General features: G+C 44.8%; 1 protein-coding gene across 1 annotated transcript; it reads left to right on the top strand.

Moving 5' to 3' along the window:
• The first annotated feature begins 939 nt into the window (after window positions 1–939).
• Window positions 940–42721, top strand: LOC115332484 (venom metalloproteinase antarease-like TtrivMP_A). Its single transcript, XM_040211638.1, has 14 exons — window positions 940–988; window positions 10327–10484; window positions 11437–11529; window positions 12083–12200; window positions 18838–18879; window positions 19434–19558; window positions 19710–19781; window positions 20104–20237; window positions 22072–22127; window positions 25828–25939; window positions 31842–32003; window positions 40336–40468; window positions 41846–41941; window positions 42649–42721. Exons 1-14 carry the CDS (start codon window positions 940–942, stop codon window positions 42712–42714), a joined length of 1416 nt encoding a protein of 471 aa, XP_040067572.1. The 3' UTR covers window positions 42715–42721.
• Window positions 42722–70931: the final 28210 nt, after the last annotated feature.

Below are 70931 nucleotides of genomic sequence, written 5' to 3' on the forward strand. Positions count from 1 at the left end.
AATGCTGGAGTACGCTAACTATGTTTGGTTTTCCCATATGGCAGGCAGGTTGAGCAGACTTGAAGGTGTCAAAAACCAAGCTCTTGGGTTCATCTTCAACGTATAAAGAAACCTGACTTCTGGGACGCACGTGCTTACAAACGAAAATATGAAGAGGTTGAAAAATGAGGGCAATAATTATTATATTGAAACTTATTTACTCCTTTACCCACGGCAAGTTTAATATATATATAAATATTTAACAACATATCACTTCCTCATCGGCCGGATCAGCAAAGACCTTTAATACTAGATCAATTCAGCAATAAAGATCTACACACAACGTTTTCAAATATTCATTTTTCCCTTGGTAATTCAAGATTGATAGTCAGTGTCAAATCAAATTTTCACGCTTTCATCACTCACCAAATCTGATAACGCACTTCATCTAGGACACACATTTTGTGTCCATTTATTGTCTACCTCTGATGAAAACTTCCACTCCTGCTAAGACGTTTAACTGAAAGTCGCTATATCTAATAAATAATTTAAGAAATAAATAAAAACGGCGCTTGTATGTGGAAGTTTGATTCTTCTATAAAATGAAAACGAAGCTCGGTCCCCAATTGGGAGAAACTCTTCCGAATATTGTTCGTAAAAGAACCCAAAAAAACTTCTTTGTTTACTCTCGTCCTTAGTTGAGACGTTCCGGTGCTATGTCTGAGTAGCTAAAATAATAATAAAGTAATTCAACCCTTAAAAGTAAAAACGAAATTAGAGGCAACGTAAAAACCAAGAGCAACGACATTTACTTTGCAATGTGAACATTTCCTAAAAGCTGCTTCCCTGTGCACGTGATTTGCAGCTGCTTCGCAGGTCAAGAAAGTGCAATTATATAAATCGCATCTACAATATTCGTATTGCTTTTGCGTATTTGTAGGCGCTTCATATCGTGGGAGAATGTACTTGACAGTGCTTCTTATTCTCAGCGTCGCTGTTGCTCATGCCGGTGATGTACCAGCTCTTTTATAAAGAAATTCTTATATCGCTTTCTTATGTTTATGCAAAAGTATACTCTTTCTCAAGTACGAGCTTCATCGAGCGCACATATAGCCAAAAAAAGCAACGAGTTTTGCCCAGCGGCGTTCGCTCTACGCGTGTCATCATTACCGTGGATGTTGCGCCGCTTGTCCAACGAACGTTCTCCCAGCAAAGTTCGTCGAACGTTCTCCCTACATTAGTTCTATAAAGTACGACCATAATAGCAGTATCTAGAACGAATATTCCGTGCACAAGATTTCGGGCCAGAAACAGTAATCATTACGGCAATACGTTAGATATAATGTATAGATGTGCATTTCGATCTGACCTGAGCCGGATCGAAATGCATATCTTAATAACACGTTCAACGAGACACCCAGAAATCGGGCCGGTAAGTATTAATGGACTAATTTGAATCGGAATATTAACTAAAAAAAAAATTAAATAATATTTCTTCGCCTTAAGCTTTGTGCGTTCACTAATGCTCCGTGATTTTCACTTTTTTTCTGTTTGCGTGATTGGTTTAGACAGTGAGAACGCTTACAGACGACAAGTTCCGTCATGCTTTACTTTTGGCACTGCTTGATTGGTTTGATCTGATCATGAGATTGACTGCGGTCAGATGTAATGGAAAACAGAGCACAGGAAGCTAGTCTTTTTACATGTAAATACTTTTCTAGAAAAACACTCGAAATAAAAAAAAACTTCCCTTCGAGATAGCGTAACTAACCACGGCGATCTTTAAGGTGCGAATTCAAACCAATCTTTATATGAATGATTACCTTACATTCAATAAGTATATGCAGGTATTCGGTTCAACTTGGAATTGAGGAAACAAAACTCGGTTCCTCGCTATTTATTGGCATAGCTTTATGGGCATATTAGTCAATGAGGTCTCGAAAGATGTTAAGCTTTTGTGTCAGGGGAGCCTGAAAGATGAGTCCATGCTCTCATGGTTAATGCACCGCGTTGAATGCGTTTTCTCGTTATATCTTGTTATGGTTAGATCATTTTCGAAGGAGTTGCTTTTGGCCCGCATTTTCAGGGCAGAAAGGGCAAGTAAGCGAGTTACTGCATGCTGGGGTGGCAGCTGTGTTTCTTACAATCGTACCAGTGAGCCTTGCCTCCCACGGGCGCATTCTACTTGGGATCGGGTAGATCTCGAAAACGAGCGCAGCTAGCAGGGTTTCGTGGGGATCTTTTATTAAGGCACTTTATCGCCAGCAAGGCCGAGCCTTGCTGGCCATAAGGTGCTCTGAAAGCTCGGCCCCGAATTTTAAGGTATGTTCAAAGTATTGTCCGTAATAAAGAAGCATTAACTTTTTCGTTTGACCTCGTCCTCAACCAAGCGGTTCTGGAACTGTTTATTCATGTCTCCAGCTTGTTGCTCGCGATCATGGCTCGCGAAATATGACTTCCCAATGCAAACAACACTATTCACTAAATTGTTTTATAGGTAACGTGACGTCGATTTCCCGCTTCATTTAGTGAAAAAACTGAATTCATGTTTTGGCCACAACTAGGGAATTTTCCCGCTAAATTTAGCGTGGAAACTGAGTTGACGTATAGGTTACGTGCCGTCAAGTTACCCAATGTTGCGTCGATTCCCCGCTAAATTCAGCAGGAAAGGCCGGGACGGACGGACGGACGCACGGACAAAATATTGGGGGATTGAAAAGGTAAAAAAGCATTTCATGCTTTCAAAAACTCTTAACTAGAAAAAGTAAAAACAAAAATACACGGATTGCGAAACAACAAAGCTCGACGTTTACGCCTACAATGTTAACAACTCCCAACGGTCTGCGAAAGCCAAATGATGCATTCGAAATTTAGCCATTCCAGATGTCAAAGACCAACTTTTGGGGCAAGTGCAGCCAAAGCTGCAGGCAAATCTATGCTCTTGCACTCTTCAGAAATGGCACGAAACGTCGTCCCCGAGAGAAGTGCTGATGTGCTCGTACTCGTCAACGACCGGTACTACTTTCCTCGCGGAAAGGTTACCTCTTGCAGCAGATAAATAGAGCTTCGTGTGCAGGTCACCTTTTCCTATTGTAAGGTTTCTCGCCTTGTATAGCGCTGTCGAACCTCCATACGAATGGCATTGGCCTCTCGGACATTGTATTTTTGTTGGCTCAGTTGTTAGCCCTAAATTTCGAGAGAGAATGTACCTGGCCGCGTTTATTATTGTCAGCATCGCTCTTGCTCGTGCCGGTAATACATCAACCCAATTTTTATATAGAAGTTAACATATGACTTTTCTAGGTTACGTAAAATATTCTCTTTCTAAAACCCAACTCTATGAACCAAATATGTTTCGAAAACGCGACCAAGTTTGCCCCGCTGCGTTTGTATTGCGTGTGGCGCCAGGACAGTGACCGTTTCGCAGCGCGAATGTGCTGCCGGGTGAAGTTTGTCGTTTGTTCGCCGCATAATCGCTCTATAGACCAGCACGCGGCTGTGACGGCACGCACATGTGGTGGCGATTTTGTCGCTACGGCGCATGCGCAGAAGCTTCATTTCACGCGAATATGGCCCCCCCACGCGCGCACTGAGCCCGCCTTTGGTGTGCACTGCCCGTTTGCCCACTCCCCGTGTGGGCTTGTTTGTAAAGGGCGCGTTGGCCTGTAGAGCCCATCCAGCCTTGATTCTGCGAGTCTGTTGCAAGAATAACATCTACCGCGTGAGTCAAAGGGTTCGTTAGTTCTTTGGAGAGACAGCATAAATCGGTTTCTTAACGTATCGCGCTAGGCTTTTCCACGGAGATGCCTGGAAGTTGTGGACCTTGTGTATAAAAGAAAAATCATCTCAACAACCTTACCCGACTTCAAAGTTTGATAGCAAGAACTTGAATACCTACTCCTCCGACGTCCCTCTGAAAGGCGTCTGACTGGTGTAAGAGCCGACCGATGGCGGTACGTAAGATCGCACGCGACTGGTATGCCCAGATTTTAAAGTGTCCCTAGCTGCTTGATCGGGGACACGTGTCTTATTTGCAACACGAGCTAAAAAGAGGTGACAAAAGCGCTGATTGTCAGCTAGTGTCTCCGTCTTTCCAGCCGCTTTCTACCTCTCTACGCGACAAAGAAACGTATGCGCTCTTGCAAAAAATCTGCACTTTAGGCGCCTGTCGTTTAATGGCAAACACTCTCCGTTGTTTCAGTTGCTTCCTCTCTTAAATTTAGGCTCTCTGTAGGAAGCCACAACCGTCGCTTCCATCGACCTAGACAATAGCAGACGGCATTTCTTAGCCCGAGGCGATGTGCTCCTTTGCTGTGCAGTGTAAGAGTGTGGTTGTTTAAATTTTTACCAATAATGCACAACAAAATTAACAGAAAACTAGCAAAACGAAACAAAACACACCTCTTGTTTGTTGATGAGCTGCAGCCAGCTGTCGGCTGCTGCGCCAATCAGGCGCCCTTCGTTAGAAGACGGACGCCGAAGGTAGCAATTTTTAAGTCCTTGGTTTCGAACGTTTAACTTAGGTAAGTATATTCTGTGAAATCTTTGTACATAAGGTCCACCACCCCCAGGGCCCCCTTGTTGCACAATGGCACTGCGAGATGGTCAAGAGGAGTTTTACCGGCGTTCAGCCATGGGTGGGAGAATTCTCTTTTGCGTGCGGTGCGAGCCATCCGCACGTGGCAGCCAGCACAACAGCTAGGTTGCTGATTTCGCCATTTACAACATCTCCATTGAAAGAGAAGACCTAAACTCTCTGAGGTGCTTTGACGCGGCGGCGACTTTTGATATGTGTGTGTGAACTTTCATTTCACACAAAATGCGATCCGCCTACATCTTCATTAATGTTGACGTCTGCACCATGAACTTTTTCGGGGAAAGGAACTAGATGGGTAAGGTTCCGTCACACATCGGCGTTGCCGGCGTCAACGAAGTAGGGCCTAGGCCCCTCTGCTGAGCTCTGCGCAGTTTCCTTTCGCTTTAGGACAGTTATCCGAGCATCCTCCTTACTTAAAAGTTCTGACATGGCATGTGTGCCATGCCACCGATTGAAGTCTTTCTGCTGTCATTTTTGGTACTCTTCTTCAAACGTTTGTACATTTTGCACGTCATGTACTTCGAAAGCGAGCTTCCCTGGAACAGTAGGACAGGGTACTTTGTAGACTTTAACCAATACCTTCAATGTGCCCGACGTTTCGAAGCCGGCTCGGCTCCTTGTTCACGGGTGACTGTATGTGGGCCCAAAGGTAGCAATCTGTCGTTGTTTTCTTCTCTCTCTTAGCATTGTTTTCTTCTTCTGTTTTTGTGTGTGGTGCATCGTAGCCCGTAGATACAGCTGCTTGGCAGCGTTCCGGTGGATCGGTTCAGATTGATGGTTAGTACTTTCTTTGTGCCAAGATTCTAATAAGATACGCTTTCTCCAATTTATTTCTCTATCGAGAATGGAACTGCTGTCAAAGCCGATGACGTGGCCGGTCTTCTGAGCATGTTCCGCCAGCGCGTTGCCTTGGATGTCTTTCTTCTTTAAGCCATACTCATGTCTGCGCAGACGTTCGGGAAAGTTCTTTGTTTCCCCCTCATAAGAGGCGTCGCATTCAGCACAAGGAATTCGGTAAATCAGGCCTTGAGCTTTTTCTATTGGGGGACGATCTTTCGGAAGAGGAAGAAGATGGCCTAAAGTTGAGACGGGTTAATGTGTAACTGCTATGCTGTACGGTCTCAGAACGCGGGTTAGGACTTCGCTCGTGCCATGGAGGTACGGGACGCGCTTGCGGCTGGAGGTGTTTTTGTTTTTGGATGTAGAAGGGTGACGAAGTTTCTTATGTATCTTGTTGACGAATCTTGTGGGGTAGTTGTTTTTTCGAAGGTTTCGTTTCATAAGATCGACTTCCATCTTTAGTGTCTCCTTTGTTGAGCAGACCGTGAGGGCTCTTCGAAAGAGCGCCGACACCACAGAGGATTTGTGAGTTGTGGAGTGGTCTGACGAGAAGTGTGGGCAGCGGTTGGTGTGCGTTGGTTTCCTGTATACTTGGAAGGTTAAATGGTTCCCAGTTCATTCTACGGACACATCCAGAAATGTGGGACAACCGTTAGACTTACGTTCGACCGAGAATTAAATGTCTGGATGGATGGAATTGAGGTGTTTGTGAAGGCGATCGACTTCACTGATCTAGGCAACACAGAAGCAATCCTCCACATAACGTAGAAACAGAGTAGGTATGGGAGAAAACGTTCTTAGGGCTTTTTGCTCGATCGATGTCTTCCATTGTGAGGTTGGTTACCATGACGGACACTGCGGCACCCATGGCTGTGCCACTACTTTGCTTGTAGAAGCGACCAGCGAAAGAAAAGTAGGCATTCGTCAGGCATAGCTCTAGCAGGCGGCATATCTCATTCACCGAGAGGTGGGTTCTTTCAGGTAGAGTCGTGTCTGACGTGAGTGACGTTCTGATAACAGACACTGCAAGTCGAATGAGACTACTCGTGAAGAGAGATACCACATCAAAACAAACGAGGCACTCGTCGTCGTTCAATTTCAGGTCCGAAGCGAGTTCGATAAAGTGGGCTGTGTTCTCGACATGTATGTTGGTCTTCCTTATGAGTGGAAGAAACAGACGATGGAGATAATTTGACAGCGCTCGTTATGGTGCCGTCGTAAGTGGACTATTGGACGGAGTGGAATTCCAGATTTGTGTGTTTTCGGTAGGCCATCGAACGCGGGTATCGAGCCGTTTCGGAAGATAAAGTTCAGGTACATAGCCGCAGACTCCGGATATCTATTGAAGGCAGCGTAAAGTGATTTGTTTACGATTCCTTGAATTTTTGATGTTGGGTCTTTCGGTAGCATCGTGTACGCTGTAGTGTTCAGAAGTTCGTGCACCATCTTCTCACAGTCCGTGCGGATCAACACCACTGTGACATTCTCTTTGTCAACAAGACGAATTACAGTGATGTTGTCTTCTTTTAGCTTCTTGAGGGCGGACCTTTCTGCTGTGCTATATTTGAAATGCCTCATTTGGTTTACCTTTGAAAGTACGCCAATGGCTTTCAAGCGAGCTTCTTCGAGGATGCAAGGGTCTAGTTCGTGTAAACCTTCCTCAACGGAAACTGCTATCAGTGCAAGAGGAGGATAAAATAGTGGTACATTTCGTTTTTTTCGTTTCGCCAAAACTAGTGTCTCGGTTGGAGAGAGCACTTTCGAAGAGAGGTTTTTGACGAAACCCTTGTTCAAAGTTTGAGGGGTGTTGGGCCGACCCTAAAGTGAGACAAGCTTCTTCCCGTGTTCCAGTCCTTTCCTCATGGTGGCCGACGAAGCAGCAGATTTGGCAAATTCATCGATGGCCGGAAAACGTTCGGGTACACGGTGTCCCCCCTCCCCCCCCCCCCCCCCCCCCCCACCTACCTCCGTAAAAATAAAAATAAAAAATAAGACCCTGTCTTAATACTTACCTAACCAGGCGGAGTTCCGCCGAAATGTTTACTTTTGGAACAGTAGGAAGTTTGCTTTGTAAATTCCGACCCATGAACAGTTCAGCGGGGCTGTATCCGTTTTTCAAAGTATTTGATTTGTACGGGAGAGGGGTCAAGTACAGGTATTCTGTGAGTCTTCATCGACGTCTTGATAACTTTCACGACACATACCCAAATCTATTACTTTGAGGATACTGTGGGCTTTAGGTCGTGTGCCTGAAGTCGTATTCTCTAGACCAGTGGTTCTCAAATGGAGGTCCGTGGAGCCTTTGGGGTGCGCGAAGCAGCTGGCTCCTCAGTCAAGCCCTGCAATTAAAGTTGCATTTTCAAATATTAACATGAAGCGTTCCAATTTTCGGGTGAATTTTCTTGTGTGTATGTCAATCAGAGAAGTCTACTTCACACTAGCCAATAGATTTATTCGTTTATAAACTAATTATCATAATTACTTAAACCTTTCCCTTCCCCTCACCACAAACAGGGTCCTCCATGATACCCGCCGATCCACAAGAGGTCCGCGAAACATCAATGATTGAGAACCACTTCTCTAGATAATATGGAGAAGTCAAACGATGAGAACTATGGTTCATTATTTGATACCGCAACTTTGGAATGCTGTGGCGTGCGAAGATTGACTTGCAGTGGTTGACGACCGTAGACGACGTCAGTTTCTCAATGCGCGCCACTTCAGGCATCTCGAGAAATAGAGAAATAGTCTGTCACAATCAACCACCATTGGCTGTTGAAGTAGAAGGTGTCAATTGCAACGCGCTTCCATGGCCTATCAAGAAACTCGTGCTTTGAAGTGACATTTTGCGGTTGCAGTTGGTCTCGATACATTGGTGGTATTGCTTGAATTTGGCTGTCACATCTGCCCCTATTGTCCGCCTCCAAACACAGTCTTTTGCTTTTGGTTGTGTCTTTGTGATGCCGAAATAGCCTTCATGTAGGAGATTTAGCGTTTCCTTTCTACACGAGCTCGGACGATAACACGGGCTGCAAAAAGGAGCAAGTCGTTATCTAAAGTTAGCTGTGAAGATGCTCGAAGAAAGGTTTAATATCTTCAGGCACGTCTCGCTTGAGCTGCCAATCCTTTGTGCCTAGCTTTCGGAGCTTAAAACAGACTGGGTCTGATTTCTGGATCTTTTTAGCCATTGCAGGCAATGTTGCTTGACTGGGTTAACTATCCTCACAGAACAAACAAAAGCTTCCTCGTATTTTTTTTAAAGTCAGAGTCCCCTGTTGGCTGTAGTGGTGCCCTGAAAAGTGTGTCAAAGGCTAGCAGATTTTGTTTTTTTTTTTTTTTGCAGCATTACGTCGTAATGATACCTCATCGTCCTCATCTTGAGTCTTTGAAGTCTGAGGGCCATGTCGTCAAGGCTTTTTTTTCATGAGAATAGGGACCAGTGGCTTCTGATCGGTCTCCAGTTTGAACGTTTTTGTTTCTATTACTACAAAGATCAGTGCCCCCCCCTCCCCCCCATTATTACTAGATTGGCTTGACTGCTCGGCCAAACACGCTCGCAAGCCTACTGTCTCCTTGTTGCGACGTCCGGTGCGCATAGTCTGGCGTATGTCACCGCTTGCTAGTCGTGCGAGCAGACGTGGAGCAGCCTCCAGCGTCGTCTGTTATTGCACCAGTCAACACCGTCGTTTATCGTCGTCTGCAACGTCCATAAGACGCGGCCACGAAAGCGGCGCTTCGGCGTCCGCCATCGCCTGCGTCCTTCTGCTGTTTCAATCCCGTCTAAAACCGTCCGCCACGCTCGCAAGACACGAATATCTATTGTTGCGTCATGCACGACCCACGTTCCAATGCAATCCTCCGTCAACGTCTGTCAATTCTAGGTAAAAAGCGACCGAAAGCTCCTTTTAGGTTTTCTGCTATTTATATTTCTCATAGCGTCTGTTAGCAAGGTGGGTGAGCGTCATGACGCACAATTCATACCCTACCTCAAAATATTTGCTTTGGAAGGTCAGGTGCGCTGCAAAACTTGAGAGGTACTTGCTTTTCAAAGCGAAATGACAGGAACATACATGGGCAAGCCGAACGCGCGATTCCGCAATTCACAGAGCCGTGGAGCCGTTTTTACGGTAACCATCTCTATTCAGGATGAACGCGCGCACACAAAGAAATCAAGCCATACCAAGCAAGATAATCCAGGAGCGACGCCTGGCATAGACCAGTCCCGTTACGAAAATAAACACTCGCTGAGCTCTTCCGAAGGCACACGCTTGCGAAGTTGTTTGCTGCAAACTAGGTCGGTTAAGTATATATTCCTCTAAGCACCTTAGTGAACGCTGAACGACTTGCGCTCATAAAAGTAGATGAGTTAAACGAGCTACGCTCTTTGAGCACGCCGCAAATGCCGTCAGTCATGTTTGTTTTCGTTTCAAACCAAAGCGGAAAAAACAATCTTGGGATCTTTTTTTGTTTGTTTTTGCAACAGTAATAGTCTATCCATATTATTTGCTCTAAAACATAAAATTATTGTAGATAAAAACACTATTACGGCACGAAGCACCAATGTCAGAACAAACATTTTACACGTCATGCAATCATCTCTCCAACCGATGTGAGTTGATTAACGGTTGCTTATCTAGCTAAGCGCCTATCGTTATGGGCGGAGGCTAGAACAAGTCTACCTCCATCCAAATTTTATCTTACGGTGTAAATAAAATATTGCTGACTTCTGCAGTTTTTCTGCGATATTCCGACGTAAGTTTTTTTGTTTTCTGTAGGTGCCGCGCAGAATAGTGTGTCTTAGTGCAGAATGGACCGACTCGGTTATCTTATCTTGGAGAACGGAGACCCAACTGCTTGTCTCAGGTACAACTATTGGCAGCAGCCTGTTAACACGAAATAAGTTGTTTCAGATATTGTCTACCCAGTTCTTATCGAAAGCAGAAGCGACAGTTCCCCAGGCGCCGTTCGAGTGACGGAAGATTTCACCCTAAACTTAAAGGAATCCAGCATCTTGGGAGATACTTTGTTTTTCACTGACACTTTGAATGGGGAAGTGACACACGAGTTGGTAAGACATTTCTCGCCATTTAAAGGCTAGTTTGATTTTAGAGTGTCTAAAAGACGCGACATAAAGATGGAAATTCAGCCGAGAAAAAAAATGTTCCCGTCTATAATTTTATTATAATTGAAGCAACGGGAACCTCACTGGAACCATGTTTAGAAAACAATTCTAGATGCCCTCTTCAGACTGAGTCACCATTATTTTGCTCAAACTCTTAGTACATTTTGGTTCCTGCCAAGTATAATATAAATGATGTCTTGTATATGATGTGCCTAACAACTGTTTTTTAAAGATTTTGGAAATATTTATAACATTTTTATTTGCATTTTGTTTTTTAAGAGAACGCTTTTATTCTTTAGAACATACATTGCGACTCATTGTGACGTTTGGTTCGAGGTTTTTTCCCTTTTAAATGCTACTCAGTTGGAGTTTGGAATCAGTTTGTAGACCCTACAGCTATTCATGGAAACGTTACAGTTAAGTGCGCATTAAAAAGTTTCAATTGCATTATGCAAAAAATCAGCACACGCCAAACGCACCGACGTATCAGATTAAATGTCAGAAGTAATATGGTTGAATTTACTTCAAACCACGTTAGTAAATGAACTAGTCAAAGACATAGCCTTACTATCTGTTCCCTTGTTTAATTTGCAAAGGTGCATAATCGTTATGCCGCATAAGATTGCAAAACATTAAATGTAGAAAACAATTACAGCAACAAAGTAAGAAATTCTAAAATTTTAGGTTTAAAAAATACTGTAATATAAAACTCAGCACACCGTTTAAGTGATTCATAACATCATATTATTGTTACTAATAAATTTGTTATTAAAGATGTGGGTAGAAATAATGGGAGGGGCTAAAAAATATGCATTCTGTAGACATTTTTTTAAAGTCTTTTTTCCATCACAGCCCAGTTCAATTAATTTTTTTTGCTAACAGTATGTTGTTTCTTTAGATGGATACCACATACCTACGTAATATCGTTTATGAAAATTCGGAACACGCCGCTTCTTTAACAGTTACTAAAACACCCACGGGAATTGAAATGGTATGAATTATGATTTTATGTCTTCCTAAAAACAATTAAGACAAAGCCACAAGTTCAGCAAACTTCATATAAAGAGTTAAGGCTATTTTTGAAAGCTAAACATTAGCCCAATATCATCGCCTGATTTCTTCTGTCCCTTAATGATAAAATTTCACGCCTCTAAAAAAATAATGTTAGTATCCGCTGATCATAAATTGTACTGCACAGATTTCTGTTCTGTAAATTACCTTGCTAACTACAAAATACCAACATTCATTCACTAATGTAAATAAAAAAATAACAAAAACAAATAACAAACGAAAATAACAAATTACAAACAAATTACGAAAACAAAAACAAAATACAAACGAAAATAACAAATTACTTTATTTGGAAAAACATTAATCACCAATTACGCAGATTACTTCACTAAGATAACATTAATTAGGGTACTCCTTCCGATAAACAATTCTAAACTGTTAATAGCTGTAAAACTGAAAACTAATACCTGTCTGAACCGAACGCTGCATATAGCGGGCGATACTTTAAATGACTATTTCTTTATTTTTTACAGGAAGGTTACCTTAATTTTACGCACGGAATTAAGCCCTTGCCAATAAATGACAGATCCGGAAGAATTCCCCACAACATATTTCCCCTTCCCAAGCTTGAGGAAACGATTAACTTTGATCGTAAGTGTGTTTCTCAAAAATTACTTTAGACAGCTCTGACAGAAACCGTAATGGTCCGTGCATGACGCGCTATCTCGTAGAAATAGAATCGTCCCAAAATATTCATTGTAAATAACAGGTGACACTAAAGGTTCGTTGGTTACTCGCTTGATGTTGGGATAGAAATGATCAGCAGACGACGATCGTTAAGGTGTGTCGGCGGCAGTGGAGGTTCGGTCGAATCCAGTAAGAACTGTTTATTTACAGTTGAACAGCTAAGTACAATGTTTATGTACAAAACACGGGAACTAGCATCTTTACTGCCATCTTTCACATCGAATCCCAATCGGTCCAAAACCCCCGTCCCGCCATGTCGCGGGCTTTTTAAAGGCCCCCGTCTCCTTTCTCTTTGGAGGGCAGCCTATCGCCTTACAACCCAGTCGCAGTCACATGGCGTTCGCCGTCCATTTGCAGGGAGGGCTCAGTTAGCTCGCTCGTCAGGTTGGCGATAAACGCAAGGTGACACCGCCGTAGCCACGGCTGTATGAATGGCCTGAATAAGCTTTGCCTGAATAAGACCATTCAGGCAAACGCTGCAGGTTCGTTAATCCCCCGTCAGCCGCCCGAGCGACGTTGTACCAAATTCCGCAGACTAAACCACAATGCGGTGGGAGAGGATACGCCAGGAGTAACATCCCCGTCCCCCTACAACCCCGCCGCCCGAGCGCGATGCCTCCGCGGGAGGCAATGTTCATGCACGGGACGCTCGCGTGAGGACACACAATGTAGCCGGACATGTCAGTCACATTTACTGCAACCGCGACACATTTGCTGCAAAATTGTTTACTGATTTCATACGAGATTACTTTTTTAAGGCATCGTTTGAGGGAACATTGAAGCTGTCAAACCTAAAATAACGCGCATAAGTGAGGCTCTAATGATAATAATAGTATTATTAACAATAATCGTTATTCAACCCAGCAGGGCGGCGGAACAACAGCGAGGTCATTCGCCCATACCTGAGGCTGCGGTACTGGTACCGCACTACTAAAAACAAAACAAAAAAGAAATGACAAATGTTTACAAATTTTTGTAACGTCGAAGGAGCAGGGAAGGAAGGTACGGAGGGGAGGGTGTGCCCTTCTTCCTTTCTTGCTAACTTTAGCGGGGAAATGTTTCCGCTAAATTTAGAGAAAAAAATTGACCCTTGTGACGTCATACGTGACGTCGCGTGCAACGTCACACGTGTCCTCACATATGACGTGGCGAGGGTAAATTTAGCGTAAATATTTTTCGGCCAAATTAAGTGGAAAAATTTCCCCGCTAAACTTAGCGGGAATATTGGCAATGTTAAATGCGTGTCACGTCACGTGACACGTATTTCTATATTGGCGCCAGACGTGACGTCACGTGTGACATCACGATTGTAACGTCGTGACATTACCTTGTGACAGTTGTGAGGGTAACCCTCATGACCCTCATGAGGTAATCCCCTAAACATCGTGAGGGTAACCCCCGTGACCCTCGTGAGGGTAACCTTCATAACCCCCAGGAGGGTAACCCTTTTGTCGTCATTATGGGAAACGTCCCATAACGCAACGCGCGGTTACGCCGACGCCGAGGACGCCACTCAACCCGGAAACGGGCGCCTAAGTGCTGCGCTCTAAAAGATTCTCGCACAAAACACACTCACAGGCAAATACGCCCCTCCCTCTTCCCTGAACCCCCCCCCCCTCCCCTCCCCCCCCACACACACAGGGAGGTGGGAAGAAAGAAAGGGTGTGTAAATCATTGTTGTTGGAAGTGGCCCGATGCCTCCTCGCTCCAAGCTTCGATGCTTTGCAGCTTGAAGGGCGGGCACTCTGTCAGCTTTCTTGGCAGAAAAAGAGTCCCGGTGCCGCTCTGTTCGGCCGAATAGCGGCTGCAAACCGCCAGATCTAGTCCCGTGCAGATGCTGCCCTAATTTAAGCAACGAATCCCATGCCACACTTGCCACACATGTATCGTTGGCTAAGAATTAAAAGCTCGTTTTAAAGCGGGTGGATATCTTAAAATAAGTTAATAACGAGCACTTTCGATAGTCCCAGCCACTTCCATGGATTCGTCTCGGCCCGCCCGGCCTGCTGACTGTAATTTTGTCGCAGTCATAAAGATGAAGGGACCGGCGGCGACGCTGGCAGCTGAGGCCTGTGCGCGTCTGCGTGGTTCAGGGGAATTGTTAGAGTTGAACCTGCTATATTCCGCATGCCATTGATACATTTCGCTATTTTTGGAACTGAGCTTGTATTTTTTTTTTTTTTTACTTTGTGTTTTTTGTGAGCTGCCACACACTAAAAAAAAAATGGAGAAAAAAAGTAGCAACGGCGCGTCTTCCTCCCTTCTACTGACGCGCCCCCAAGCGGACACGAGAAAAGGGGAGGAACGAAACGCTTTTCTCCTTCTCCAGGCAGACGGGAGAAAGCTCTGCCCTCCCGACTCGTCTTCTTTCGGTTTCGTTTTTCGAGCAGGCCGCGCACGTTGTTTAATAAATAGCTGTTGAGCTGACTGAGCTTCAGCGGCAGCGAAGGCCGCCTGTAATTCCCTCTTCTAGTCTAAACGTGCAGAACATTTCGGTTGCATTGACGTTTTTATCACTAATTTTATCAAACGAGCAAACGAAGCCGCTAGAAACAGCGAAGTTCCGGAGCAGTGCCAGCAGCGCCACGTACACTGGGGGATGGCTGTCTCCGGATTGCGGGACTCGCGCGGCACGTAACTACGGTAGCGAAACCACGCGGAACAGTGTCGACGTTTTCGACGTTACGGAAACCGCAGGAACTGCGTCCAAGACAGGCAGGTTTTGCTGCCGGCTGCCTGGGTGCCTTCCGTGCTGAGTTCGGTTCTGTTTTCCGATGCCGAGTGCAAACGGCATTCAACGTGGTTCTGTATTTGTGCGTGTCAACAACATAGCTACAACATCGTGATGGCAGTGTTGAGGGTTGTGAACAAAGAACTGGAATTATCGCCGATGTGACCGTGTGTTCGCGTATCAGTGGTGTAACAAGAAGATGAGATCGTAAACTGTCGGGCATTGATGCCGCTGGTCGGGCCGTGATCGAAGGGGGCGGGGCGTCGCAGGTTGACATTCCGCTTTACATTAAAAAGTTTAATACCACTTGAGGAATTACGTGCAATCGATCAACGTGCGGATAGTCATGTTGGAACGCTGGTGTGAACGGTAAGCTCCTATCGTGCAGTGGCCAATGTGACTGTCGGTTGTCTCGTCCCCGACAGCGATTGCGCTCTGGGAAAAGGACAACAGTACGATATCGTGACGGAAAGTACGTATATTTACTGTGTTTAATTTTAGCATTAAAAAACAATAGTAGGTAAAATCGGAAAAAGAAGCTACCCTTTATTTTGCTGTTTAAATATACTACGGTTCCTGGAGAAACTGCCCTCCAAGTGGCGCGCTGGGATGAGCGCTAGAAGTTTTCAAGCTCGCCACGGCGTAGCTCCGTACCTGCCGCTAGTCGCAGCTTTGACTGCATTCAAATTGATCGAAAAGCGATTTCTCAGCCCGTGAAGCATCACTGAGTGAATATCCGCTCTACAGAAATTAATTTAAGACGGAAAATGCGGCTTTGCGTGAACAGCACAAATAGAAAAACCAATAGAAATACAGGCTACGACGTGCCGTGTGGGGAAACAAACTCATGGCTTCGAACCGCATTGGAGCGGCTTGATTTATTGGCTTTGAAATAATGACGGCATGATCGAGCGTTTACTTTTTAATATGAGATTCATCCCCTGAGCCATTTAAAGTACTCTCAGGGGTATGGCATTGCTGGAAAAAAATCAACATGCTGGGAATATATTTTATTGCTTAGGGAGTCACCGAAAAGTTCTGAACGTTCAAAACGACCAGTATAAAAGACGGAAACGCAGAGCACGGGTGTAGTGTTCGGGTTAGTGTGGTGCTCCGTTGTATTGATATTTGTGTGTGCCGTGTATGTGCTCAATGTATGTTCACCTGATGCTTGTAATAAGCGTAATGTGTGTATAGTAAAGGATCCCCAAGCGCCGGAGAGCGGCTCTGAAGCGCAGTAGTGGAAGAGCAAATTATTTTTTGTAGAACATGAATAGGGCGGTACCTAGCGCCACCTAGCCTAGCTACTTGCAATTACTCTGCTTAACCCCGCCATCTGGTGGCTAGCGATTCAACCTTTCACGCTACGCGATAAACAGCGGCTTCGAGTTTGTTCTTTCGAGAGCAGCTTTTGGTTCGCGGATTGAGTTTGCCCTTCTCCGTGATGTGCTATTGACGAAGGAATTATGACTCGAGGAACACCTAAGGTAAGACGCAAAGTGCGCGAAGTAACTGGGTATCGGTTGTCTCCGTTTAACATCGCAGTGCTGTCGACGAGAAGACTGAGTAACTGCTTTCGAAACGCCTGTGGCGGGAATCTGGCTTCGGAAATAAACACAGTTCGCGGAAAGCTCGTGTTATGCCTTTATTTGCTGCTCCTCTCGTCCCGTACAAGAGACGTAGCGTCCTCGTCAAGCCTTATTGGGCTCGATTTGCTCGATTCGGGGCCGCCATATTGAGATGCAAGCGACGGAGGAACTTTGCTCCCCTGCTTCAGGGACGAACGTTTCTCCCTTTCTAAAGGAACATAGGTTACAAGACCGTTCCTCCCCTAAGGGAGGACTATCCATACCCTTTTTTCTAAGAGTGCACTGCTGCTCACACTGCCGATTGTAGGGAGGGGGCCGAAGACTCGTCAAGCTGCATTTATGCAGCTTTTTTCCTCGGTCTCCTTCCATCATGGATATGATGGAGAAATAAGCATTTATTTATTATTTTATTCATGATTTATTTATTATTTATTTATTTGGTTCTCTCCGACTCGGGCAGTGTCCTCACCTGAAGAGTGTTAAGCCGTGCTCTCGTCTCATCTAAGACTTCCGGTTTCATAGTGTCTTGTCGCCCTCATGGACCAAATTAAAATCAACATGGCGGTCGCCGCGTGGGTGACGATGGGTGTTTCCGGAGTCGGCCACACGGTGGGGCGTGTAAAGCGAAACCAAAACACATTTCCTAGAACCTCGCATAATTTTTAGAGTGGAGCTGTTAAGGGCTAGGTTCCCCGGGATCGTGTCCGGTACCAAACGTCCTTGTCGACAGAAACCTCCACAAACCTGTGGACAGCTACCGCCATCTATAAGCGACGGTGGCAAGCACACAACCAGTCTGATGGCCGCCGTCGCTCCGTCGCTCGTAGATGGCGGCAACCTTTCCAGTTATCATAGAAGAATGGATAGCTGGGCGCGTTGGTGGGAATTCATCATAGGAAACAGTGCGAAAAACAGACGAGGACGAAGAAGAAACACACGTGACGAGCGCAGCGCTCGTCGCGTGTGTTTCTTCGTCCTCGTCTGTTTTGCGCGCTGTTTCCTACGCTCTTATCAGCTTCGGCTTAGACTCAGGATGGGCCGTGCGCGTGCCCTTTCGGGGAAAGAAGACTGGGTGCGGTAAGAGCGGCGACGTACGCAGCGGCGCGAATGGGTCCGCAACCGACGTGAAGCCGCTGTCGCCTCGACGTCTACTGCGTCCAACGCTTCAGACACCCTTGAGAAAGAAGAGCACATCACTCGCCAGGAAAGCCGCCGCCGAGAACAGAACCAGCGATGTAAACGGCGCCGGCGAGCTACAGAAACCAAGCGCAAGCGCGAGGCCCGGCGACGACAGCACTCCGCGCCGGCTGAACAGTTCCCGGGTGCGACGGCGAGGTTCCGGATGGAGTTCGTGGATTACACGTTTGGCGTCAAGTGCGCCGTGTGCGACCGACTCTGATTCGCCGTAGACTTATCCACGATCGGCGGTGTGTCGGGCGGGAAGAAGCGGGAAGCGGGCGCGTGCGCGTTGCGGCAGTCTATCGAGTCGGCGGACGTATACTGAGAACCGGCGTGCAGAACACGCCGAGGCGCGTTCGGCACGCCGGGCGCGGTGCCCCGGCTCGCGACCGTGAACGGCTACAAGTACCCACCCATACCGGAGCACCTACAGAGGTTGAACGTGGTGGAGGAACGACTAGTGGCGCCTCGACTCCCGTTTATGAGCTTTTGGCGGTTGACGTGGTATAACAAAGACAACCGGGGACCAGTACGGTTCTCACATAACCAATTATCTAATCACACCTTCATCCTTACATTTATAAACACTTAATTTTCACCATAGTTTAGCTTCGATGGTTTTCCTTCTTTAGGAGAGTGGAAAGGCTGAAAGCTTTTATATAGATTGTCTATTCCACAATGTGTAAATAACGCGTAATTCAACCCTGAATATTCACCGAATACACGGGACTTGATGACAGTGTAGATTACGCGTTCGGAAAAAAAAAATAGTTCAAATGTGCTCGTATTTTTTAAACGTTTTTTTTTCAGTCACCATACACATTCCATATCCTACAAAATAGAAACCACGAATGGCGTATCCTCTAAGTTTTTCAAGCACCTAAATAAAATGAAACAGAGAAAACGATAAAATTTACAAGCAAGAAAACGATTTAAAGTCAAACAGTAGGCACATTTTAGGTTGTTGCTAAACCAGCATGCCTGCGGTGTATTATTACTAGCCGTTTCAATAATTTTAAACATAGTTGCGCTATTTTTCTAGTTCCAATAGAAGAACCTTTGGATGAAAGCCCACAGCCACGTGGTAAGTACGCTATTTTTGTCACACAAAGCAAGTAAAGGCCCGTTCACAGACCTGTGCTTCACTACGGCTGAGTGAGACAATACACGATCTTAAGCATCGTGTGATGGCTTACGACCGGCTGAATTGCTGCGCAGCCGGTCGAAAGCCGTCAGAAGAGGTTTAAAAAAGATTCTTGTGTCACTCCGTCATTGTCAATCGCATGTGTGTGAATGGGCCTCAATGATCAAAACAAGAGCCTGCGTAGTTTCCAAGAAAATACTAAAACTTTTATGAGCACTGCACGATAGTTTTAACATAAACCCGACATAGGCATGTAGTCCCATTTTTTTTTAGACCGTATTGCTGAGTATAAATTTTAGCCGCCTACGTTGGTGCACACAATTTTTATTTTCCAACACACAAGTAGCTTGAATAAGCTCCATTATTTCCTAACAAAAAAATAAATAAAACTGGAAAGCCACGTGATCGCTTCTTCGTGCTAATTCACTCGCGGACACCCGATTCTGTGAAAATAGCTGATTACTGAGAGCCTCCTTTTGTCTGCAACTTTCTAGATGATGCAAAGCTTCCTGACGTGTGGCGACCTGAAATGTACATCATGTTTGACAGCTCAATAAATGAATACCTGAGGGGCATAAAAAGACTGCAAGTACTCTACATAATAAGGCTAATGAACATTGTGCGTAGACCTTATTTATTCAATTCAAAATTGGGATATTTTTGTTTGTGGATAAAGCTGTATTCCACAGATTGAACATAGCTAAAAGTTTATCTTTGGAGTCAACGCTTTTACCAAGGCTGTCTTTCAGTGATTTCTTGTGTGCCTGCAGGTCAATGCAATATTCAAAAAGAACAAGACACCCCGTATAGATCTCCAGCTTGTAGGAATTTACCGGTTCCAAGTAGGTATCTAGCGTTCAAACGTGGCAATTTGATATTTAACTTTTACACTGAATGCATTAGTCTTTTTTTATTCAAGTCTCCAATAACATATTAGCATAATCACAATCAGGGTGTGCCTTTACATGTTGATAGTTTCTGGAAATGAAGAACGTTGCCTGGTGTGACTACTCGAATGAGCAAGTTACGGTTGTGGCATATTCGCATCGAGAAGGCGCAAGGCTTCGAAGATTAGCAGACACGGATACATTCAGAGGCCTTTCTTTCCCGGTTGCCAAACATTATACCACGACACTATTATTTTTTAACTCCAAATTTCAACAGACAAGACAAGATGAGCCTTTTATTGTGGAGGAAGACGGATTGGTCGAGGGACATGAATCCTTGAAGGCCTTCGGTGAATTCACGAAAAATGCTTCCTTTGCAAGACGTGCTGATTTCTACTTCCTTCTGGTTGGGTAAGCACGCAAACATGCATTTTGCCTCTTGAAGATCTCAACACTGAGGCAGAATTGGGATACATTCATCGTTCATGGTGGTGCAATCCTCACAACAAGGTGTGCGAAACCAAACTACTGGGTAAAGTGGCTAGTTTGAATGATTGGTCTTTGGAGACGAATCAAAATGTGTTATGGGGCCCATCGAATTTTAGTATAAAAAATGAAAAACGTTTACAATCCCCTGTAACGCCGAATTAGAGCGCAGCTCTTGAGGAGGAGGAGGGGAAGGTACGGAGAGAAGGGTCTGCCCCCCTCCTCTCCTGGTCGTCTCCCATTTAGCGGGAAATTTTCGATAAATTCACAGCTAAATTTAGCGGGGAAATTTTCCCGCTGAGTTCAGTGGGGAAATATTTCCGCTAAATTTAGCAGGAAACTTTTTCTACTAAATTTAGCAGGGAATCGTTTCTGCTACATTTAGTGGGGAATTTTCCGCGCAAAATTTAGCGGGGAAAATTCCTCGCTCAATTTAGTGGGGAAATGTTTTCGCTAAATTTAGCGGCGAATATTTTCCGCTAAATTTAGCGGGAATATTTCTGCTAAATTTAGCGGTAGAAATTTTTCAGCAAAATTAAGCGCTAAAAATTTTCGCAAAATTTAGCGGGGAAATTTTTTCTCTAAATTTAGCGCGGAATTTTTTCCGCTAAATTTAGCGGGGAATTTTTTTCTGCAAAGTTTAAAGAGGAAGTTTTTTTCCATAAGTTTAGCGGAAAATATTTCCCGCTAAATTTAGCGGTTAAAGTTTTCCGCTAAATTTATCGGGGTAATTTACCCATAATGCAACGCGCGGTGACGTCACGAATGACCCTTGTGACGTCATTATGGGAAACGCCCCATTATCCAACGCGAGGTTACGCCGACGCCGACACCGACGGCGACTCTGACGGGGATGCCGCTGAGGCCGGAAACGGGCGCCTAAGAACTGCGCTCTAAAAGCCTTTTTAGGGGAGAGGGGGGGGAGGGCGTTGTGCGGCTAAAGAGTAATTAGCTTTGTCTTTCTTACAGAGGAGGGCATTTTCACCGTGGAACCTAGACTAGATTTTGAAGCGTTTAAAACTTACCCGCTAGCAGTTTCATACCGCATAGTCCAATAGCAATAACGGTATTGTTAATATCGGTATTTACTTGATTTTATTTATGTAAATGAAGATAACATTTTTAAGTGTTTTAGCAATGTTGAGTGCAAGGTCTAATACTAGTAGAAGTACCTTACCATTAATGGGGTACTTTTGCCTCCTCTTCATTTTTGGTAAAAACAGGACATATAGTGTTCGGTTAGTGATTTGACTTCTGTAAGAGAACAGTTTATGTGATGGGAATACTTTCATGCGCAAGATGTTAATCTGTTAAATCTTAACCGATGGACTTTTCGCCCCTTAACTTCTCAGATGACACAATAAATTGGTAACCGCTCTAAGGAAGGAATGATGAGAATGGCAAATTGAATGCAAGGGTTATGCGAAGTTTCTATAGTGGTTGTAAGGCTAGTTGTTGATGATTGGAACACATCTTCATCAAATTAATAAGGCACGATTCACCCAGCTCCCGGATTGTAAAGAAGTGTTAGCGAAGCGGGTTTCAGGAAGGAGGAAGTTAGGGTACTGCGCGAGATGGTCAAGACCGTCGTAATTGCGGTATCAAGCCGACACGAGGCTTTTATGCGTCGCCAACTTTTCACATTTTTCCGTGTACGTACCTGGATGTGCTCGTGGTATGATATCAAATAGACTGGGACATAGAATACAACCGTCAACACATTTATTTGACACCAAGTGTTCGTGTGCTTTCATTTCAGGCGTCGCCTAGGGAAACGGAACAAGACTACTAAGAAAATATCTGCAAATATTCTTGGTAAGACAAATTAGTATTCAGCTTGACAGGTAACATGTTCAAACAAATCTTGAACACCTTAGTTATTCTAGAAAACGGCGTCAATGACACAGCTGGATATTTTACCCTCATCTTTAATTAATTTAAATTGAAAATAAAACAACCAAATAGCTTTATTTTAGCTTAGAAAAACAAAACTTCACGTGTTTGGTAAACTTCGTTGGTGAATTTAATAAAAAAATATAAAAATGAATATTATAGTTCAGACACTCGTTTAAAAAGTGCAAGGTCATCGTTTATATCATCGTTTATATCATTTATAGCCATTAAGAGCTTAAAGGATACTGCAAAGAAAAAACAGTTTATTTTTAAACAGCCTAATATGAACAAGCATGTCACAAAACAATTTTTCAAACAAAAACAAAGTTTTTTACAGCAATATTTTTTGCGCGGGACTGATTTTAGTTTGCAGCTATTTTGTCCGCTTTAAATCGCGCGCCACAAAGTTGTTATGCTACGTCACGTGTTGGCTGCTATACGTCACGGAGTGACGAATTCCAGCCACTCCGCGCGCGTCGAAAAAAACGGGAGCTTTAAATGGGGAGAGGTTGTGACTCCGACTAAATTACGTCCTGTGGCGTAAATATTGCTAAAAAAATTGTTTTTTTTCGCGGAAGATTTGTTTTGTGACATGCTTGTCTCAATTAGGTCGTTTAAAAAAAAAACACTTTTCTTCTTTGCAGTTACCCATTAAGAAACACAAGGCACTGACTATGATAATGAAGATCTTTGCTGGCGTGTACTGGTCTTCGGTGTTCCTATTGACCGACGCCGCATCTGAATAGCCACAAATAAATAATAATATTGTGGGCACTCGGAACGCCTGGTGTTTCTTAGAATATCAGTGACTATACGGCGAGAAAGTGTTCCAAATGCGTCTTTGGCGCATCGGAATGCAAAGAGGAGCACGATAAAGGACACCATGACGATGGTGCAGGGAACTCGCAATGACGAGGGAGCCAAGGGGGCATCATCGTTGATTGAGGGCAGGGATGGGGGATGGGGTGAGAAAAGGACGTGAGAGCGTTTGTGGGGTAAACGCAACTACACATTGCGCTAGGAGCAGACGAACTTGCGCACCGCATTCGTAACTTTGAGCGATGGTGGTACCGCTGTGTAAGATTTGCTCTCCCTGGCTGCTTGATGATAAGCTTCAGAATGAAGATGCTCGCTCACACCTTTCTGGCATGGAAGTACCAAGTAAGACCCTTATAGCGCTCGGAGGTTACAAAACTAGAATTACTTACTGTCGCAGACCCTGTCTTGTCTTGCGGTTCTACGACGACCATCGAGATGACTGCCATTTTGATAGGCAATAGCACGCCCCCTATAGATCGTGAATAGACACCTTAAGAAACGCGCCCACTTGTCCTATATATCCACGCATTTTGCTTCCTGGTTCGTTATATGGCATTTAAAGCTAAATGTATTGCCGGAAGTGTATCGTGCGAAAGGTTTCGATTTTCACTTGGATCTTCTGAAACAGAAAGTCTCAACGGCTATTGGCTGCTTCAGGATAAACGTCGCTGTAACACAAAACATGTTTCTTTTTTCCACGCCTATACGATGTCTTAAAGCTTTTTTTTTCTTTTTTTTTGTCTTGATTTGTCGCAGATCCCAGAGACAGGAACGTAGCAAAAAATGTCAGTTAGAATAAAGTAGTACTTAAATACCACTACACGGTACCCGCCTAAAAGTAACTAAGCATACACTCCGCGACACAGTCAGCGTGAACATGGTTTTGGCACTATTTTGCGTTTTGCTTCCAAAGAGTACTGGCGGGCATCACAATTTACCAATTACATTGGTATCCCAACTGAGCACTTTACACCATCTTAGCTGTTTAGATGAGAGTCCTTGAATACATAAAGAATGAGTCGTTAACGCTTTCTCGTTTTTGAAAACGTATTCACGGAGACACTGTATTCGAAATCAATTGATATTTTGGTTGAAAGAATCACGTAAAGAGAATATTGGAAACATTTATAATGATATTTTTCATTGCTGCAAACAAACTTACTTTATTCCTAGACATTTTATCTTGATATTTTTATGCACGGGAAGGGCAATATTGCATTAAAAGGCACTATTATGAAAAATAAAATAATTCTAGAAAGTTAGGTTTAAACATTTTGCCCGAATCACAGTCACAGATGTCAAAACAGCGCATTCCTTGACCTTGAGATAACTTTAAGTTGGAAGACACCTTTAACTCTTTTTTTTTTTTCATTTCATCTATCACGGCGATAAGGGGAGTGTGCGCCTGCCAGCCAGCCAATAGCGCGATTACTTTGCACCGCGCTTGCCCTTTCTTATGTCTTTTCGTGTCCAGACTACGCATCACTTGTCAGTTCAAGCTTTCTTTTTAAATTCAAAATAGCTTAAAAAGGAGAACATTAAAAAATCATATCCATTAAAATGAGAGAAACATCATAGATATTATCTTTGTCCTTTGTCTTTTTTGCCGTTTTCTTTTTTCGATCCTAGTTTTAGAGTATCTTGCCATTTTCAAGACTCACAATCTCGCCTGCACTTCTAGTTCCTTCTTGGAAATTGTTTTTCTAGCTGAGATTACGTTGTACCCAAACTTCGCAAGCTTTAAATTTTTTTGAGGGGTGCACAGGTCGACGGAATGGGCGTTAGTGAAAATTGTCACAAACTTTATTAGATAATAGAGGCTACGCGAGGACGTGTAAGCATGAATTAAGAAACACTTTCAAAACGTCTAATTGTGTCTCGGTTCATTCGACCTCTTTGGGCTGAGGCCTACCGGCGTGTAACAATAAACTACCTTATCTACAGGCAGTAGGTAAGGTGAAATTCGAAAGGACCTTGTTTAGAAGAAGGTAATAATCCTAACGTTAAAAAGTACAGCCCGCTTAGCACACTTTGCCAATAGAGACATGTAAGAAAGCTAAAAAGAAATCACAAGGTAGAATAAAAATTTGACGGATCGAACCACGCTTCTTCTTTTTTTTTGCCATGGGAAATTATCGACCAGGGAGCTGGGTTAGAGATTTCCTGCAATAAGTCTGACCACACCAAGTTTTCTACAATTTTTCATCTTAGGCTATAGAAACCCAGCACGAGATTTTCTGAAGTCATTGCCCATATTGCTTATGTCTTTAAAAAAACAAGCGTTACTCGTTTCTTTGATGAAACATAACACTTTTTTTAAAATATGTAAGCAAGCACAAGTAGCGTGTTACTTGTGAAGCGTTGCGTGCAAGTCACTCCACCCATTGCCTTCCGTCCTAGCCTAAAACAGCGCGTCTTCGGAAACTGGCCTGGATACCACATTTTCTTGAGTACTTTCCAAGTTCGCCAACGAAGTTCGGCAATTTATGTTTTGTTTTGTTTATTTATTACTTGCAGTAGACTATAGAAATGCTTTATTCAAAGAGGACAATTTTTAAAAAGTGAAAACATCTATTCCTGTTTGAAGTTTGTTATAGGGTTCGACAGGAACAAACTTCGTGGCGGGCTATTCAGGCTCATACTGATCCCGATAGTTCATCCAATTAAACAGGATGGTTTGTCCTCTTGACTTGGAATATTTAGTGTTCTTCCCCTGCCAGCTTTTTTCTGAAACACGAAATACCCCTTAGCAGATATATTAAAATATAAAAAAATGAAGATAAAAGACTGTTTCTACTTCCAGGTTGCGCCTATTCCGGAAGGATCTGCTGTGAAGGCCTAAATGTGGGAATGGCTGTGCAAATTCCTCTTCTTTACGCTTCATTCGAAACAATCGCCCACGAAATTGGACATGTGCAAGTAGCATATCGCTTTGTTTTTTCTAGAATGTGTTTACAGTGCGACTTCAAATGTAGCTCTTTGTGCCATTTACCAAAATGTCACAGTTAAATATGATTCTTGTGTTTCGTCTTTGTTTTTAATTGACCTTTAAAGTTGAAAACCTGGACGGGGAATTTATTCCGTTTGCGTTTTTGTTTCAATTATTTGGAGAAAATTACAAAGTTGCCCTGAACTTTATTTAAATATCTGCATAAGAAAGCGTGCATACTCAGTCGTAGTAATCAGTTCAACCATATAGCAGTAGGGTAGATGTTTTAAACACTTATAAAGGCAGTTACTTTATAGAACGAACCAACCTCAGTAGCCACGTAAGAACGAAATGTGTAGGTCGGTCAGTCCGCGACCGCTAAAACAGCAACCGGTGACTAAGCTGCTGATTAAGCTACGAACCAGCACGCAGGAACGGGAGGAGCAAAAGCAGGTTGTGTGAGAAAAGCCGCAGAGCGGAGAGGAGCGGATAAAGCAAGAAGGGAAGAGCAGGAACAAGTGGTGAGAAAATAGCGCACAAAACGAGGAATAGAAAGTGCAGAAACCGCGCTTCTTCTCTTTTGGTGACCCAGACAATTCTGAGCAAATGCTTTGTATCTTAACCCAGAATGAGTTTATGGGCTCGATTTTATGACAAAAGAAATGCGCTCCAGTGTGACGAAAACGTGTAACACACGAAGGCTAAGGTAACGTAAATAATACTTAGACTATAGCTGGCAATGTAAAAGCATCCAAATTCAAGGCATACTCAGTCTTAAAAATTCATATGTTATCATAATCAGGCGTAATTAATTTAACGAGCGAGATATACCAAGCGGCTATACGAGAATCGAGCACCGAACCGTGTGAACCGCTGCTCGATGCTTCTGCTCGGCATCTCAAGGAGAAGGCGAAATAGAGCGCAAGCAGCTGGACTCAGTGGAACTGACGGCCGGGAGCCTGCGAAAGCAGACGACAGTTGCCATGTGCAGCTGACTCGAGAAGAATGAAGCGTAGCTTTCCACGAGATCTCATGATGTCATTGGGTGAACCATAACGACCAAGCGGATAGAGCAGTGGGCGTGTAATGTGCCGACTTCGAACAACATCCTATAGATAGTGCAACAGACGAGATAGGCATCCTCCCCTCGCAATTACTTTAGGTACCACAAGAGTCTCCTCTTAATCTATGAGCACAAAAAAAAACTGAGAGATCTACGCGCACACTTGGAAGAATTAAAACCAATGAAATCTTCTTAATGCATATAGCTTGTACGCTTCCCTCCTGAATTATTGTAAACAATATGACGGTCATACTGATAAACTCACTGAGCACATAAGTGTGCCGTCTGTGCAGCGAATCCAGAAACCAGAGAAGGGCTCACTGTAGCCGAGCATATAACATATCATATCGCACGCGTTACGCACACATGGCACATTTTTGTGGTCCCAGGTTGTGTAACAATAATCCAAACAAGTTTATACTTTTAAACATTTTTTTATGTATTTTTAACAGCATATTTTCAGAGTATGCTGTTGAAAATAAGCTACGTGCTCGCCTGTTCTTTTTTTTTTAAATATCTTCCAGGATTGTGGCATTTAGCCTACCTAATTTAATGCACAATTGCAAGAAGTAAATAAAGAGATATGACGAGCAAATGAAGGGTTCATTTGTGTTAGTGATAGACGATATTTTGTGAGTTTAGATACATTAACTTTGTTCATTATACTCTGTTATGGTCTTTCACTGTTTATGTTGAGGCAAGCGCTTCCTCACTTTTTTGTTGCCCTGCTTATTGTTTAACATACTTCACTTATCCCGAGCAATGTAGCAATTTAACTGACAGCTTAAGAAACGCAAAGCCTGGCGAGTTCCGACCATGCCATTATTGTCCTACAGCCAATGACAACGAAGCATTAGCTGATAAGAAGGCCGAAGAAGGAATCAGTAGCAAGAAGCGTGGACATCGTAAGGAACGACCTTCGCTTCCTAAGCTGCCACTGAAAGCGCATTCAGAAAAAAAAAAGAAAGAAAACTGCCCTAAAACTAACTCACCTAACCATCGATATGGTAAATTGTATTTATATGACTTCGAAGAGCCCTACCTTCATTCTGGTGTTTTACAGCGGCTGCTTTTAAGGTCCCTTTCCGGGGAGCGCAAAAACGCCTGATCGAGGGACGCGAGCCGCCCAATCACCGCAAGCCGCGCTGTCGCTCTCTCCCAATTGCTGTTGGGCCTCACACAACCGCGTCATCTTCGGTAAGACGCGCTATCAATCTCTTGCTCTCTCGCCCCAGCCCCAGATAAGGCCAGAACACGCAAGACTCGCGCTCTGTCTTAGGAGTGGGACAAGCAAGCTCTTGTCTACTCTGATCAGCGCGGCGGGGTGATCAGAGTAGACGGAAGCAGTGCATAAGCACAGTGGCATTAGAACTGTCATTGGCGCAGGACCCCGGCTACCACGTACAGGAGGCAGCGCATAAGCACCCTTACCCGAGTCATTCAAGTACATCGCCTACAACTATTTTGCCAGAAGCGAAGCTGCTAAAGGAACTATCCTAAAGCCACATAGACCAAGAACAAGCCTCATAAAGCACATCTTTCAACAACGCAACATCTGACGCTGCCTATCGCGACACACTTTGTGTAGTCATTTGCAATTTTTAATGCCATAGTATTTTTTACTTCCTTCAACCGGATTTTGCAATACGCGCGCTCTCTGGCCTCGCCGTGCGTATGCGCAGAGCGCGTTTGCGCCGCCGGTATGCTGAGGCGCCGCGCGGCTGTGCCCCGCATATGGAGGACGTAAGCATATGCACGTCCGCATACGCAGGCGCCGAGCGTACCCGGGCGTCGTCCTCAACGTTGTCCTAACGGCGTCCTTCAGGTCATCCTAGAGGTCGTCCTAGGGGTCACCCTTGAGATCACCCCAGAGGGCGTCCTAGAAGTGGTCCTAGTCGTTGTCTTTTGACGTCGGCCTCTAGGACGTCGTCTTAGCAAGCAGATCCCATACAAACATGTTCTATGGTCGGCTATAAAAAATTCTTTGTTCGGCCGGCTTCAGCTATTTGGCCCAATTAGCTAAAGCATTTTTATGGCTCTTTCTCATTTTTATGGTCGCCTTTATGGGCCTATTTAGCTTTGTCTATGTCCCTATCACTGTCCAGCCATAGCGCTCTACAGCTTTTCTAGTGGCTGACTAAAGTCTTCTATATAATTTACCCTACGGCTCTTTTAGGCCTACATGCTATAGCTGTCTATAGCTTTTCCTTTGGTTTCTTTAGCCATTTATAGCTTCTTACGTGTCCTGGTAGTGTCCTGCAGCTAGAGCGTGCTGTCTATAGCCAGCACGCTCTAGCTGCCTGCGGCTTTTCCTTTGGTGTATTTAGCCATTTATATGGTCAGTTAAAGAAAGCTGTATGGGTTTTTCTATGGCTCTCTTTAGCCAGCGCACTCTAATTTTTTTTTTTTTAAAGTTCATCCGACTTTTGAAAGCTACAAGGTAGATACACATACATCACTGAACACACAAAATACACAGAACACAATCAGAGCACACCCACCAATTGCAACAACGCAGCGACATCGAATCCCCACCCTACTCTCTACGTACGCTAACTTCGGACTAGATCTGTATATGGCAGTGTTATTTTTGAATCCGACTTTTTCTGGTGACTGCCATGATTTATCGCATAAACACGGAGAGGCGAAGCAAATAGTACTCGTAGTTAAACATTATTTGAATTGTCTTCTGGAATAGCCCTATCTCTTAATTCAAAACCCTGAGCAAAGAAAATGCGGTCATTATGCTAATTAACTCAAATATATTAATTTATTTTTTATTAAGTTTTATGAATCATGTTGACAATGCAGTGTTAAGATGCAGTACACTGGTGCTAAACATTGTAATCAAGCTATTGCTTGATTGCAGTGTTCAGTACTGTGTGATCTATTTTCAGTTTTGGTGGGGTAATAATTTTAATTGTTACAAAAGCGTTTCAATGGATTTTCAAACAAACAATATTACTGGTTGTTAAGACACGTTGCAACAGCAGAGAACATATATTGGGTCATGTTTTGTCACTGGTATTATAGAAACTTAGTATTGTTTAAATTTTCTAACCTGGAGCGTTTTTGCTATAAAAAGTAAGTGCCGGGAGTGATAAGGACCCACGAACTGTGACTTTGGTATCGCAGCAGACGACTAAAGTGAGACTGTCTTCGGTGATATCATGCAATCGCTTGAAAACATCAAGTTGCGCCCAAGTCAGAAAGTTAAAAAGCCCGTGTTGAGAGTTTTAGTAGATGGGCAGTCACTCCCGCAACTCCATACCCAATTCGTCATAGCCTCCGCTATACATATACCGTAGTAGTAGGATCACTCTAGGTGACGGAAACCAAGCCCTCAAGTTGCCTTCACCGCCACCGAACATGTTCGCGGCGGAACATCTTCGCGCCGCGAGCATGGAGGAAAAATCTTTAGACTCGGGGCCATACATTTTTCTATAGACGCGTAAAGACAATTTATTGGTCCCCAGTCTTTAGGCTCGGGCCATAGAATTTTCTATAGGGGGGGGGGGGGGTGAAGAATATTTATTAATTCCCAGTCTTTAGACTCGGGGCGACAAAATTCTCTATAGGCGGAAACATAAAATTTATTGCTTCTCTGTCTTTAGTCTTAGGTCCATAGAATTTTCTATAGGCGAGTAAAAACAAGATATTGGTTCCCAGTCTTTAGACACTGGGCCATAGAGTTTTGTATAGTTGGCTGTAGCTGTATTCATGGATTTCTATGGCCAATCATAAAAGGCCATAGGGGGCGATAGCTTGCCATACAAGTTTTCATAGACGGCCATAGACCATTTTTGTGTGACATAAGCCCTCGCCGCGCACACACCGAGCGGCAGTACGCACACATTCACATTTGCCCGCAAGCTATGAAGCATTTACTCATGACTGTGGCGCAAGTAGATGAACCCGCACAACGCATACATGGGGCGGCAGTACCCACACATTCACATTTGCGCCCAAGCTACGAGGCAGTTATGGGCTTGAGTTGGGCTAATTTATACATGGCAAATGATGGCGGTAAAACAACTTGAGCATGAAACGATAAGAAAAACAGGATAAGACAGACACATGAAGCTGTAATTATGGTGGGAAAACGGCTTGAAAATTAAACGATTACATAGATACAGAAGATTAAACGATTACTCAGAGACAAAGCAATCATTCAATATTGAAGGGGCGCTCCGCAGTCTCACTCACGTCAGTGATTGCGTAATGAACCACTAATAAAATATGGTGTTTACTCAATCTTTGCGCTGTTACATTCACAGTTGTCTGTGTGACGAGTTTCATGACGAATCCTATCGCAATTACTAGGCAATCAGCTATACTGGTTTCCGCAACCAATTTATTACTACCTTCTTTTTTTACTCATTCGCAGCAAACAGTAAGACCAAGTGTGATTAAAAATGTAAGATTGTGTGCAACATTAGGGCTCCGTATTTGTCAAAATAGTTACGGTAACTTAGAGATTCAGAAACGCGGGGCGTGGCCTACTACGCTCAAGCTTCTCGCTTGCTGACTAGTACTTCGTCGTTTTTATTAGAAAATGACGCAATACCGTTGCCTTTTGGTTAATAACCAGATGCTCAGGGCACGCGCCACGCGCACGTTGTTTAAGCCATTAGTGATTATACTCACTTTTGGCAGCTACTAACTTAGTAGGCTTTCTTGAATGATTCCTTTATGTGTAGTGTAAAGCGAATTATTTCTAAATAACTTTAAACACCGTTTTATCGACCTAGTTCTGCAGTCTAAATAGCAAATCAGATCGCTAAAAACCTGGTAATTTTGTTTTTATGCACAATTGTTTATGCAGGCTTGGAAGCACGGATGATGGCAATGGTCCGGTTCAAGGTATAGAGGGTCATCCAGGCGCTGAAACCTGTAAGAAAACGCAGACATATATGATGGGAAGGGCGAAGGGACCGCCTTACGAGTTTTCCAATTGCAGCGAAGAGGAAATGACATTCATATTGAGGTGGGTATGTGTCGAGACATTCCAGGGAGAGTGAAAGCATATAGGACTAGACACGCCAAAACTACCTAAGTGAGCTGGGGTCGTGACATTACTTCCCTTCTGAAGTAGATTAGCTGGATGACGGTTGTTATTTCGTAAACGGAAATTTCGTCGATCTTTTGAGCTAGCTAATCTAAGAGCATTATATGAATGCTCCCTAATCTCTTTTTTTTTTCATAATAATATCTAGCTGTTTTTTTTTTTAATTTTGCTATAGTTAATTTTTGAGAAATCACATATAGTTTAATAAAAAAAAACTAAAACTTCCGTGGTTTTAGTTTTTTTTTTTTTTTCTAATTATCTTCAATTTTACCCATCTCTCTGTAAGACGGGAATGCATCAACCAGCGTCATGATTCAAATGAATGATTCTGTCCACCGCGTGCCTCCCTGCTTATCGTGATCTTTCAGTGGTGCCGCTGACTACATTGTTTCCCTCGATAAAACAAAATTAGCCTTTAGTACCGGACGTCTGAATACTTTGTGGAGGCATTCTTTCCTTTTATCTCGTTGAAGAAGCTGAAAATTGTTTTTGTCAGTGCTTTGCTTCTCTGACGAGTAGAGGTTTCATCTTCTCGAAAGTAAGTCACCGGTTTCAGGTGTTCACGTGTCCTTCAGAAAAGTTCTCCCTCTAGTTTCAGAATGTTTTAGGGCCTTGGTGCACAATTGTTCACAACCATAGCAGTTGACCATGTATGCCGCAAGGTGCTGCCGACGTTGATCGCTGTGCCCGTTTCAATATATGGTAGTGTTCGTGAGCTCTTATCAAAATTTGCCTTCCGCGTTTGTCACATTTCTGTTAAGCGGTCTCTGACAGCCTCCGGTGGCACCACACACTTTAAAAAAAAAATTTAAAAAAACTGGAGGAAAAAGGTAGCAACGGTGGATTTTCCTCCCTTCTTCAGACACGCCCCCAAGCGGACAAGGGGAAGGGGGAGGAACGAGACGTTTTTCTCCTCCTCCAGGCTGACGTGAGAGAGTTTCTGCCCTCCCGACTCATATTCTTTTGGTTCCGTTTTTCGAACACATCGTGAATGTCGCTTAATAAATGTTGTTGAGTGGATTGCGCTTAAGCGGCGACGAAGGCCGCCTGTAATTCCGTCTCCCAGTACAAACATGCAGAACCTATTGGTCGCACTGACGTTTTTACCACTAATTTTATCAAACGAGCAAACGAAGCCGCTAGAAACAGCGAAGTTCCGGAGCAGTGCCAGCAGCGTTGCGTACCCTGGGCTATGATATCCATCTCCGGATTGCGGAACCCACGCGGAACCATGCGGACCGCGCGGAACGATGTGTCCACAGTGGATGTGTTGACGTCGACGACGTTACGGAAATCGCGGAAACTGTTTCCTAGAGAGGCAAGTTTTGCTGCCGGGTGCCTGAATGCCTTCTTTGCTGAGTTTGGTTCTCTATTCCGATGCCGATTGCCAACCGGCAGTCAACGTAGTTCTGTATTTCTTCGTGTCAGAAACATAGCAACAACATCGCGATGGTAGTGTTGTGCGTTCTGAACAGAAGACTAGAATTATCGCCGATGTGACCGTGTGTTCGCGTATCAGTGGTGTAACAACAAGATGAGATGACGCAAACTGTCGGGCATTGATGCCGCTGGTCGGGCCGTGATCGGAGGGGGCGGGCGTCGCGGGTTGACATTCCGCTTTACATTAAAGAGATTAAGACCACTTGACGGATTAGGTGCAATTGATCGACGTGCGAATAGTCCTGTTGAAACGTTGGTATGAACCGTAGCTCCTATTGGACAGTGGCCAATCTGACTGTCGGTTGTCTCCTCCCCGAGAGCGATTGTGCTATGGGGAAAGAACTGAACAGTATAAAAATTTGACGGAAACTACGTATATTTACTGTTTAGAACTTTAGCAATAAGGGAGGATGGTAGGTAAAATCGACAAAAGAAAAAGGCTATCATTTATTTTGCTGTTTAAATATACTACGGTTCCTGGAGGAACTGCCCTCCAAGTGGCGCGATGGCATGAGCGCTAGAAGTTTTTGAGCTTGCCACGGCGTCGCTCCCTGCCGAAAGTCGCGGCTTAGACTGCATTCAAGTTGATCGAAAAGCGATTTCTCTGCGTAGCGCAGCCGTGAAGCATCACTTCCAGCTGAGTAAATATGCGCTCTGGAGAGATTAATTCAAGACGACAATTGCAGCCGTGCGCAAACAGCAGAAATAGAAAAAAAAACAAAAAACATTACAATAGAAATACTGGTTACGACGTGCCGTGGGGGAAAGCAAACACATGGCTTAAAACCGAATTGGAGCGGATTGATTTATTGGCTTTCAGTCAAAACATCGTAGCCTGAGCGTTGAATTTTTACGAAGAGATTCGTTCCCTGGGCCATTCAAAATATTCTCAGAGCAATGACATTGCTGAAAAACAAAATCAACGTGCTGGGAATATTTTGTAATGCTTAGGCGGTCACTGAGAAATTCCGTGCGTTCAAAACGACCAGTATAGACGGAAACGCAGAGCTCGGAAGTAGTGATCGGGTTAGTGTGCTGTTGTATTGATGTTTTGTACGTGCCGTGTATGTGAATGCGATCAATGTATATATTCAGCTGATGCTTGTGGTCTGTATAATATATCTACATGTGTGTATAGTTAAGGTTCCCGAAGATCCCGAAGCGAAATGGTGGCGTGAGCAAATGAAAAATATTTATTTTTTCTAGAACATGAATTGGGTAATACAGTCGTGTGCGATATGAAGATGAACGCCGGGCCGTCGACCGCTCCATGCTATCAGCGCCATGACGCGGCTGCCCTGGCAGCCACGTCATGGCGCTGGTTGCACGGAGCGGTCGACGGCCAGGCGTTCACCTTCATATTGCCGGCGTGTGTACGTAGCGCAACCTAGCCTAGCTACTTGCAATCTTGCAATTACCCTGCTTGACCCTGCCATCTGGTGGCAAGCGATTTAATCTTCTTTCAAGCTACGCGGTAATTTCTCGTTACTTTGCAATAGCGGCTTCGAGTTGGTTCTTTTGAGAGCGGCTTTTTGTTTCGCGAATTGGTTTATCCTTCCTCCCTGATGTGCGGTTGACGAAGGAATTGTGACTCGAGAAGCAGCAAAGGTAAGTCGTAAAGTGCGCGAACTAACTGGGTATCGGTTGTCTCCGTTCGACATCGCAGTGCTGACGACGAGAAGACTGAGTAGCTGTTTTGAAAATCAAGTTTCTTTACCAGCGGAGGGAAGCTGGCTTCGGAAATAAACACAGTTCGCGGAAAGCTCGTGTTACGCTTTTATTTGCTGCTCCTCTCGTCCCATACAAAAGACGTAGCGTCCTCGTTAAGCCTTATTGAGCTCAAATTGCTCAATTCGGGGCCGCCATACGAGATGCCGGCGACGGAGGAAATTCGCTTCCCTGCTTTAAGAACAAACGTTTCCCCTTTCTAAATGAACATATGTTACAATACCGTTCCTCCTTTTAGGAAGAACTCTAGATGCCCTTTTTTGTAAGAGCGCAGCAGGCAGCTAATATTCCGACCAGGTAGTCACTTGTGTGCTAGTGTATCTGCTCATTATAATTTCTACTTGTGGCTGTAGGACCTTTTATCACAGAGTGTGTCGCCACTCAAGGAGTGCTATGTAAAACTTTTCGTTCTTTTTCATTTTACTCAAGAGTTATTGCTCGTTCGGACGTGTCATAAGATCGAACGTGCTAGGAACATGGAGTCTTGTATCTTCAAATGTTCTAGGAACTGTCTGAACTCTTAGCTTTCAAACGAAGGACCATTGTCGTCTACGATACTCAAAGGCGGTACAGGTGTTGTAAGGACCTTCCACCAGAACGTAATTTGGAAGAGGTGGCGCTTTTTGTTCTCCATTCACAAGTACAGTGCGGAGAAATCGACCATGATTACGTAGTTTTTTCCTTGATGGGTCGACGTCTATCCTTAAAAACTGCCATGGCAGCGTTGGTATTGTGTCACTAAAGGGCAATACCTTGACTCTTTTACTTGAACTTTTGGCACTTGCTGCTTTGTTGTATTCTCACTCAATGTTGGTGGCGATTTTAAGGAAAACCAAAATTTACCTACCTCTGCTGTTCATCTTGTATTTGCACGCGTTTGCCGTCGTGTGCTGGTGGCTGCTGGTATGCTTGGATTTTCAAATGTAGTACAAGGCCGTCTGCTTGGTATATCTCCTATCAATAAAACAAGAAAAGTCTTCCAAGTTGTGGTACCTTATTCTTTTCCTGCTGCGATTCTGTCTGTTCATATACACGCAACCAGTACATTTGTGCGTCATCTGTAGTAGCGTCTCTTACTACTCCTGCGTGGTTGTGTGTAACTTATTGTGTACTGCGTTCATTTAACATTTGTCTCCTTTTGCGTTTTTTCCCCCCGAAAATCAGAAAAGGCTGACGGCAAGTAGCGATTCTTTTTTTGATATGAACTTTACTGCCAACGAATATTTCTGGAGAGCCATATTCACTCGCTGCAGTCTCAACGGGCATTATGCAATGGTTTCGCGATAACTTGTAAAGACCTTTTATCTTATTCGAGGGTTTCGCTTCATTTGTATACTTATGAAACTTAGTCAATTCGTGAACAATAGCGAGAATCCCTTTCTCGATCTGTGCACACCTTATCTGCGCTGCTGTCAAAGATCGTGACGAATATAACAAATGTCTTACTTCCTGGGGTGTAACGGCTCCTGTCCCATACTGGTTTGCATCAACTGAAAGCTTTATGGGCTTTCCGTAAGGGTAGTAGGCAAGGATAGGCGTACTTGTCGAACCGCGCCTCACAGATCTTCGAAATTATTTTGCTGCTATTCCGGTTATAGCAATGCGATCTTCTTCTTGAGCGGTTCCCGCAGTGTACTGCCGCTCGCTCAGAAATTAGTGGTATAAAGTTCGACAGATATGTGATAATTCCAAAGAAGGTTCGAAGTTTTTTGCGAACCTTTGGTTCTTTCATATCAGTATGTCTCTAATCCTTTCTTAATCAGAGTCAATACCATCCCCAGTAATAACTTGTCTTAGGAAGCGGACGTCTGTCTTGGAAAACTGACTCTTCATGCGGTTAAATAGTAGATTGGCTTCACGGCCGCGTTAATGCAAGTGTTGTGGATTTCATCAATTTCTTGCCGGATCTTACCCCACACTACTATATCGTTTATCACGACCGGTACTCTGGCGTGTCCAATTAAAACCTCGTTCATGACACGCTAAAACACTTCACGGGCAGCGTTTACTCCAAGTGGCATTTGTTTGAACCTATACTTTCCGTACGGCGGAGGCATGGTGGGCCACTTAGAACTTTGTTTATCAAGCTCTATTTTTCAAAATCCCAAAGATGGCTTGAGTACTGAAAACAATCTCGGTCCTTCAATTTGCGCGGCGATATCATTCATTGTCTTCACTGGGAAATTTTGTTTTTGTTTAAAACTTCACAATTAAGGTCAACAAATCTAGGCAGATCCTCACTTCGTCTTTCCGACAACTACCATAAAACTTGACTGTGTTATTAGCTCTTAGACTTTCGGGAGAACCCCTTCGCTTTTAATTACTTGAAGAGTGCATTTGACTTTTTGATACACCATTGACACCCTTATTGCTGGGTGTACAACGCCGTATACGAATATGCTGCGCAAATTTCTTAACCTTTCCAAGTTTGGGAAAAGCATCTGAGTATGGTCCCGTAGGACTAGTGAAGTTTGCAGCTGGTTCTATGTTTGCGTCATCGGGTCCCTTTGACTTTGAGCAAGGCACTTAATCTTCCCAAACTTTTGACTTTGCTCTACACCGAATGTCGCTGGTACATTTTCTTTTACCAAACACAACTTTTCTAGGGTCGTTACGGCTTCATTGGATCGTCAGATTACCCTTTTACGTGCTTTTGTTTAAGGGCCGAAAACTTATGAGAGCATGGTATGGCACTTTTGCACTTTCTTGTAGGATACCAAACTTGGTAATCTCTCTGGAAAGCTTTAGCTGGTCTTTCATTGTTTGTGCGGTCTCCCTTCAACGATCGTTTTAATACAGGATGTGTTATATCGCTGGCATATAACCACATCCGGTACGGTGACAGCAAAAAATAGGGCGACAGCCAGCCGAACGCTGACGCACTGCTCGTGTTCTCACTGAGTAAACACCTGTGCCAGCCGAAGCTCTTCCTCTATTGCTTCCATGTTACTCCTAGAAGGGTCAACTCGTCTATTCACGCATACAGCGGCGCTCTGCTTTATGAAACGAGCGCGCTTCAGGCTTCGCTAGAGAAAGAACGCAAGAAATAGCGAAAGAAAAGCAGAGAGAGAAAAAATCGGACTCATTTGCCACAACGGCTTGATGTAGTTCCTAGTGTTTGGTCCTCTTTTAACGCAAACTGGCGCCAGAGCTCTGCTCGGCGCTTTCACGTTCCAATTGTTCTGTTTTCCGCACGCTCCGTCTAGTACGCCTTACACTCCAACAGGCTCCAGAAAGGCACGCATTTACACTGCAACCGCAGAAGATGGCAACCACAAGTAAGACGTCCACAGGGCGCTCACGTGCTTCTCTTGCACGACACAGGGCAGCTTCGCACCCTCCAGTCTCCACATATGTTCACAGTTTCTCCAAACTAGCGTCTCAGGTGCCCGTTCGTCCTATTTTCTGTGAAGCACACGAAAAGAAAAAAAAGTAGGTACTTGTTTCGTGTTGACAGTTCAAAGGCCACCGGCTGCAAGCTATGTAATGCTTCTTTGACTTTTTTTTTCAATATTTTTCTAGTAGTTTAATACAGCTATAAATATATATACAGTCTGCGAGCTTTCAGCCGATTTAAGAACTACAAGAAATAGGTTGATTTTCCCTCTAAATATGTGCATGATGGATTAGGATGAGTCTGATGATGAACAGCATTACCTATATATGAGTTTGCGAATTATGACTGCTACTGAAACCTCTTGACGGGCGTTGCAGTTTATATTCAATTGTTAGCAGTGCGACTCGGCTCTCTACCAGTTTTACAATTAGACTTATACAAATAACAGTTGGCAAACTGTGACTGAATATATCGCATGCAATACCTCCCTATATGACTTAATTTATCGTTATACTTTCAATGGACAAAAAATAACTAGTGTACGAATGAGCGGATCCCACAACTCGCTAGTCATCAAAAATATTGGAGACCGCAGCTTTCCTTGCAATTAAATATCACCCCATCTGACCATTGAAAATAAAAATAGCCGCAGAAAGTGTTTTTACGGAAACGAAAAGTATCCTCCAATTGAAGAGAATGGCTAGCTAATAACTCTTATCTAAACTATTGTCAATTGGTATGGGGAACAACAACGTTTTCAAACCTACAACTTGTTTATATATTACAAAACAAAATGTCTTGGGCATATTTACAATGAGCCTTACGAAGTGCCAAGTACTAACTTGTTCTACCGCTCCCATGTGATTAGAGCGTTAAACTCGTATAGATATCGATTAAGTTCGAGGTATAAATTATAAACACGAAACAAAATCACTAACTTACGTCATCTGACTCATGTTCAAATAAACAACATAACTAGTTACTCAACAAGGCATAAGGAAAATTGGGTAGTGCGTACACCTCGTTTGAACTATGAGAAAGATTGCTTAAGTTTTATACTACCGTCTTTATTAAATAGATATCATCTTGTGCATTTTGATCTATTTACCTGTACGTACAGTGAACTCCGTAGAATCTATGGAACCGAGAAAGTATGATTTTTTTTAATGCGTGCGCCCTAAACATTTATTATCACAATATTTTTTTTCGGTGAGTGTGTTCTTGCAATGTATTGTTAAGATTACTTTTCTTCCCGCCTTTTTTGTTTTTGTTTTTTCTCTTCTGTGAATACTTTAGCACAATGCTGCTTAGCTGCCAATATTAAGGGTCTGTGGACTCGTCAAGCTGCAATGCTGTAGCTTTTTTTTATAGCTCCTTCATCTTCTTTGTACAAGTTGAAAATAAACTGATTTGATTTGATTTGATAATAATTTCATAACGTGCAGCTATGCACTGCCATTGTGTACTGGGCATGTTTGTGCGTTTTTACGAGCTGGAAAGAGGAAAATATTTCAACGTAACTCAGGGCGTTTTTTTTATACACGGGGATAATTTCTATAAGTATATTACGCGAGAGTAAAAACACAGTACATTTTTTAGTTGCAATGCAGAACGTCGTGTAACATGTTGTTTCGTTAAAAACGCATTTTGTCTTCGATTGAATAAATACTAAGCTTAGACTTACAGTGCGAGGCTTCAAGGCATTTTCTAAACCTTGAAATTTGTACTAAGGTAAATTTGTTCCAGGTTACGCGGAGAGCAATGCTGGAAAATGGAATCCGACTATGACCTTTTTAATGTCACTAAGGAGGTAGCGGGCTCAAAAATAACAGCGGATAAATACTGCTACCGTATTAATCCGGAGCTGTACAATTCTGCCGTAAGAAAATTTTGGCGTTCTATATCTTTATGGAAAAAAATCTTCCTTAAAAACGATAATATATCATTTATAATTTATGACGTTGTTCCCAATATGACAGGACGAAACTCCTATAAGAAATATCGCATAAACATCGAATCTTGGTTGTGGTTGTGCGCCTTCTCTGCATTCGTCTCTATAATAATGTAATGATAGATGAAATGCAGGTGAGCTTGTGGAGAAATTTCCAAAGAAAACCCGAAGACACGCGTAAACGCATTATTAAAACATCGTTGTTCTGCCCCATTTCCCCCCCCCCCCCCTTTTTTTTTTTACCTCCCTTGTCTCCGGGTTTTTATTTACCACCTACCATAATAAAATAAATGTTTTACAATCGTTCGAGTGTACCCTTCAGCGTTCCGTTTACGTCCGCCACTCTTTGTTTAAACTGACATGTCGTTTTCACGAACATAAAATGTATGCAACAAATGGATTACATGGCCCGTTTGATTTTATAGTTGAGGACGCAATGTGAGTTTCTCTCCCGGCAGCGGGTGCGTTTTCCTTCTCTTACTCGCCGCCTCCTTATCTCCCGTCTCCCGCTCGCACCGTATTCCTCCGCTCGGAATACGAATGACGAGGTGCAGAGGAACGCGCTTGCCTCTACTGCTGTCAGCCGCACCGCCATAACTTTATTCTTTTGATGCTGGAAATCTCAGCGTAGCATCCTTTGTAGTCTCGTTATTCATATCCGCAGGGCGTTGGTCGTTATCTCTGTCTTTAGTAATGTGTTTTTACGCAATGTAGATCTCTAAAAATGCTGACATCGCAAACGGGACGGAGATATGTAAGATTATCTACTGCCACCCCTTCCATGTTGACTGAATACGTGTACACCTGAGCTATCATTAAATTGGTTTAAACACGACATATTTAAGTGAACGCTGATGAACATCGTACCCAATAGATAAAGTATATATACTTTTCCTAGCTTTGAAACCTCCACAACAGGAGTGCAAAAAACATCACGGGTATCTTGCCTCCCAATTACACCTATATTAATATATTCGGCGATGGCATAAATAAAGGCGCACCTTCTAAATATAAAACGTGCCCCTCGGACATTGTATGAATTTTATACAAAAAGCACCAATGCTATTTTTATTCACTTATTTTGTTTCGAATTAATGATGGGCATCTTGTGACCAATACCTCACCCCACAGATTTGCTGTTATTTGTGTATATGTTGTTTCAAGCTCAAAATATTCGCGAATAAGAGGTGTTCGGGAATATGTTTTGCGCGTTTCAAGGTTTGAATAATGTTACTAATGAGAACACATTTTTAGACAAAGAAATTATTAGAACTTTATTACTTTCCTTTCTCCAAACATTGTCAGACTATAGAGGAGTGCGTCATAAAGTGCAGGAACAAAAATAGTCAGCGGCCCAAAACCTACCCTGCCCCGTTTGGCTACCCTTGCGGAAATGGAAAGGTAGGCATCACACAAATACTTTTTGACATTTTTCTCTTCGGAGACCAAATGTGTTTTTCACAAGTAGAACAGGTGGTATAGATTCAAGATTAGATCAGTGCTCCAATATACAAAGTACATAAAATCGGATAAAAATTGGACTATAGAGGAGTGCGAACATTTTCTTCTCCGCCAGTTCTGGAAAAAGGGTCAATTACACAAACATATTCATGCCACTATGGCAAGGTGACTTCTTGTGAGATAAGATGGCCACATGGCGAAGTTATCAACTGACCTCTACAAGTTCTATTACCACTAGAGTCTCTAAATGCATGCCCAGAAGGCCACTGTTTATTGCGAGGGGAATGTTTGTTTAATATCGTTTTTAAAAGGTACACTTGCCTTTCACTCGACGTAGAAGTGGTTGGCCAAACAACGTTCAGGAGAATCGTAAAACAACGAAAGGGATGTGCTGTGTACCTCACATTTTCATTGTGTAAATAATTTATATAAGTCTTCCTTTAAATAGCTCCCGACTAAGATTACTTTTTTTGTGTCTTTTAAAAAATATCCAGGAATGAATTTTTATGTTTTTTTAACAAACATAAACAATGAATATTGTATTAAAAAGCATTTTGATGCAAATATATTTGTCACATCTTAATGCCAATGTTCAACAAGATCAGTTCAGTTAGAAGAGAACTAACTTTAAAACGGTTTTCTTTCAGCGATGCTGGTTTGGAAAATGTGAAGACATAACTAACATAACACAAAGTGACAAATGTGCGAAGTAAAGAAGACCGCGATATTAAATACCAAAAAATAAAACATTGCCACTCTCACATTGGCCTCCAAAAAAGTAATCGCTACTCTCCAAAATTAAGAATGTTTTTTTAATAGATAAAATAATTTAATAAAAATAATAATATTTGATTTGTTAATTATAGCTGTTACATAGTAAATACTTCTATAAAACACATTTGAATTTAGTGTCTCATGATTATATTAAAACTCAACGCAGGTGGTCGCTCAACCGCCTTCATGAATAAATGGAAATGTAATTTGTTTCATCAAAAGGCTTTAGCTTATACTCTCTTCATATGAGGAAATGAAGGAGACGAGAGAGGCGGGGGCGTCAGATCACCAAGCTCTGATTCGAACGATTAGGAAGTAGACCTAAAGCTAGCCTGCCTTTGTCTCCACTGCTCTCGTCGAACGCGTTAGAACGCAGGAACGCCAGCGTCCGGCGTTTGGTTCTCGCAATCGAACGCGGCTCACCAGCGCAGTGAAAAGAAAGGCAGCTAGATTTAGGTCTGCACACTGATCATTTGAATCAAAACTCGGCGTTCTGACCGTCTACATACGCTCTTGTTTCCTCCTCTCCCTCTGTTTTTCGGCGCGTACTCGTTTTCAGCTAAAAAAAAAGGAAGTTTTGCGCATCGTTCATGCGCCGCGTGATGTAGTGCTTGCAAGTTTGGTTGTCAGAGGCACAATTTATGGTTTTTGGCGTTTGAAACATGTATGTCTTGGTGAGATAACATGTGTCTAATCTAAAAAGCACCCACATATATCTTACTTTTTTTAAGTGGAAGGGGAATTTAGTGATGCCCCTCCATGAGTCTGAGTTTTTTTTTACTACGTACGGTTCTTGAGGTGAGCACGGTTAGAGACACCACAGAAGCAAGATTTCATTTCATACATGCTAACTCACGAGAAATCGCGAAAGCAAATGTTCTACTTTCATCCAGGTACTATGTATTACCTCTACTTCTGTCATTTTTGGTTCTTTGTGTATGAACAAAAGTGAACATATATCCACCAAATGTATTTATACATTTTTATGTGTATATTTTATAATTGCTGGTTCCTATAACTAAAAAAGGATTGAATATATATTTATTCAATTATTATAATTTGGAAGCTTCTGGATATGACAAAAAAATTCTGACATTTCTACGATCTTTTATACGGTTTTTGCTGTATCTATACTGTCAAATACAAAATATTCTATTGTGATAACTTTTTTATTATTTTATTGTATATAATTAAAAAAGGCACGACGAGAGATACAAAAAACTGTTATTTCTTTAGGTGCTAAGATCTTGGGTACACAATATTTGTTTGGTGAAACGCACACATAAAGTATCTGCAAAAAATCCACCAAGTTTAGATCCCCACGCCTAAGGAGCACTGCAACGATTTTCAGACTTCGGTTAAATAAACGAGGCAGCTTTCACTTATAGACTGAAGTACTGAAAACCATTATTACCAACTTGAGGGAGGTTATAATAAAAAAAGGGCGGGTAGGTGGTAAATACGACACGGCCGCAAGTTTTAGACGTGACAACGTCTACGTGCCTACGCATATATACAATGTATCATATTTATTTTGGTGTAACGGAATTAATACAATAAAACACAAGGATAATTGTAACTCACCTATTCGTTAGTCACAAAATATATTGAAAGAAACTAATATTTAAACACGAGGTAAACATACTACTGAACAAACGATACCAAAGAAACTGAACGAAACAAATGTCGAGACACGACACAAGCATATTAAATCAGAGGTCACACAGGCAGTCGAAAAAAGTGCAGATAAAAACGCACCTTACATTTGACCATCGGACACAAAACTCCTTGACGATAACAAGGGAGTGATTATAGGGCAATGGTAGGAGAAATATGATACATCTGGAAGCGTTTCAGCGGTAACGTGGCCTAACGCCTCCTTGAACGCCAACCGAAGTGTATGGCACTGCCTCCGGGATGGGCTTACAGTTCATGACTATGGGACGGAAGACCGACTCCACGATTGCCGACCATAGAGCTCATATACTAATCTAGAGGTAAACTTCTGAAGCATTCGGGCCCCATCGGAAAGGTGGTGCATAGGCGCGGACATTGGGAGTATCAGTCGCCAGTCCCGATGGTCCCATATCGCTGGCGACTCCTTAATATCTAAACAGAAGCAGCAAAAGTGCCTGAAAAGTCTGTACCCAGTTCTTTTATAGCTCCCTTTGAAGAGAAATACCTAAAGCGCGCATTGTATATAAATAAATAAATTTAACAGGCACTCAAGCTACTTCAACTCGTGGCGCCAAGACAAACACGCCTAAAGTGACGTCAGCTTTTTTTAGAGCGCAGCTCTTAGGCGCCTGTTTCCGGCTTGAGCGGTGTTGCCGTCGGCAAAACCGTGAGATCGTGTGACCCCCCGGTCACGCGACACCCCCAGGTCACGTGACCCCCCCCCCCCCCCCCCCCCCCGATATCACGTAACCCCTGTGAGGGGAGGAGGAGAAAGGAGGGGAGCAGGGAGTATGAGCAGACGGGACGAATCCGAATTTTCATTACTCCGAGAATTGATTTTAAAAGACTCTTATCTTTTGTCCCTCGGCCGGCTTCAAACTGGAGCTCTTTCGCTCAGGAGTAGCAGGCAGGATCACGAGGGAGGAGGAGGGAGGAAGAATATACCCTCCCCTCAGTACCCTTCCCTCCTCCTCCTCAAGAGCTACCCTCCAATCCGGCGTTACAGAAACTTGTAAACGGCTTTCATTTTTTTTTTTTGTTCGCTCTTTCGTTTTTGTTTGTTTTTTTTTTCGTTTTTTTTTTTCTACCGGGCCACCAAAATCAGGGTTCAAAATTCGCAGCTTTTTGTTTCCGTCTTTAGCTCCCTGGGGCCGACCGACATGTACTGCACTGCGTTCGGGATCGGCTACGACAATATAATAAGGATTGAAAATTATAGTATTTTAGATATTGTTGCAAATACAGTTTGTTTAGTGGTAGCTTGATTGGGTGTGCATAGCCATAGTCACTTACATTAACAATGAATGCTCTCTATGTCATGGTGCGTCACCGGCATCTACAGGTGTCTTCATAGCGGGCCCGAAATTCCGAGCTCAAGGTGTGTCACATGGAACCGCCCAGTTGTGATGTATATTTTTGTGGCAGTAGTGACCGTACATGCACCTCTTCGGGTGAGACATTGTCACGTCAAAAAGTCGACCCTTTGCCGTACTAGCATGGGAACTGCAGTGGTAACAGAGAATGTAACGTATTAGTTTAGGAGAAACTGTATGCACATCTGGACACTGAATGGCGCGAATGCTAGCGTGCGTCATTTATTAGATTCGAATTAAGAGGTGGTTGTAAAGCGGTGTTCGTACCCAGAGTATCGTCCTCTCGTTGCATACAAAGTGTTGTAAAGTATTCTTGGAGCCGAAAAGTACTATCACTATACAGCGTGATTTCGTGTACGAGAGTTTGCTATACACTGCCTCACGGTTATTTTGCGAACTGTGGAGGCTGCGGTCCCCGCGGCCCAATAAGGGGGCAAGGCACGCGACAGCAACACTTCGTGGTCGAGGTCACATAGGCCTCGTTGCCGCCACAGCAACTGCGCCGTCTGCGACAAAAAAAAAAAAGACTCTAGGTTTTGTTTTAGTTTAAGTTCAACTAAACTAGCGTGATTGCATCTATATGAATACCTCGCTACAAGACAGGGAAGATAGACGAAGGCATGTTACCTTTCAACGATACATAATTCAGATCACCCCATTTCCGAGTGCACCGTAGCTTTTGAAGGGTGTTTGAACGATCAGAGCCCTGTAATCCACCGCTTCCGCTCAAAAACGTCTCCCTTGCATTAGCACCCGCACTGATTCATCCGAACCTGGTTTGTGTCGCGGCAGTCGACCCTTGACCAGCAGGTGACAGCCAGTTCCACCGGGCCTCGCATTTGGCGCAGTGACATAAACGCTCCCGTGACGTGGGGTCATTTGCGTCGCTCTGACACTCTTATTGGGTCGCGGGTACCGTAGCCTCTACAGTTCACCAAGTTATCGCAAAACCGAGTATAGACATGCATTTGTCTCGACTGCAAGCCTGCGCACGCGTTTAGAGGCACCTTGCCACTAATGGTGGAGACTGACCGCACTCCGAGGAGTAGCATCGTCGTCCCCATCGCCAAACGACTACGAGGTGTCCTTTTGGTGCGCCATATGTTTTCTCTGCTTTGCTGCCCCTCTCCCTTGCGTTCTTCCCCTGGGGAGGCCCACAGAGCGTTTGCTTCATGTAGCAGAGAGCGGCTGAATGTATGAATATGTGATGCTTAAGGCCCGTTCCCACACTTGTGCTTGACTTCTACCGACTGAGACAGGACCGCTTTAAGCTTCTTGTAACGGCTTACGTCCGGCTCACCAGCAGCACATCCGGTTGTAAGCCGTTGCGAGACGCCTAGGAACCGGTCTTGTCTCAGTCAGTTGTAGCCGGTTGCAAGTGTGTGAACGGGACTTTAGTGTCCGCGAGGAGTAACATGGAGGCACTTGAGGAAGACACTCGGCTATACTTCGTTTCAGCTTCGGTCCAGACGCAGCCAAAGCTACAAGCGCGAGCTCCGGGCTTTCAGCATCCCTGCCAAGCACGCGCGCTCGTGCAGTGCAAGCACTGTTCTGGGCCACATGCTCGCGCTTGTAGCATTGGCTGCGTCTGGACCGAAGCTGAAACGAAGTATAGCACTGCTTTCCAATCAGTGAGGATAGGAGCGCTGCGTCAGCGTTTGGTTGGCATTCCGCTTATTGACTTCCGCCCCTTGATGGGGATTGTTGTTTCCGGTACGTACCTTTTCATTTTTACAAGTCTTCCGATTCACGTGCTTGTGACGTGCTTCAGAAGTGCAGAAATATTCCGGCTGTGCTCTGTCCGTATAGTGGAACCAGCGAACAATGGTTGCTGCAAAAATCATTCCGCCAACGCTCGCGAACTACTTTTCGTCTCGGTATTCCACGTTTGGAAAACTATTATCTATGTATTCGACTATTTACATCCGTCAGCAAAACCGAAATATGTGTCAGAAACTGAAAACAATAGGTTTTCGCAAAATTAAAAAAGTCAGCTTTCGCATTTTACATAATTCCGGAGCTGCTAGCCCTTTCCAAAATGATTGGAGTAAAGTGACACACTCATGACTGCCACCCAAAATACTTTACTAAAAATAAAACATTATACTCCGCTAATTAGCATTTGTCAGCGCGCCTACAGCGCTATCCTTCCCTAGAGACGTGGGCATTTCGTGTCCCAACGAGCACATCAGTTTTGAGCTATCCACGCTGTTCCGCAGTCGCGCGGGGAGAGAGCTGCTGCCGGCGCAGCAAGATGCCGGGTTTGCCGAGTCCGCAAAGACGGCTGTCTTGACCTGCGCTGGAGATCCCCACGATGTTAGATGGCGACATCCACCCATTTCACTTCAAGTTACCAGATAAGGGCTTCCTACAAGTAGCGGCAATCTTTAAAGCGTTGACTGCGTGACGGTGCAGGTTTTAGGAAGCGAATGACCGAGCACAGCAGAAGACTGAACTAAATGACACCCTTTTGTTTCAGTGGAATATGTTTTTTTTTTTATTTGTATTGGGTGTGGTTACTTGTAAAATGAAGTTTCGGTGAACTTTACTCTCGCTTGGACATTGAAAAACTTCTCACGCTACGGCTCATCCACTGTTCGAACAACAAAAAATCTGTCTGCACCAAGGCCATTGAAAATTCGCGCAGTTTCACACCCTTACGAAAATCGATGCGGACGTTTTAAGAACCTTGTATTTCTCTTATATTACCTCTATGATAGTCCTGTGGTAGTTGGCGGATTTCAATGGAGAGTTAATGTATTCTGTAGATCCTCCTGGTTTCGCACCAACAGGGACTAGGAAATTGACATCTTAAACTTTCAAGAAAGTGGTTAACATAAATAATATTTTTCATTCCTCCTATGGACTTGTTACGGGAGACGCTAGAGACTTCCTATTACACTTTTATTCTGCTAATTCCAGAGATCAGCCGCCTAAAGTCATTTTATTTTATTGCTTGAAGAGACCACTATTTAATAAATTGCTCGTGTTCAGCCTGGTATTTGTTTTTTGTTTTTAATGGTTCTTTGATTTAAAAACAAAACAAATGTACATTGAACGTAACCAGTGGTAAGGAAAAATATATTTTGGGGAATATTTTCGCGCAAAAGGCATGGTTTAAATCAGCATAGTAAACCCAGTGTGAAATAACACATAACTTAAATCCTAATTTAAAGTACGATATTAATTATCCATTTTTTTTTAGTTTTTCACCCTTGTCGACACATACCTTTTTTCTGACCTCATGATCAAGGACGCGTCTTGGTCATTTCCAAAGTTTCAAGTAGGTTTCTCCATAGACATTTCACGTCTTTGACGAGTGGCCCTCTTGGTGACGCATGATGTAACCACTGAGAACCCCGGAGGCAAACCTCTTTCAGAATGCACCAAAAAATCTGTGTCGCGTCATTTTACCTGCCTTAATCTGTGCAGTCGTTGTGTGGAGAAGTAGTTGATGTATCTACATTCAGTGCATTATAAAATGCTTTTCATCACCCTTTATTTGCCCAGTTCATTGGATGTTATAAAAAATATCCCTCGGAATATTGTCAACCTAACTTACAAATAACTGGCACCATCACATAACCATCCCAGAACACGAAAAATTCTAATCATGCCATGATTAGATTTGCTCCTTGATTGTTATAGAAAAGGTGCAAGCAACCTTTTGTAGCAGCGGGCCGAGTCGTCACGAAGCCGACACAGAGGAGGTTCCGTGACGGTCGCAAAGTCGCAAAGACGGCGGAGGGAGCGGGGGGAGGGGGGGGGGGGCAGACAAAAAAAGAACAAAGGAAGTTAACACGTTCACTGCCTACGTATGGCGATCTTGGACAATGCGAATTGGAAGCGCCATTTGCTCCTGTCTAGCACCATTTGTGGTCCTAACTCCGAGTGGTTCTTGGAACACGATTTCGCCTCTTGTACATCTTTCTTTCCTCCTTCCTTCCAATACATGTGAGTTGTGAATGTGCGCTTGTCGGTCGTCTGCGTGGTCTTCCTCCTTTTTTCTTGTCTTTTTTGTGTGAAACTTTACCATGTTTAACGCCTTGGAATACGTAATGAATAAACGAAAATAAATAAATAAAGCTACTCCTTACGAAAATGATCTGTACTCCCACTAGTGATACACGGACCTCCAAGGAACTACAAAAAAAAATCCAAGTGAAGACTCCCACGACTGTCGAAAGCCTCCAAGAGTGCTTTATCATATGTGCTTAGAAGTCTGGCCACAGGCAGTAAAGCGCCTTGTGAAGGAGCCAGCCAGTTCCATATATTTGGCAGACACGACCAAAAATACCCAACCTGGCATTTACAAACAGCGCCACACGAGTAGTTGGCCAGTCACGTGGCAACCTTTGACGGCAAAGAATCGTCTGACGGTTGTACAAAATCAAAAGAAACAAGTAAGGGCATATAGCCCCACCCTTCGGTAGCAAAGGAGACTGTTTTTACAATCATTACTCCTGTACATAAATGTAAATGTAAGACAAGTCAAGATTCGCGGTGGTGGACGCTCCAGAGCCGACGAACAAGGCAGAGCTGGAGGCTTTCTTGGGACTCTTAGCGCTCTGGGGCAGATTTTCTCAAGAAAGAGCGACGATAGCGAAAGAGTTTTATAGCCTACCAGAGCGGAAGGCAGAATGGCGATGGGAGGACAGACGCCATAAGGCTTTCCAGAAATTGAAGCAACTTGTAGTGCAGTACACAGTGCTGGCACACTATGATGATAGGAAACCATTATTGTTGAAATGCGATGCTTCAACATATGGTGAAGAAATACAACTAGGCACGAGCACAGGGAGAAGCGATCTAGGAAGAGAAACGAAGTAGAGCAGCGACGAACAGCTCGCACTACACAGCAAGATAAAGCCGACAGCAACGAGTGGCAGCGTGGTTTCCAGGTGCATTTAATATTTCTGCCAAATTCAACCGCAAATTTGGATATGACAAAAAACTCATATTAAAGGCTTGTGTTTACATACTACGCGTTTAAAACGTGTTATAACAATTGAAAGTAACAAATAGATAGGTTTACAAATATAAAAAAATAATATTGTACATTATATACATGATGTGGAAAACAGTTTAGAAAATGCCGACTACGAAGAACCAACATGATGGGACAATGCTGTACTCGTAACTGAATAATATTAATGGAGAAACCAAAGACAAAGAGCATACGCAGTATCTTAAAATATTGCACACAAGAAAAGGCCTACACTCGCCAAACGGGAAGCGTGTCAGTAATTTAGATTGCTACCCATTTACTACGTGACTCATTGTATTTGTTTCCTTCATTAAAACTATTCAGTTGCGAGCACAGCATTGCCCTGCATCGCAGTCCACGTTTTTTTATATGTTTCCTCATCATGTATATAACGTCAACCAACCGGTCCAGTTCACCCCCTCATTAAATATTGTAATAATATTTCTAGTTTGGTTTTCATCTGTTTGTAGTCAGCCCCAAATTAATAAACATCACTGGTGATTGTCATTTTGTCGGTGGTGTGGCAGCATCTTCTTTAGAGAAAAGGCCTAAAGTGGAAAGCACCTTTAGAGCTTTAGAGGAGAACACCTTTTTGTTACGTCGTCTGACTTTGGTAATACAAGGCTTCTTGGCCATCAACATTGACCCCTTTCGCCGACGTGATGGTCTCCGTTATCAGAAGAGCACGGTAAAGCTCTCCGATATGTTTGTTCCGGAACCTAAACGTGCACTTTAATACTTCGTCCTCTAACCGGTGTATATCCAGCAAGCAGCGCTCAGACTTCAACCGTCGGCTAGAAGGTTCCTCGAGTAACAACTAAGCGTCCTCAATCTCACGGCAGCTGAGAACCGACAGAACCCCTGGGTCAGAGAAGGCTGCGTGGCGTTCCATAGAGAGAAACGCGATCACAACGCACCGGCAACGTCCTAGAGACGGCTACTTATCACTTAACTGGCTTTACTTAGATTGGATCGCTTTGGCCTGCTTGACTATCAGTTGCGTTTAATTATAAAAGAAACAAAGATAACATTTTAATCAACTAATAATGAATATCATATCAGTTTAATGACATAAGTGGGTGATTACTAAACATTCCTCTATAAACATTTATTTTACGACAGCTTTAGTGTCTGAAACAGTCGATTATGGTGTAGTGTTAGATTCTCGCAACGCTATAATCCGGTAGCAGGTTGAGAAGATTGCAAACACACTACTAAAACACGAAAACGTTGCTCCGCTATGGGACATATAGCTGAGGTCTTAGCAGATTGCGGATAGCGTAGCGGGAGATCCAAAACGATCTACTAAAACTCTCTAATGATCAGCGGAGAGATACTGTCGTACAAACTAACCAGGGCCGGGGCTACGGAACAAACCAACCAGTGCCGGTGATAGACCCCTGAGAGCGCAATCACCCCTGCAGCTGACATTATTTAGCTGTAATTAGAGTTCCTGTACAGGCTCCATACGGGAGCCAGAGTGGCGCGTCTGTTTTCCACGTGCCGCCGCGCCGCTATTCGCCGAGATCCGATCACGTGAAGAGCCGGATCAAGTGCCGTGCAGGAAAGTAGACATTGCACACGCCCCGACATACGTTCCCCTGCTTTTGAGCGCGCCGCGCTCCTAGAACGCGCGTCGCCGCTATTCGCCGAATTCGGTCACGTGACGAGCGGGATCAACATCCCGTGCAGGGAAGACGGCGCTACGGAGATGAATGCGCAACTCTGGCTCCCGTAGGGAGCCTGTACAGGAACTCTAGCTGTAATTAGAGTTCCTGTATAGGCTCCCTACGGGACCGTAGGTAGCTATACAGGAACTCTAGCTGTAATAGACCGGCAGCGCCGCGGTGGTCGCCCGGGGTACTAGGCACGTCTCAGCGTTTGCGACGCATTTGACTGGCTGCAATTCTGTGTTTCAGATCGAGCAGCCGTGGTAGAAGAGGTACAGAAACATGACGAACTCCACGATGGTGCGCTTTTCACGCTGTCTGGTTCTTATTATCAGCGCGTAGCGTCGGCTGCTTCTGGATCTAAGGTGAACGAAGTGCCTTTCTGGCAAAGTAAATTTGGGCGTTGACATGTAACCGAAAAAAAGTGTTATCACATTTTTAAAAAAATTTAAAAAAGCCTTGTAGCCGGTTAGCGTGTAAGGCTATAGACCCTTCCCGAAAGTTTGTTTACCCACCCTGTGGACAGCCAAACCTGACGCTCTAATGGCGGCACTACACAGATTCTCCACGCCAGAAGCAAATATCATCAAAAGCATATAACAGAAATGGGAAAAGATGTTGGCCCTTTAACGTTAACTTTAATTCACGAAATCGAGGATGCAAGCCGAGCATGATATCCTATCACTGCCATTAGAGCGATAATATTGGAGCTTTTGGGACTGCCACAAGACGACTCTGACTTTTGAAACGAGTCCTTTGATCTTGCGGAAACAAAGGGAAGGAACAAAGTACTTCCCGAACAAAGCTTCCGTTCTTTGGTTTAACCGATGAAACGCCCGTGTAGCTGCCGACAATATTTTTCAGGGATCAGCGGAAGGAATCCCAAAATAAGCATAGACAAGAAAAATGAAACCTTGGTCATTACACTTAGGGAAGTCAATGCCTCCCGCCCCCCCCCCCCCCCCCCCCCCTTCCCACTTACCCTGTGCACACCTGTAGCTTCGCGTAAAGAGTTGTATCTTGTCTGCTTTTTGCACTTAGACTACGTCAGCGTCGTGTGAGAAACTCAGCTGAAAACAGACTTTTTTTAGCGTGTAACAGTTTTACAACGTTACTTAAAGGACGCTTAAGAAGCTTTTAAGGTGTTCGTGAATGCCGTTCGAGGTTTCGGCAGATGAGCTCGCGATCTCCACTTTACGCGTGCCCCTCAACGTTTGTTGGTTCGCCGATTCTTTAAGGAATTTCTTTATAAGGCCGTCCAACCGCTAGGACTGCATAATGACAAAGCTCGGCCATCTGCCAAGAGACATATTATTTTAGATCAGAAAAACTGCGGCTCGTTTTTCCCGCCGACTGCCTTGTATATTATAATTCAGATGAACAGTGCTAACGAAGTAAGTCTCCAATAAGAGGCACCATCTCGGATGTTAGATCTCCGTTTTTTTTTTTTTTTCTTTTTTTTTTTCAAACTGTCATAGCGTACAGCGGCGAAGGACATTGAGGAAACCACTTTAGACCCAAGCATTTAACGACTTCAACTTACCATATGTATTTGCCGAAGATTTCTGTGGTAAATTTTATTGCTAAATTAGTATAAAAAAGCAGTAGTCAGCTGCACGTCTTAGAAGGCATTCTCTCCCCTAGGATTCAAGATTTTGAAATCTCGTAGTCGGAATATTTCAAACTGCTGAATCTCTTTGACAATAAAAAAAGTTCTGGACACCACACTTTGCATAACGATATTTTACGTTGGTATGCAGAGTGGACGTTAAAATATTTGCACATAATATTTGCAATTTCTCTTGAATAATAGAGTTTTGCGTCTGTATTGGAAAAGAGAGAAAAAAAAGAATCCCCATTTACAAATCTGGCTATCGCTGAAACCGAATTTTGAACACGCCGGCGTTATTAACTAGTATCTGCAACAAACTACTTGAACATAAATGTTTAGGCATATATTAGAATATCTCGAAACAAACAATATTCTAGTCAAGTGCCAACACGGCTTCAGGAAAGCCCTTTTGAATGTCACCCAGTTAACAGAAGTCGTGCACTCATTTGCTACTACAATAAATGTGCAGGAACAAATATATGTTGTATTTCTAGACGTTTCTAGAGCTTTTGATACCGTTTCACACCCCCAACTTTTACTACAGCCTTTTTAAGTTTTAATGACAAACTAATAATCTTAATTGCTATCTACTTATCTGGAAGAACTCAGTACGTCGGAATTAATGGTATATCATCTACTCACCTTCCTGTTACTTGGGGGTACCCTGGGCATCAGTACGTGGTCAACTTTTTGTCTTATATTCATGAATGATATCTCAAAAGACATACATGTACCAGTGAAGCTTTTTGCGGATTACTGTGTGATTTATTCGGAAATAGCATCCCCCTAGGAAAAAATAAATCTTAATTAGGCCCTACTTCAGATTGAAGAATGGTCTAATCGATGGCAAATACAAATAAATCCTGAGAAAACACAAGCAATTACCATAACTTATAAATAAAATTCCCTGGATGTTAGTTACCCTGTGAACGGAAAAAATATAATGTATACAATTATAAATACCTAGGCTTTAACTTTAATTCAAAATTTTCTTAAAATAAAAAAAAAAAAAGACCGCAACTCCACGTAATGAATGATGTTGATTGGGGGGAAGCTCTAGTGGTGCTTATGATACTGATTTTGTTCATAGGTAGTGCTGATGGTGCTGATTTTTTTTTATTGCTCATAGGTAGTGCTGAGTTCCGGGTTGCGTTTCGACTTTACATACGCATTTCAGCATTTGACCGCAGCGCCCTCTTGTCTCTAAACGTTCAGCCAATGCATGCAAAGTTTAACGCGATTATATACGTATTTGACCGCAGCGCCCTCTCCTGTATAGACGTTGAGCGGCTACATGCAACGTTTCATCCATGACATCCCCAGCTCTTCAGTTACTACCACATTCAGAGCCCTCTACCCGTCCCGCAGTCGTGGCCGAGTAAAAAAAAAAAAAGAAAAAGCAGTCGTGGCCGAGTGGTTAAGGCGATGGACTAGAGATACATTGGGGTCTCCCCGCACGGGTTCGAACCCTGTCGACTGCGCAAACATTTTTTTTTTCTCAAGAAGACAGATGGGATGGCAATCGATGTGAGCACGGGCGCCGGACGGACAAGGCTAGACCCTAAGGAGGTTCGCCCATAAATTGATGATTAAATTGTGAACAAGGCTAAATATGTAAAAGTTTTGCGCTTATTGGTGCCCTTAGATTTTCAAATACTAAAACAAAAACAAAAAAGCTATAGCATGTAAAACACTAATTATACCAATGATGCTGGAATACGCTATAACTGTGTTTGGTTTCCCCACACGGAAAAAGGGGTTGAGCAGACTCGAAGGTGTCCAAAAACAAGCTGTTGGGTTCATCTTCAACGCATTTATAAACCAAACTTCTCGGACGCACGTTCTTACAGACCCCAATATGAAGACGTTGGAAACTAGAGCAAGAATTAATATATTGAAACATCTGTATACCTTTATCTATGGCATGTTTAATATTCGTATTGAAGAATATTTCATATCCTCAACGACCCCGGTTAGCTCAGTTAGTACAGCGCTTCACCTGTACTGGAGAGGTCCCGGGTTCGATACCCGGACCAGGCGGATTTCTTCGGTCGCGCACCAGTCACTTAGCTGTGTTTGGAGATTTGTGTTTGTCCTTTTTCCCTCTTGTTCCCCTTCTCCAGGGATTATTTTCATCATTCTTGTCCAGCTCGCTCTCACCTTTGCATGTAATTGCATTATAATCATAACCTTAAATTGCAAACTTCACCATTGTTGGTATTAGACTGGTTGCAGCTGATAAAACCTGTTTACTCTACTGACGTCTAATTCCTGGTTAGCTCAGTTGGTAGAGCGATCCACCTGTAGTGGAGAGGTCCCGGGTTCGATACCCGGACCAGGCGGATGTATTTGGTCGCGCACCAGACACCTAGTTGTGTTTGGAAATTTGTGTTTGTCCTTTGTCCGTCTTGTTCCCCTTCTCCAGGGATTTTCATTATTCTTGTCCAGCTCCCTTGCACCTTTGCATGTAATTGCTTTACAATCAGGCTTTTTGTTTCCTAACACTTTCAAACGTCAAGTGAAGTCAAGTAAAAATGTTTTAAGCACGTTGCTACTGCATGAGCGTTTAGACAAAGCTTCCAAATTAGAAAAAAAAAACATTTACGGGAAACCCTTTGACTATAACCGTCAGAATGTAGTCAATGCAAAGGTAAATAAAAATTAAACAAGCAAGAAGGCACTTAATTTAATTGTGAGTGATTAAAACAAATATGTATAATAATAACGATCGACATATCGCAATATGAAGCGAAGCAAAACATTAAAAACGACTGTCCAGAATGAGAATACGCATACTTAGAAATTAGCCGGTAGACTTCTACCAAGTTTGAACGCGCAGACACGCGCAACCAAAGCGCTGCGGAAGCCAGCCAGCTCGTAACGAACGAATTCATGTGACAGAGTCGTGCTCCGAAAGAACAACAGGTCAAAAATCGGGCGTGGAATTGAAACGTCTCAAAATAATAAATAAGGGAAGCCTCGATTTCACACTTACCACGACAAACTTTTGCGGCTGTTTTTTAAATATTTTCGGCGGCAACTTCCGGTCCTCGAGATGTCTCGAGATGTCTGTTGCCGACAACGAACGCATGGCGAACGCACACAGGATGACTGAAGTAGGTCGTCTCCAACAGCTTGAATTGTTTACACAAACATACGTGTTTTTTTTTTTTTAATTTGTTTGAAACATAACAGGGCTAAAAAAGCTGGTCAGGTTTATAAAAACAAATTTCATTTTTGTGCGATACGGAATACTGTCTGAAGAAAATTGTCAGACGTATGAGATTTGTTAAAAAAATACAACGAGAAAATTATTTAGAATATTAAAGGAGCGTCGAGTCCTCTTTTTGATTTTGCAGTTAACGTGCATTGTAACGAGACAACAGTAATTTTGACTCTAACATGAGTGGTTCGAGGCCCCAAACTTTGTTATATATGGGTATGTGTTCTGTGCTTGCCTTGCAATCATCAAACTGAGAAAAAAAAATCCTACTGATTCTTCAGTTTCAAGTAATACCCCAAGCGTGCATGACCGAGAAAGAAATATCTGTGCCTCTAGAGCATTTGTTCTCAAATGAGGGTCCGCGAAGCCCCGCCTCATCAGTCAAGCGCGGCAATTAAAGTTGTCTTTTTCAAATTTAGAACAAACGTTCCGATTTTCGGGTGAGTTTTCTCGTGTTTATGTCACTTAGAGAAATCAACTTCGCATAGCCCTTACTTATATTAATTTATTAAATCATTATCATAAATAACATATACCGCTCCTTTCCCCTCACCACGAACGGGGTCCTTCATCATCTCCGCTGAGACACAAGGGGTCCGCGAAACATCATTGGTTGAGAACCACTGCTATAGAGGATTCGAGTTTACTCTTACCACGAGAGTAAAAAATAAGGAGGCCAGAATGTCCATTGATGTAGTCAGTCTCGCCCTACCTCACTAACGAACATTCTAGGTCTAATGCTCATGATGCCGAGTGTAGTAGATGGAGCCAAGCCCGGCTTTGTCGACTCACAGCCAGCTGTCACGCCGACACTTCGTCGCTCGCTGCTGTCGCGTCGACGATCATCCTTTCTATTGCTTCGAGGTTCAAGTACGCCGATTAAAGTTTTAGTTTCTGTTTTACGCTTGTCTATCCGTTTTCATCTACAACGATATATATGACATTTCATTTGATCACACCGATGTACAGTCAAGCAACTGTGCTGTCAGAAATCCTTGAAACAATTGTTGGCCTCCACTTTGACCACCTCGACCTTGGAATACTTGACGACGTCATCGTCGAACGTTATTCGGCCTCACAGTGTTTTCACCTTCGCAAATATTGGGGAAGCGAGTTTTTAAGAAGGCGTTCGCGTACCTCAAGCGTCGATCAAAGCTGTGCACGGGCACCCTGAGATTCCGAAATCTCACAGCAAATTGACCCCACGAATAGAAGTTTCGTCGATCGTCCGTCACCAACCACACTCAACGCGGTCGTGTACTCCCTCAGAAAGATCCGCTGAACCTGCGAAGCCATTGTATCTTCTAGCACAGCAAAACAGGTTCTGAAATTTTTTTGCCCGCACTTGTTATCGCTTTATGGTACTGCGACGATAGAAACATTTCGTGGACACGTAAGCATTTTTACGAGTTGCGAATACGAACGCATGAGTGGTCGCTCTTCCGCTCCCTTAAGGCCCATACGCACATTCGCGTTTGAGCGCGGTGCGTTCCGTAGCGTGAAGCGGACGCGTTGCGTTGCGAAGACCGCTTGCGCCAAACTTTTACGCACAGTTCTGTTGACACGCAGTCATCCGCAGTCAAGAACCAATCAGAACGCGCTATCGTCGCTAGTGGCTCACCAATAGTAAGCGAAATTCAAGGCGACATGGCGGCGCACAGCGACAGCGTCGAAGTGTTCGATCTTGGGACAATCTCGCCGGCTTCCCCGACGTTTTGTCAAGCTTGAATTATCGTAGCCTTGAAAATACAGTCCCCACCGCTCCCCAAAACGAAAAAGCAAGCACTGCGACCGGCGAACCGGATACGTCTCGCCGAGTCGGCCGGGTGGGGCGAGCGAACAGGTCACCCCCTCTCCTCTTTCGGCTTCTGATTGATCGAACGTACCCGAACGCACCGCAACGCTTCGGAAAGTTGAGCGAGTCTCTACTCGCTTGCGTCGCGCTACCGAGCGTTGCGGGAAGGCGCGCGTCGCTCCTCCTCAAGCGACCGCGCCTGGCCGCAAGCACTCCGCAACGCACTCAAACGCGTTCAAACGCGAATGTGCGTATGGACCTTAAAGGCTCTGTTATACTCCGACGTAACGCGCGCGCAAGCGAACGCTGGCCGAAGTCGGCTACGTCACGTCAGTCACGCCGCGCGCGTCGAAAATTCGACCTCTCTATACTCTGGCGGCCCTGGCGACACCCGCGGCGCGCGTCGGTGGGTCGCCAGCGCGGCGCATGCGCAGAATCTGGCTATGAGGGCGCGCTTCCTGCGAGAGTGCGCCATTTCCGGTTCCTTTTTGTTTCCAATAACAGACGAGAATTCTCGCGCTTCTTGAACACCAAGTTCGAGCGATGGCGTGGACGTACCTTACCCGACGAAAACTCGCGCTTGCACTGTTGGTGCACCGCCTGCGCCGCAAGCCTAGGCGGTCAATGTGCATACGGTACATCTTTGACAAGCGCCCGGTCTAGGTACTCAAGCTTCCTCGTGTCGTAGACACGCGGGTGAGGACGAATTCCCTCGATGAGCTTCTCGACCGACCGAGTCCGATACCATAGTCAGGCTGCGTCGAGCGCCGCCGGTCGCGTCGGTTACGCCACGACGCCGGAGTATAGAGCGTCGGGTTTTCGCCGACGTGACGTCGCTGTGACGCGCTCGGACGCGCGCACGCGTTACGTCGGAGTATAAAAGGCTCTGTTATACTCCGACGTAACGCGTGCGCGCGTCCGAGCGCGTCACAGCGACGTCACGTCGGCGAAAACCCGACGCTCTATACTCCGGCGTCGTGGCGTAACCGACGCGACCCGCGGCGTTCGACGCAGCCTGACCGCCTCGACGCCAAAATGGAGCATGCCGCATTCCGCGCCGGCCGCGCCAGCGACGCCGGACCAGGATGCAGCACGCGCTGGCTCCCGGCAGCCCTCGCGCGGGAAGCGCGGCGAATACGAACAATAGCAGACGACGGGAGCACCGTTCCGTGTGGAGTCGTGTTTGAAGAATCGGACTCGGTCGGTCGAGAAGCTGATCGAGGGAATTCGTCCTCACCTGTGTGTCTACGACACGAGGAAGCTTGAGTACCGTAGACCGTGCGCTTGTCAAAGATGTACCGTATGCACATTGACCGCCTACGCTTGCGGCGCAGGCGGTGCATTAACAGTGCAAGCGCCAGTTTTTGTCGTGCAAGGTATACGTCCACGCCATCGCTCGAACTTGGCGCTCAAGAAGCGCAAGAATTTTCATCTGCTATTCGAAACGAAAAGGAACCGGAAGTGGCGCTTTCTCGCAGGAAACGTGCCCTCGTAGTCAGGTTCTGCGCATGCGCCGCGCCGGCGGCCCACCGACGCGCTCCGCGGGGGCCGCCAGGGCCGCCGGAGTATAGACAGTGGGGTGAAGCTCTCGGCTACTTCCGTCCCGCCGCGTATGCTTATGACGTTTGTCCGGTCCGGCGAACTGCTTCCGATTGCCGCGCTCCCAGCGGCTGTTGGCACTTGTTATTTCATTTTAAATAAAATTGATTCATATATCTAATCATGTGAAATAAAGGTGAAGTTGTTTTGAAGGTGTGAATGGCTTTAAAGCTTGTTATTGTAACTTTCTCTTTCACTCTTTCAACGTGTCTGGGCGCGCTTTCTCTCTCTCCGAACCCGCGCCTCTCGCCTCGAGTAGAGCACTATATAGCTCCTTCGGAGCAGAGTAGCGCAATCTAGAACGCCGCCTCTCGGCGACTAGCGGCGAACGCCCGGAGGTTCCAACTGCGGTCAGAAATGCATGGAGAACGTGAGAAAATCGTTGTTTCTCCAGTATTGTGGGAATGTACGGAATCGCAATCATTTTTGACATAATAATGGAACACTTTAGAATAATTTGCGCTAAGTTTTGTGCCCCGCAAGGACCTGACTTTTTTTAAAAAATTGCCTGAGCGGCATCATGCAGCAGACGACACGGCGACGTCACACCATTCACGTGACCGCTCCGGCCAACCCGAAAAGCCCATCTCCGCTGCGAGCAAAAATCGTCTGCTTCAAACGCCATTGCCTTGGAAATTGCCTTCTCAAAATTTGCACACGCATCCGATATTGTTAAAACTTTGATAAAGTGTTTAGTGCTTTACTAACTTCACGACAGACTAGTTTTGAAAAGTGTGAACTCGCCGTTCATTTTTTAATCAGCCGTGTTGTGTCGATCTCCATGTATTCTCCCATAGGGCGGGCCGCCTCCTGGAACCCTGAGTACCACGTGACTCGCGCCGAGCCGCTCTGTCGGCCATGTTGTCGGCAAAACACGGGGTTCAAAGGATTGCGTTACTCTGCTCCGTAGGAGCTATATAGTGCTCTAGCCTCGAGATGCCCTGGCCGCTGGCGCCGGGAAGTCGATGGACCGTTAGAACGCGCGAGGGACGCGAGCCGGCGAGTTGCTTCGCTTCTGGGAGTGCGTCGCGGCGCGAGATTCGTCCCGCGTTCGTGCGCGCGCGGCTATCTTTTCTTTTTCGTGGGAAGTTGTTGTTGGTGTAATGTGGTCAAGCATGGATTTTCGTGATCACTACACCACCTGATGTGCCAAGTGGGGAAACAATGACTGCCGAAAGCCGGGATATCAATGGTTTCGAGTTCGAATGGACGTGCGGTACGCCCTTTTGGTCTTCTCTTGCTTAAGTTTCTGATTAGATGTTTGCAACTAAACCTAACTGTCGCACTGGTAGTGAGTAATAATTGTTTGATTTTGGCAATAGCTACGATGGTTTCCAATCACAAAACCAAATCCTATCATTGTTCAGGATTGCTCTTCACTCGCCGCGAGAAATATGTCATTGTCAAATTACTGGAGACTTCTGTGTAGACTTTTTAATATCAAAATCGAGCACATATGCTCACTTTAAAACATGGCAAACTTTTTGCTGTGAGCTGTTTATTTGGCACTGTTGTCAGCGATTCACGCGTCTGTTCGCGAGGAGTGAAAATATGAGCCTAAATATCTTTCGATTAACTGAGGATGAGCGATAGAGCGATCCGCTCTGGTTTCCCGTTTCGTTTAGCAGTGACTCACTCCTAAATTTAAGTGATAATATTAAAAACGAATGGGCAGGTTCTCGATGAAGACTCAATACCAAAGAGCTGAGCTGTTTTTCTTGGTACTCATTGCTTAGTTTCCTTTAGTGGCAATTAAGACACCGTCGTCGGTCTTTACTTATATGCTTACTTATATAATCAAATTTGCAAGGACGCATATCATCACCTACGTCGCACGTAACCTTAACGCCTTATCCTGTTCTGTTGTTCATTTCTTTGTTTCTCGTGTGCAAAACAGTGAGAAATTTCGTCTGTATTTTCTACTGTCTGTTGAATAAAAATGAACGCAAAAGGACAAGCATTGCATATTGTTTGTGTATGTGTCACTTTCGTTGCTTTGCTAGGTTTCTGCTGTTTTGCTGCTGGTCTCGCTTTTCAGTGCTGGCTTGTGTGCGTTTCAACGCACATTAACCAGCATTGAAATGCGAAAACCAGCCGCAAAGCAGCAGAAGCCTAGCAAAGCAACGCGCAAACGGGGCAAAAAGAAAAAAAAAAAGCTACAATATATATTTTTAACTCTAGGTGGCGCAAGCTACCGCCCATCCATCCAAACACAATGGCGCTGCCGTGTAGTTTCGGTTTTGGTTTCGCTGTGCCGCCATGTTGATTTTAGTACAGCCACCAGATACCAGGGGATTCAAATGGCGCTGCGGCCTCCCAGGGTTTTCCAATTTGCGTTCCATGGGCGGTATAGGAAGTTGCACTCCTCTGGTATAGACCTTTGTCCGGAAGTGCTCTTTTTAGCCCCGACCGCAAGGAGCAAAAGCGAACAATAATCTCGAACCCAGATGCTCACGGGGAGGGGGGGCTGCGTCGGCCTGCGCCGCCGCTTCCCGTTGAGGGCTTCTTCGCTGGTGTGCCGACTGCCGTTTCGCCGGCATCGGTCCTGTTTACCGCGGTATGGGAGTATAGTGCCCGTAATGTGAGAGCCGTGTGTCCATACGCCACTTTGCCGCTGTTGGTTTCCATCTAGCCGAGCCAGAAAACATCTCGCGACGAGTTGACCGCGCCGCGAGTGACGAAGAAGAAGCAAACATGGCGACGGTTTGTGCGATCGCTTTGGTGGCTGCGATGTTGAGTGTCTTCAGCGTCCTCGTGAGAAGATTCCCCTGCCCTTCGAATTTATTGCAAGCACCACGAGTGGCACGAAAGATGTGGAATCATCGTCTCAACTACAAATAAGCAGGCCTTCACGAGCAACAACGGTGCCGAGCAGGCGCTCGGCACAGTTGTGTCAGGCTCACGCAGCCAGCGGCACAGTTGTATTGGTTGTGTCGTCAGATGTTCAACAACGCCGAGGTATTTTCATTGATCATTTGGAATGGCTTCAAGACTGGGAAATTAATCTATTTCGCGGATTGTTAACGCCGAGGCGAGTGCCATCCGTTGCAGTGCCGTCGTAGCGCAAAGTGCAGAGAAAACCGGGTGGCGATGGCGGCGGTGCTCTTTGATCTTGCGCCGTCGGGTTCATGAAGTCCGGAGTAAACGTACGTACGGTGCTAATCACACTTGTCTATAACGCGCGAGCGTGCGGCTTTCTCCGGGGAGCGCTGACTGGTGTCACTCGCGGTAACTAAGCTAGTCACGTGGCGCAACATGGAACGGCCCGCTCGAGGGGTGTCTTGCCCTTTCTATCAGCTGGCGGCGAACGCGGAAGGCTGCTCGCACGCTTTTTACAAACATCAGTGCTCGAACAATAAACAGAGTAAAGCACGAAGGCGTATCAACGATGTCGTCATCAAAAAACAAAAATATATCATAAAGCACTTTACTATTATCGCTTATCAAGCTGATAGAGTGGGCAGGACACCCCTCGAGTGGGCCGTTCTATGTTGCGACACGTGACTAGCTTAGTTTCCGCGAATGCCACCAGTCCAGCGCTCCCCGGAGAAAGCCGCTCGCTCGCGCGTTATAGACAAGTGTGATTAGGACTGTACGTGCGTCTGCTGGATCGGCGTTTTGGACTTCCTCAAAACTCTTTCTCACGCGCATTTTCCTTGTGAAGTTTAGTAGCTCATTACACCTCATCGTCGACTGCGCTCATTTGACTACGACGGACGAGCCTGCGTGATGTGAATTTCACTGCCTCAGATCCTTGGTGTGCTCTAACGCGGGCTAATAAAATATCACCGCGAACTTCTGAACAAACGAGTCGAAGTTTCGTCTGCTATCATGACTGATCGCCTGTCACAATATTAATCAGTAGCGTTCCTAGACTCCGACCCCACAGGCACCGTGCTTCGTTGCCCGATAGTAAGTGTCTCCTGGTACCTCGTAGAATTCCAGCTCCCACTTCAAGTAAGTACCATCCTTTAGAACTGGCAATTAATAGTTTCGAACCCAGACGCTCGCAGTGTGTGTTTGTGTCTGTGTGTTTGTAGGGGGGGGGGGGGCGCGTGCTAACATACTCGGAGCCCTCGTTTACGTCGCTTCGCAGCGGCAGACAAGGCGCCACATTACAAAAGAAAGCTAATCCGAGCTGTCTATGTAACTATGACTAGCGAATGGGTCATTCGCTAGTCATTCGATGAAACGTCGTGGTCTCGTTTTCATTCGCTAAAACGGCGTTCGATCAAGTGAACGCCTCCCACTTATTTCGGCTCGGCAGAGCCGCGCTGCCGCAGAAAGGCAAGCAGATCGCGAAAATCGGTCTCAAACGTGTCACGAATGTAATGTCGTGTACAAGAAGCCAACAATCAAGCATTTGAGAGCTGCAAGAAAGCGGTAGCGAAATATTTACTACGCAATGAACCCGGACTGAAACGCGAATGTCAAGGGTCAGCAGACACCGAGAACATTTAAGACAAGAAAGGTTTTCTCTTGTTTTCTTGATCGAGATGGGTTCTCGAATGTTCACGACATCTTATCTGTTGAAGAACGGGTCGCGGAGGCTTCTGGTGAAGACATCGTTCACGATGTGCCGGTGCATTCGGACAGCCTGCCGCATCCAGCTCCCCAAAGCAACGCCGCCAACGCAGCCCCCCCTCCTGCCTGCCAGTTCTCTCCGCGTGGTGGCGCGAGCGTAGATAAACATGGCGGCGCCCTGGAATTGGCGCGGACACTGGTCTATTTTCTTTTTTTTTTTGACGCGCGCGGCGTGACTGACGTGACGTAGCCGACTTCGGCCAGCGTTCGCTTGCGCGCGCGTTACGTCGGAGTATAACAGAGCCTTTAGTTCGACTGCGGCATGGACGGCCACGTTTCGGTACTGCCGCGGTTGAGGCCGCCGAGGATACAGAGATACAGATGCCTCAAGCGCCGCCACGTTTCTCGTCGCCGGGAAGAGCAAAAGCGGCCGCAGCCACCCCCACCCCTTTCCCCTTCGCCGACACCTCGGACATGAAAGTGGCGGCCGAGAGCGCGCCATCCTTGGCGCCGAGAGGAACAGAACTCTCGGCGGGTGCCGCAGCGCCATGGAGAAGGCTTAAAGGGACAATGAAGGCAATTTCGGAAATCTTTTTGGCTATTGAACTGGGTTCCAGGCACGTCTCAGGCCACGTTGCACAAATTTCAGCCGAAACCGGCGCTTGTATGCCGCGCAAATCAATTAAACAGTCGCGGTAATAATTGTACCGGAATCGACTGGAGCGACGCCCCGAGGGTTGCGGGAGAAGCCAGGAGAAGCGGAGCTCACGTGACCGATGCGAGGCCAAGAAGCGCGACGTCACAAGAGACGCCTCAGCGATTGGTTGAAACGAGAGACGCGCCCTCGGTCACGTTTTGATTCTCGGTTTTTAGGAATACTGTTCTAATTTCCGCTTGAATAGCCATGAAAAGTATAAATCGGACCGGAAATGATTACTAAACCGTAAATAAAGCAGCATAATTGTTTTTTTTCTTTGCTACGCTGGACGCGAAACGGCCACCGAGCAACTATGGGCACTTCGGCATGCGGGCCGCTCGTTATCGGCTGGGCGGTCTCCGCGGTCTCCCTCGGTTGATGGCGGAGGCCGCCACACACGTACTCCAGTTCCGTTTGTGTTGGGTTACTGAACGGAAGCTCGAACTCGCTCGCGAGAGCGGCATTGCCGTCTATGTTGACAGATTCGAAGAAACGACCGCGCCACCGCGCCAGCGCGCTGCTATAACCCACCACGGTAACAAGAGTCTCGATCTCCTAAATACTACCGATAGCGACTATTCACACTTGACGTCACTCCCTACGTCACCTCCGTTTTCGGAGGCCCAGAAACGAGAATGGAGATTGTTCAGTTTCGGTTTCTTTACTTCATTCGTCTGCACAGAAATACGCGTCACTAATGTCTACAAAGAATTAGGCAGCATGCTATGTTCCCAAGAAGCATAAAAACACCATTTAAAAAAAAATTAAATAAAATCGTCTTCATTGTCCCTTTAAAGGGGGTGGCGTTCCTTGAAACTCCAGCGACGACGAATCATGAACGAACTCGCCGTGGTCGCCGTGGTCCGTGACGATTTCGCAGGTGCATGCGAGGTGGAAGACCTGTCAGAGGGCCGGGGGTAAAGCGAGAATAGCGTTGAAATAGCCGAGTAGCATTAGCAGTTATGATCGTACCGTGGCGAGGCGAGCTGGGCGATCATGAGTGCGCCTCGAATGAGGGAGCTTTATGATCACGAGGTTTAAGGCACCATGTTGGGACTGACTGGGCAGCGTTGCCTAGTCGCCAGATGATAATGATCAACATTTGTAAATTGATTATTATACCTAATAGGGCTCTATTAATCTCGAACCTAGGTGTAGATACTAAATAGTCTATGAACATTTCATTTCAAGAATAATCAACCCGTTTTATTTTCGTGTCCAAACCCTTTTAAGAGTGTCAAAATATGCAGTGAGCGGTATTGTAATATAAGGTAGCGCCATGTGAGAAACGAAGCTAAAAAGCAGACGTAGTAGCCAGTTCTTACTGTCCGACGGTGTCTTCTGTTATGGAAGTTCCGTTTTGTTTTAGAGCGCAGCTCTTAGGCGCCCGTTTCCGGCTTGAGCGGCGTCGCCGTCGGCGTCGGCCTAACCGCGCGGTGCATTATGGGAAATGTCCCATAATGCACCGCGCGAGCCCCCCCGGGGTCACGTGACCTCGGGGGGGGGGGGGGCGCACGTGACCCCCCGAAGTCACGTGACTCCCCTGAGGTCACGTGACCCCTCCCCGAGGTCACGTGACCCCCGATGACGCCATCGTCACTGATGACGTCACCGGCATCGCCATCATCACTGATGACATCACCGGCATCCGCATCGTCATCATCACTGATGACGTCATCATTGACGTCACTGGTGACGTTACTGACATCCGCATCGTCATCGTCATCATCACTGATGACGTCATCAGTGACGTCACTGATGACGTCACCGACATCCGCATTGTCATCATCACTGGTGACGTCATCACTGACGTCACCAGTGATGACCAGTTGTCACCAGTTGTCATTAGTGACGTCATCACTGACGTCACTAATGACGTCATCGGTATCCGCATCGTCATCGTCACTGATGACACCATCGGCATTGTCATCGTCACGTGACCCCCAGGTCACGTGACCCCCCCCAGTACCCTTCCCTCCTCCTCCTCAAGAGCTGCGCTCTAATTCGGCGTTACAGGGAGTTGTAAACGGCTTTCACTTTCTATTTTAGAGCGCAGCTCTTAGGGGCCCGTTCCCGGCTTGAGCGGCGTCGCCGTCGCCGTCGCCGTCGCCGTCGGCGTCGCCGTCGCCGTCGGCGTAACCGCGCGGTGCATTATGGGTAAATTTCCCCGCTAAATCTAGCGGAAAAAATTTCCCCGCTAAATCTAGCGGAAAAATTTCCCCGCTAAATCTAGCGGAAAAAATTTTCCCGCTAAATCTAGCGGAAAAAATTTCCCCGCTAAATCTAGCGGAAAAATTTCTCCGTCAAATCTAGCGGAAAAAATTTTCCCGCTAAATCTAGCGGAAAACTTTCCCCGCTAAATCTAGCGGAAAAAATTTCCCCGCTAAATCTAGCGGAAAAATTTCCCCGCTAAATCTAGCGGGAAAATTTCCCCGTCAAATCTAGCGGAAAAAATTTTCCCGCTAAATCTAGCGGAAAACTTTCCCCGCTAAATCCTAGCGGAAAAAATTTCCCCGCTAAATGTAGCGGAAAAAATTTCCCCGCTAAATCTAGCGGAAAACTTTCCCCGCTAAATCTGGCGGAAAAAATTTCCCCGCTAAATCTAGCGGGAAAATTTCCCCGCTAAATCTAGCGGAAAAAATTTCCCCGCTAAATCTAGCGGAAAACTTTCCCCGCTAAATCTAGCGGAAAAAATTTCCCCGCTAAATCTAGCGGAAAAATTTTGGTCACGTGACCCGGGGGTCACGTGACCTGGGGAGTCACGTGACCCCCTCCCGAGATCACGTGACCTCTGAGGGGGCACGTGACCCCCGAGGTCACGTGACCCCCCCCCCCCCCGAGAACACGTGGCCCTCAGTACCCTCCCCTCCTCCTCCTCAAGAGCTGCGCTCCAATTCGGCGTTACAGGGAGTGGTAAACGGCTTTCACTTTTTTCTTTCGTTTAAGCTTTTATTTTTGTAATCGTGAGTTTTTAAACATTGATACATCATCCCGAGCAGTTCTGCTCAAAAAACTACCGACGCTCGTTCACTCGCGCACTCTAAATGCCGATCAGAGCTAGGCTCTCATGCTCAGTGGCATACTAACTTGTTTTTGAGCAGAGGAGTGGGGGTGGAAAACCAGACCCCCCCCCCCCCCCCCCCCCCCCCCCCCAGGGCCAAGGGATGGTGCTCTTGATATCCCTTGGGCGCCGCCGGCCAGTGTTTGCCTTGCACAGTGGCGGCTGTTTCAAGGTAAGAAAGGAAAAACACATGCCTTGCCCCCCCTCCCACTCTGAGAACTGGGGGGGAAGCGCCCCCCTTGCTCTTTTGGTTGGTACACCAATGCTCATGCTCCTCACGTATTCAGAAATAACGCAGGAAGTTGCCCCCAAGAATAGCGCTAATTTCCGGGAACCAGTGTTGTACGGAACGGCGTCCAAGAAATAACGTTTTTGGAACGCGTTTTTTTTTAGGAGGAATGAAGGAATGCCGGCCGTTCCATTTTGCATCGGGAGAACTGGAGCGGGAAATCATTACCTCTTTACGGAAACGAAAAAAGGAACGGTGTTTCTTTTTTCTCTCGTCCAGTTGAGTTATTTTTATGTTGTTGCTAAGTGGGAAACTAAAGAGTGAAGAAATATTATATTTACGAAGAGAAAGATCTCGAACCTTTTTTGCTACTTTTTCTAGGGTCTATGTTGTGGTGTCCTCGATTGGTAACAGTCGAATGCAGGCGAGCCATAACAAACAACGAGCGCGACAGGGTCATCCAAGAGGCGGCATCTGTGCGCGCTCGAAGCACAGACGCGCGTTTACCCATGAAGGGAGCCTCTTCTGGTCTCCCTACCGCCTAAACCAAGGGTATTCTGTATTAGTTAGAAAAGCAGCCGCCTCCATGGTATGTCTAGCTTTCGGCGGGCCGCGCATTTCGGATCCCCATTTAAATATGGGGATCCGAAGCGTGCAACAAAACATCAGTGCGCCGAAAAGTTTGCCCGAAATGACGAGACTAACATTTTGCCTCAAATGGAGTGATTTTTCATTTTTTCGATGGTTTCCAGGAAGTGCCTAATTGAAACTTGCTTATCCCAAGCGCTGTTTACCTTCCTGAATAGTTCGTTTAGCAGGGTACATAACGATATGTCATTCAATCTTTATGTGTGTGGGTGCGTTATTTTGGCGTAGGTAAAAGAATAAATAGCCTGTAAGTAGAGCAGTCATCTTTTAGAATCATGTATTACTGTTCTTTCAGAGAGCTCATCCTTACAAGCTCGAAAGTAGATGTGACAGATAAAAAAAAAACTGATTTAACTAAATTTTGTAATTATCAAAATACAAATGCTACCTATAGTAACGATACGTTACATTTTTTAAACTGTAACGGGAACTAGTTCCTTTCTCACAGATGGAACTTGTAACAGGAACGCGTTCCGAAAATCAGAAAGAATAGGGAACGTGCTTTCGTTCCTGTTTGTGAGAAACGTATATACAACACTGCCGGGAACCCTTCAGCGGCGATATTTGTTCTTCTATGGGAAGGCTGACTCTTGACATTCCAGAATGCAGCTTCTTGTCTACGTCACTTTTTCATATATTCTTGTGCATCGCCTCTACTACGATATTACTCTGCTCTCGTACAAAAAGCAACGACTTCCTGGTTACTGAGAATATTTCTGAGTAAATCTCCCTCTGGCGTTTTATTGTTGTTTGTTCAACTGAAATTGCTTTGTTTCCGTGAAGAAAGTACTTGGATACGCTCATTATTTCCAGCATCGCTTCTGCTCCTGCCGGTAATTTACCAAACGTATATACTAGTTAATTTTTGAACTTTGTAAGTTATGTGAAATATACTCGTGCTTTTCTAGGGCGATATTTTCTGAGCCTATACCGAAAGAACATCACTAGGAGTCCAACGCTGTAAAAGAAGCCGAAAAAATTGGCGCCTGCGTATAAAAAGCTTAAACATCCAACGATTGTAAACTAAGCGGCCAAGCTTTACCACGTAAAATTTCAAGGCG

Source organism: Ixodes scapularis, unplaced genomic scaffold, assembly GCF_016920785.2.
Source record: "Ixodes scapularis isolate PalLabHiFi unplaced genomic scaffold, ASM1692078v2 PGA_scaffold3__209_contigs__length_174095766, whole genome shotgun sequence".
NCBI classification, from domain to species: Eukaryota; Metazoa; Arthropoda; class Arachnida; order Ixodida; family Ixodidae; genus Ixodes; species Ixodes scapularis.

Excerpts from the sequence above, each read along its gene's own strand:
- LOC115332484 (XM_040211638.1), top strand. The coding sequence starts at position 940 with ATGTACTTGACAGTGCTTCTTATTCTCAGCGTCGCTGTTGCTCATGCC. Across the intron at positions 20,238-22,071 it reads TTCTACTTCCTTCTGGTTGG|GCGTCGCCTAGGGAAACGGA; the intron begins GTAAGCACGCAA and ends CTTTCATTTCAG. Across the intron at positions 41,942-42,648 it reads ACCCTTGCGGAAATGGAAAG|CGATGCTGGTTTGGAAAATG; the intron begins GTAGGCATCACA and ends GTTTTCTTTCAG.